The sequence below is a fragment of the Capricornis sumatraensis genome, chromosome 8 (genome assembly GCF_032405125.1).
Source record: "Capricornis sumatraensis isolate serow.1 chromosome 8, serow.2, whole genome shotgun sequence".
NCBI classification, from domain to species: Eukaryota; Metazoa; Chordata; class Mammalia; order Artiodactyla; family Bovidae; genus Capricornis; species Capricornis sumatraensis.
This window is the reverse complement of record NC_091076.1, coordinates 17,669,104-17,737,996: the sequence shown is the minus strand read 5'-3', so window position 1 is coordinate 17,737,996 and position 68,893 is coordinate 17,669,104. Positions and strand designations below refer to the sequence as shown.

The window sequence follows — 68,893 nt, the reverse complement described above, 5'->3', positions numbered from 1 at the left end:
CGATGTCCATTTTTGGTTTTCTAACTAGACATTCGTTACACTTCCCTCCCTGTGATGTGACCTCAGAACGAGTTTGAGCTCTGACACCCTCTAAATGACCAGGAAGGGGCTTGTGGGACCGTGCCCTCTGGGATGCTCCCTCTGCGGCCCAGTCGCCTCGAGTGTCACCGAGAGCAGGTGCAACTGTGCATTATCCCTAATGTAGCATCACCCAGAGGCTACAGGCACTCCTCCCTGTTTTTACACTTTCCCTCTGAGCAGCATCTCTTTCTGTCTGCAGAGTAGGGCAATTAAACTAGTAGACAGGAGTTTGCCCCAAATACCGAGCTGTTTTCTGGGCTTTGGCTTGACACTGGCTGTGAGAAGCTCCCTCCCAGGGGCAGGGAGGTGGCTGGGCCCAGTGTGACTCCACCCAAGGCCGTTTTGTATGACCATTGGCACCAGTCTTTATTGACTGCTGAGTGCAAACCGTTTCGCTGGGTCTGGACTCCTCCCGCCAACCTCTTCCTTCTGTGTATCTCCCTGTCTCCTACACCTCAGGACTCGGGGGTGGGGGAGGGGGAAGGACCAGCCTTCTCTCCAGCCATAAAGCCGGCCCCCTCTGCCTAGTCTGCTCGCAGCCGAGCTCTCTCCTGCACATTAACAGCCGGGGAGACAGGGAAGAAACTCTGGAAAGAACCCAAAGTGCCCATTAGATGATTGTTACAATGTCGGTGACTGTTCCAATGATATAAGTCTGAGGTCTTAATAAAATCCAGCAGTTTCCAATTAGCTGTTGCTTAATTAGTTCCATGAATATTCAGAGCCACACACCCTTCAGCCCCCCTCCCCAAGTCTCTCCAGGCCCAGCCTGCCTCTCCTACCACACTCCCCCCACCCCCCTTGCTGCCTTGTTTCAAGGGTGGGCATCCACAGGAAGTCTGAGGTCCTAGCTGTCACTTCCCCTTCCAGCCAGAAGGCTCTGGCCATCAGAGTTCCCCCTTGGGAAAATACAAAACACACAGATTCCCTTACTTGTCTTTAAGCTTGTAAGAATGGTTACTTCTGGAGAAGGCCATCCTGGACCGTTAAGCACAGGCTGTTGGAGCAATTAATAAATCTGGTTGCTCCTGGATGTTGGTGACTCCCACACGCCCACCCTCTCTCTCTTCCCTTCTTCCTTCCTTGCTTCTTTCTTTCCCTCCCTTATCTAGTGTGTTTCCTGGGCAGCTCACCTGGGAGACCAGACACATGTACAAGCCCAGAGGCCCCTGGTGAGACGGAAGGAAGACGGTCTCCCCTGCCAGAAACTGGACAACAGGCCTGGAGTGGAGTCTCCTGTGCTTACGCCCCATCACCAAACCAAGCCTTCATACCTCACTAAAAGTTTCAGCCTCTCTGGGAGTGGACTCTTGACCCAGTGCGTCTGGAGTGACCTGGTCAGCACTAGGGAGGTGGTCTGCTGGGTGGACCCTTGCGCCTCACCCCCAAAGGAGGGTGATCTTGCCCCAGCCAACATGCATCGTGGTGATTGTCTTCCCTGCCTCCTGCCTGCAGAAGTCCTTCATTTTGCTTCTCAGAACCCCTTTCTGTCTACTAGATGGATGCAGCTGATTCATGAATCTTCGAATCAAGCCAATAAGAGCTTCGACATTCCCTGAGTTGTATTTTGTGTTTTAAATGCCCCAAACTGCACTAAGGGCTTTTTTCCCATTTTTCTCCCCACCAGGCAGCATGGCTCCATCCACGCCCAGCCATGTAGGGGGACAGGAGAGGAGGACATCTGTCCTCTGCTGTCCCTGTCCTGGGCAGCCTCTTGCCCCTCGAAGGCTGAGCGTACTGCAGTGGCTATAATTTGGGCTGAGTTTGGAGGTAATTTCCCAGTGGCGCCTGCAGCTTCTTAATGCAGGCTGTCAAAATGATGTAAAATTGTGTTCTGCCAGCTGCCTGGCTGGCTTTATTCAGATACATCTAATGTGACAATTTTGTCACAGCTCGTTTTACAGAGCTGTTTTGACTGGGGGGTTGAAGCAGCCTTCCCCATCCGCTGGTGCCTTCACCAGGAGTAAGAGGTAATGATTTTCTCGTGGAGAAAAGTCTTGTCTTCCTTGGAGCCTGCCTGGCCTGTGGCTGAAGGCTGAGGGGCACAGGTGAGGAATAGGTGGAGTCTGTGCTAATAAACAAGTCGGTGGACTCAGAGAAGCTGGAGCCAAGAGCGTGGTCTCGAGGGGCCCAGCCAATGGGTGACTCAATGAGGCCTCTGGTCCAGCCTCTTTGTTGGACTGAGGTCTTCCCGCTGCATGTCTGGGCTGAGGAGCAGCCACCAGGGCCCTGGGCCAATAGCAATGGGCATGCTTAGAACCCTAGCCGGGTCCAGGCAGGGCCAAGACATCTGGCTCAACTGAGTTCCGGTTTCCTCATCCGCAAACCAGTGAGGACTGAATGTGGTGTCGTGGGCAGAAGACGCAGGATGGCAGACTTCATCCTCCCATCTGGCCTCTGCTCCTGGAAGGATTGAGTCTGGGCCATGCACGTGGATGAGAGTCCGTCTTCTGCTTCCTCAGTGTCTGTAACAGCCCTCCTTGGTTTTCAAGCTCTTTGTGGGTAAGAGTTGGGAATTTAATATATATTCCAAGAACCCCAAATATTTCTGCAGAATAAGGGCACCTGATTTAGATGAGATGGGGATTCCCTGGTGGCTCAGACAGTATAGAATCTACCTGTAATGCAGGACACCTGGGTTCGATCCCTGGGTCAGGAAGGTCCCCTAGAGAAGGAAATGGCAACCCACTCCAGTACTCTTGCCTGAAGAATCTCATGGACAGAGGAGCCTGGTAGGCTATATAGTTGATGGGGTCGCAAAGAGTCAGACACTTTTGAGCCACTAACATTTTAACACTTTAGACGAGATGTCCAATCAACAGTTTGAACTATCATAATTTAAACCAATTTCTCTACCCAGTGAATCTTATCTTCCGAGGGAAGCAGATGATGAGGGAAAGAAGGAAGAAGATGATGGTGGCTGAATTGCTGAGACCTAACCTGTGCAGGTCCTCACCTCCTACTGTACCTGAAAGTTGCTCAGTTGTGTCCAACTCTTTCGACCCCGTGGACTATACAGTCCATGGAATTCTCCAGGCCAGAATACTGGAGTGGGTAGCCTTTCCCTTCGCCAGGGGATCTTCCCAACCCAGGGATCGAACCCAGGTCTCCTGCCTTGCAGGTGGATTCGTTACCAGCTGAGCCACCAGGGAAGCCCACTGTACCCGTGACACACCTTAGCTGAGGCCCCATGGCCTGCAAAGCACCCAGCTCCTGCCACTGGGACATGCATGAGCTCTGGTTGGGGCCACATGGTCCAGCACCAGGCCTGTCCACTGTGTCATTGTTGACCGTGGGGCCCTGGGTGCTATGGCCACTGTGGCTCTGGCCTTGAGAACAGGCAGCTCCATCTGTGGCAGGTCCTGAGAGGTGAAGGGACGGGGCATACCCCTGCCCCCCAAGGTCTTGGGCCAGACTTGCTCCTGGGTTAGGAGCTGCACCTCCTGCCAGTCTTTGGTATGTCACCCTCCGTCTGCTTCTCAGAACGTCCCCTGCTCTCTGCAGGCTGTGGGCTACTGACATTTGTTTTTAACTTGCTTTCGATAAAGATGCAACAGAACTGCCCCACGAGCTCAGGAGGTCCTAACCGGGGCCTTAGGGGTTTAGGTCTCTAGGTACCCTCTGGGGCTTCCCTCTGTCTCAGTTGAATTGACTCTGGCCACTTTGATGTCCTGTCCTTCTCCCAGGACCCGCTAACTTGGCCACAGGAGTCTTTGGTGCCCTCTGAATGCCCGGGTTCCCTATCACCCCTTCCTTGGCCTTCCTGGGAAAATCTGTACTTTGCAAGACACTTAATTTGTCTTCATCAAATAAGAGTTAAAAATAAAAATCAATGAGTACCAGATTATCAAGGGAGGATTAATTCAACTTCTGTAAATGCTAATGAGATCTGGAACTCTGGCCAGCGGCACAGGCGAGGATTAACGCCCTTCTGCCAGCCCTCGGAGGGCTTAACAAGGCTCTCGCAGAGGCCCGTGGACTCTGGCCTCTGTGACCTCGGCCCAGTGAAGCCTGAGCCCCCAGGACTAGGGCCGCTTCTGGCCCCAGTGTCATCCTGCTTGTGCTCTGGCAGAGTGTGCCCAGAAGGCCACCTCCCTGGCAGCAGAATAGTCTTGGGTCAGGACTATTGGGGAGGTGGTGGTGTGCAGCTGTGGTGGGACTCGGGGAGACTGCTCCCCCCATGAGCACATGCTCGGTTGACTTTGGGTGCCCTTCCACGACTGGCCCTCCAGGATGTCTCGAGATATCATGGCCCCTGGTGGAGGCTGAACCCCAGCCTCTGAGGGCATGTCCCTCCCCCCAGCCATTCTGTATTGTGAGCACTGCTCCAGCAGGGATCCTCGTCTCCTTGCCAGGCTGCTCAGCCTTCAGGAATCACGAGACTCCTCTCCTTCCTGCAAGTCTTGGCCCATATGTCTCCTTCTCCATCTCTCAGCTCGACCCCTGCCCACACTGCTCACCACTCCTTTCCCTTTCTGTTCTGCCCCCACAGCACCCAGCCTCTCTAATGCCCCGCGTTGTCTGTTCATCAGGGTCACTATCCAGTTTGTGTGAGCCCCAAGTCACAGGGTGTGCTTACCCACAGGACCCCAGCCCTCACCCTCTCAGGGAGAGAGGTGGAAAGTCCAGGGGTCTTCCCTTCTTCCTCCACCCACCATGTGAGGATCGAATGAAGGATGAAGTGGACCCAGAGGTGAGGGGAGCAAGCCCTGGTCCATCCCCCGGGGCACTGCCAAGCAGACGGAGCAGGAGCTGCTGGGACAGGAATCTGGCGGGCTCCTCGCCCAAACACACCAAGTGAGAAAGCAGTGTCAGAGGCCACAGGGCACCTTTCCACTTGTCAGACACACGTGGTGCTGATGGCTGGGGCAGTGGGGTGGGTGAGGGCTCAAGTACAAAGAGGAGGCGGAGGGAGATTTTCGGGGGGAGGTGGTGATGGAGCTGTCACGTGACCTGATCCAGTGGTGGTTATGTGGACCTGTACGTGGGTAGAAATTCATGGAACTATTTACCAAAGGAATAATGAGCCATGTTCGGTGCTATATGATAATGATAAGATAAAAATGTCTTTAAAAGAAAAAGGGGTGGCATTTATCCCGAGTCACATGTCCTAGGATCACCCATCACTGGAGTGTGTGCCCTCAGATGGCTCAGGCCCTGTTTGTGAGTTGGGGGTGTGACCCCCACCTTCCGCTCACCGCCTATGTCCAATGGCAGACATGATGCAGGGTGTCTGTGTGTGCCTCTGAAAGGGCCGCGGGGTTTTATCACAGAGCAAGATGTCTTTGGCTGACTCTTTGCTGCGATCAGAAGGAAATACTCCATGAACAGAATTTTCTTTGCAAATCCCTTTCCCTGCCTCAGGCCCAGTTATGGATTTCCTGCTGCTGATAGACTCCCGCTCTTCCCTTGTCTCTTCTTGCCTGCACTGCTGAATCCTCGCTAGCTCTGTGTCCTGAGAGCTCTAAGTGTCCCAGTGTCACTGCCTCCATCACCAGCGGGCAAGTGGCAGATCCCACAATGACAAGTGTGGGATGGTCCCCTGAGGGGTGCTCTTCGGTGAAAGCCCGGCATCCCAGGAGAGCTGCGGGGCTGGTCCTACTAACGGTCTCTTGCCACACGGCTCACCCTGGTCCTCCTCCTCATGAGGTCATAGTGTATAGTGTTGTTAGTCACTGTCCTCATGAGTGGGTTAAGGACTGAGATCTCTCGTGCTGCGTCCCCATGACCTGGCGTGGTCCCTCTGTCAGAAATGAAGTTCCAGGGTAGAATCAGTGCCTGTCGAGTGGAAGCTTAACAGATCTTTGTTAAGGGAGCGAGTAAGTGCCTGACAAAGCACGGCCAAGTCAGCCTGGACGAGATGACTAGGCCCCGTAAGGATGGCTCCAGCCTCTCCCACCTTCTCCTGGATCCTAGCAGACCACCAGAACTTTCTTCCATCTCTTTGGGACCTTAATTTGCCTCCTAGACCTTTCTCCACCTGGTGGTGTGAAAGAGGCACCAGTGGGTGGCAAAGATTAAAGATCTGTGGGCTCCAAACTCTGGCTTTGGACACTGTTAGCCTGGAAGATGGACAGAAGAAAATGACCCCCTGACCTCACGTGCAGGAAGGGGTGCTGACCCCACAGCCAGCTCCCAGTGGGGGTGGGGTGTAGATACAGGGAGGGCAGGTGTGAAACTCAGGATGCTGGCATCTCGTCAGGGACTGAGATTATCATCATTATCCTATGATTAAAATATGATAATACAATAATCACCAGGCAGAGCTCTGTTAATACAACACTGGACTGGAAAAAATACCCACAGGAAACGGCATCTGAAGCCTCCCACGGCATCAGCAATTTGGCTTCTTACACTGTTCGCTCAGGTGAGGGTAAGAGGACCCAGAGGACAGGAGCTGCAGCTGGCTTCCTGAGGCTCTCCAGCTGTGGGACCTCAGACCTGCTCATTTCACCCACAAGCAGGAAGGGGTTGGGCTTCCGTGTGCCAAGGCAAAGAGGGTTTGGGTCCCAGGTGCCGCAGGTGTGGCCTCTCCCCTGGTCTCTAGGGCCTAGGACATTCTTTCTCTCCCACTGGTGACCTGTCCTTTCCTGGGGGCTCCTGGCAGGGGCCTTAGGGAAAAGTACTCTGACGTCTGGATCCCTGTCCTCGATGGTGAAGTGGATGTAGATGGAAAGAGAAGGACACCCTGCATCTCTGGGTGTCACCTCCTCCCCAGGGCACTGCGGCCAAGTCCTCAAGACCATGCCAGGCTGGCACTGTCTGCCCTGAAGGAGCACCAGGGGCTGGGATGGAGACAGGAGGGGCAGCATTTAGGCTTATGGGCTCCGCAACCTGACTGAGCGTTGTTTTTCTAAGTCAGGCTTGTGCAGGGTGACAGGAGGGTGCCTCAGGGTCTAGGAGGAAGGGGATGGGTGGCTTGACCTCTGACTGACCTCAGCATCCCCCCTGCCTCCCCACCCAAGCCAACCCCCGAGGCTTCCAAATTTCCAGCTCTGGCTGCTGCTGAAGGCAAGGGATCAGGTGAGAAGGGACACTTCCAGAGCAGAGCCAGAGTAGCGTTTCCCCCAGAAGCGACGTCCGAGGTTGAAGAGGTGAGTGGTGGGTGCTTGCCGAAGGGCACAGGGGGATGCAGAAGGAAGTGAGGGAAGAGTCGAGTCTGGAGACCGCCCAGGGCCATGCTGACCAGGCAGGCGTCCGATGGCCCTCCCCACCCACATTGCCTGCCTCCCCAAACACCCTGGAGCCTGAGTCCCATCTTCTTGGCCAAACCTGCTTTTCCAGCAGTTTCCTACCTCGTGATGGTGGTGGTAGTTTAGCCGCATCTGCCTCTTTGTGACCCCATGGACTGTAGCCCGCCAGGCTCCTCGGTCCTTGGGATTTCCCAGGCAAGAATACTTCAGTGTCTGGCATGCCATTTCCTTCTCCAGTGGGTGGTGAAGGATCCTAACTATTGTAAAATGCGACCCCATCTTCAGTGCTTGGCTCCACACCGCCATATAAGCCAGAGCCAACCTGGTTGTTGCCCGTGTCACGTGGCTCCACACCGCCATATAAGCCAGAGCCAACCTGGTTGTTGCCTGTGTCACGTGGCCCTGGGAGCAAGGAGCCACTGTGCGTCTCATCTCCTCGGGGACCATAGCAGGTGCCTGCTGGAGACCGGGGCTGGTCGGGCTCGTGTGGGCATCATTGCTTCAACATCTAGTCTCCAGACAGATTCTCTGGGACCAGCTGCCCTCACCTTCTCTTCTTGGCCAGAGAGACCATCCTTGGGGTCAGTTTCGCTTGGAGAGGAATCACCCACCTGCTTCTTTTGGGAAGAAAAGGGCTGAGGGAGGATGGAGAAGGGGAGGTGGTAGGGCTGAGGGCAGAGGAGGCAGAGGTCCCCAGGGCACGATCCTTCCTGGTCTGGTCACTCTGGTCCCACTGGAAGCTTGTTGGAGGGGGTGGAGGACTCACAATTCCTGGCTTAGAGATGAAAAATTAATCAGGCCAAGTTTACAGCTTCCTCAAGGCAAGCAGCACATGGCCCTGATGTCCGTCCTCTGGAGGGGAAGCCCAGACATCAGGTTGCTCTGGCCCTGTCCCTCCCAGCCTGAAGCCCAAGGGCCCAGGCTGCCCTGTGGGCTCCTGGGCTATAGCTGTATCTTCCCTCTGGGAAAGACCAGCTCTTCTCTTCCTCTTTGTGGGCTAAGGGGACACAAAGGACTGACTCAGGTCACATGGTCCCTGTTTGCTGTATCTTAACAGGGCGGTCAGTGCATCCCTGGCTTGTCCATCCCCGGCTTCTGGATGGAATAGACCTCCCTACAGGCTGGTCAGAAAGAGGGGGTACCTGATACCCTCTTGCCTCCTGGGAAGATTCTAAGACAGGTGGCCTTGGAAAGTGAGGCCTCTTCCACCTGCTGTTCCCTTTCGTGGCCACAGGTCACTGCGCTGTTCAGAGTTTGAAAAGTGAAAGTATTAGTCGCTCGTCGTGTCTGACTTTTTGCCACCCCACGGACTGTAGCCCGCCAGGCTCCTCTGTCCATGGGATTCTCCAGGCAAGAAAACTGGAGTGGGTTGCCATTTCCTTCCTCAGGGGATCTTCCCAACCCAGGGACTGAACCTGGGTCTCCTGCATGGCAGATAGATTCTTTACCGCCTGAGCCACCTGGGGAGTCATTTCATAGTTTTCATGGGGCTCCCCGGGTGGCTCAGGTGGTAAAGAATCTACCTGCCATGCAGGAGACCCAGGTTCAGTCCCTGGGTTGGGAAGATCCCCTGCAGAAGAAAGTGGCAACCCACTCCAGTATTCTTGCCTGGAGAATTCCATGGATGGAGAAAGGGCCTGGCGGGCTACAGTCCATGGGGTGTCAAAGAGTCAGACATGACTGAGCGACTTTCACAGTTTACTGCCACCCAAACAACTGATCTGCTTGTGGCTGGTAATAAAAGCCACAGCCTGCAGTTTTATGGGGCCTAATTAATCCCCAAACACCTGCAGGCACAACCAAGTCATTGCTGTGACCATCTTGGTGGGAATCTTCTCCACCTGCTATTCTCAGCTGACGGGGGAAGAAGGGGACTCTTGCAGGAGGGAGGTCGGAGCCAGCTGCACGTCCTTCGGAGGGGCAGACCGCCCTCCATTCCTGGCCGTCTGCCTCTGCACCAGTGGGAGCTGTGAGCAGAGATTCTGCGAGATGGTATCAGGGCTGGCCACTTGTGATTCAAATGGCTTTCCTTCTGTTTGACGCCAAGGGGTGGACACTATGGGCAGCAAGGTTTTGACTCTATTTGGAGGGAATGAGAGCCATTCATCCCAGGTCTCGATGAGGGTTCTGCATTCCCCAAGTGTTCAGTGCCTATCCTGGCAGGATGGAAGATCACTTGTCCAGAAAGTCCTCGAGGAAAGGTGGGTCTTCAGAGGATGGGATAGGGTCCCTGATAATACCTGTGCCGTTTCTACTACTGATATTCTGTGCTTCTGTGATTTGGCCCAGAGGGGGTCTGGTGTGAGGCTAGTGGCCTGAGTGTGTGTGTGTGTGAGGGTGAGTGGATGAACTTGACCTCAAGGGCAGCGGGCCGGCAATCTGAGGCCATATTGGGGCTTGACCTCGAAGGCAGGGAACTTCTGCATGGGCCATATTGAGTGGGGGTCCCATTTTGCCTTCTCTCTGCTCCACACCTAACCTCTCTTCGTCCCCATACCTGAGCTGGGCGGAAGTGGCCTGCTGGCTGTCACTGTGCTTTGGCTTCTGGATGGTTTGGCTCCCATTTCCTATCATTTGGGGTGCAGGAGCAGACACAGGCCATGTGACCCTGTAGATGGAGGTGTGGAGAGCACCTGGAGGGGCTGGAACTGGCTCTGCCAGGTGAAGAAGTTACGAAGGGCACGTCCCGGAGATGTGGGTACTGCATCCCACACGACAGCAAGGGTTTCTCCCTGGGGCATGTCAAAACACATGGGTCTCCCACACTGTGAGTGTGAGTCAGTCAGGCCCCGAGTTTGTAGCTCAGGGTGGGGGTGAGCAGGCCTGCAGAGGAACTGGAGGTCTGCTCTCCACTTGGCCAGAGTGTGCTTGTGGTGCTGAAGTGCCTCTTCTCCTAGCCAGCAGTGTGTGTGAGGCCTCACGTGTGTGTGTGTTTGTGGGGGTCAGACTATTTCTGTGTCTCCATGAGAAAACCTACTTGTGGCCAGTGTGCACATACTCATCCATGTGCCTTCCTGGGCACATGTGTGTGCAGGAGTGCACGTAAGTGTGTGTGTGTGTGTGCACGTGCAGGGTTTGGGTGGGCAGGCCTGTGCTGGGCTTTGCTGCAGTCCTCCATTTCCTGGAGGGGAGTTTGGGTTGGTCCCCCTGTTCCAAGTCGATGGCATTGATTCAGGAGGAGTGAAGGATCAATCGTAATTTGGTTGCAGGGCTGGCGCCAGAGTGAGTGTGGAGTAATTAGAGATGGGGAGCTGATGCAGAGGACTGGTCCCTGCCCTTGATGGGCAGGGCATCTGGGGGCAGCTGGGGGCGCCAGGGAAAGGCGAATCATTCATGGGGGTCCCAGTGGTTCTCCCTCAAGTTCTCATGTCCATGTGCTTTCCTTCCTTGCTAGGTTTGGGATGGGCTTGAGGTTAGGACCAGGGCTGCGCTTCCTGGCCTTGGCCTGGCTGCTGGTGGTACGAGAGCAGGGTCCCTTGACAGATGCTCTGTTGCCCCCTCCCATGCATCGCTTTCATAATAACAAAACACGTGTAATTAATCAAGGCTTCTGGCTTCTCAACAAGGTTTCACTTTTCTCGTCTGAACCTTAGAACATAGTTACGGGGTGAGAGAACAGTATCGCCCCCACCTTAAAGAGGAGGAGGCAGAGGGCATGTGCTCAGGGACAGTCGAGGTGGAGCTTGGTGGCACCCCAGCCTGGCACAGTGCTGCAGGGGCAATTCTCCAGTGGGGCACAGAGTGCACAGACTGTCTGGTGGGGAAGGCTTGTGAGTTAGAGTGGCTTTGGAGGCTGGCTCTTGTATGTTAGGGCAGCAGGTCCTCAGAATGTGGGCCGGAGCCACAGGGCACTCTGCAGGGTGAGTCCTCAGGCCCTTCCTGCATCTTGGAAGGGCTGGGCTCAGATCTGAGCTTTTCACGATGCTCCAGGTGATCCTAACTCATGTGGACTAGGAGTCCTATGTGTGGAAACTCAGGGTTAGGGGCTGAGAGGAGGAGAAGGAGGAGATCAGGAAAAGTGTGTTCCAGCTCAGGGTGAGGACAGCTGGCAGGAAGCATGAGTGGTGGGCACCCTGTGTGCCCATGGTAGGTGGAAAGAGAAGGGAAGGTGTTGGGGAGGGTCCCAGCCACAAAGAGGGGGTGGGATGACAGTCCTTTAGAGCCCAGGATATCTGGGGTTCGCTGCTAACCCTTCATGGTGTTTCCAGCCTCTCCAGTCTTTTGGGAACTCCTGAAGAACCTCGTTCTTCGGCATTTTGAGGAGAAGGTATTGTGTCTTTCTTATGTGGGAGTGGGATCCAGGTTGAGTTGAGGGGGACACAATAGGAGACAGGGGTGGGAAAACACAGTTATTTGGGAGGCTTGTGCACCTTCAAGGCTCTGCTGACGGCGTCAGGCTCACAGTTATTCCCAGAGAGCACCTGGGTTCATGCTGCCAGCTTGAGGGGCAGAAGGAAAGAACTCTGTCCTGATAGGTCATCAGCAGGAGATGAAGGTGGGAGGGGCCAGGCTGGGGAACATTCTGGAAAGGAGGGTTGGGAAAAGCAGGAGTCGGGGTGGTGTGAGGGGTTTGAGAGCCCCTCCAGCCCTGGCCAGTGACTAGTCTGTCTTGAGTGGAGCCAAGTGAGGAAAGGGAGCCGGGGCTTCTGTGGGCAATTCTTTTTGGAGAATCAGAGCATCTTCTCTAGCATGAGTCGGGCTGGGGATCCAGGAGTGTCCGTGTGCATGCTCAGTGGCTCAGTTGTGCCCAACTTTTTGTGACCCCATGGATTGTAGGCTCCTCTGTCTGTGGGATTTCCCAGGCAAGAACTTTGGAGTGGGCTGCCATTTCCTTCTCCTGGGGATCTTCCCGACCCAGGGATCGTAACCCTCATCCCCTGTGTCTCCTGCATGGGCAGGCAGACTCTTTACTACTGTGTCACCTGGGAAGCCCCCAAGGTGTGTCCAGGGGTCTCCTTTTCCCAAGGTGAATTGCACACAGAGTTCCTGCTCTCTGAGACAGCAGGGGTCTGCTCTAATCCACATTCGAGTTGGCTCTGCTCCGAGATCCTCCTGGGATGCTCTGACCTATGACAGTGGCTATCCCATCACAGCAATCCGCAAACATGTTACAGCAGGCGACACGGTCCACCCCGGGGGGCCTGAGTAGTTGAGGCTGCAGACAGGAAAGAAGCTGGTGTGGCTGTGGATAGAGCTGAGAGGTGCATTTCAGGGAGACTTGGAAATGATCTTAATGCTCCACAAAGTCGTTTGAGGCCAGGCCTGTAGTGACCTGAGAAGAGTGTAGCCCCACTGAAGGATGACCACGGCTGAGGGCCTCTCTCTGCTGGAGTGACGTGCCAGGCTCAGGGGGCGCTGTTGCCTGCCCCATTCAGGTTCCTCCTCTCGAGGGGTTACTCAGAAAGAGCCGGGCCGGGAGGTATGACAACCTCCCCATGGAAGCGCTGTCCACAGACTACTTTTACACCCGTGATGTTGCTGGTGCCCATGACCCTGTGAAGGCTGCAGCCCCAGGTCAGGCTCCAGGGGCAGTTGCCTGGGTTCTGACTGTGTCTTAGCTCCTCCTGCTGCTGGAGTCTTAGGAAGTGCTTTCCTTTCTTCTTCTATAAGAGCGGGGATGATAACAGATCGTTCACTTGCTATCAGGAGGATTCAGCGATATGCTCTTTGTAAAGTGCTGGGAACGGGGTCGGGTGAGTGGGAGGATCAGCTAGTGTGAGACTCTTCAGGTAATAAAAGGAGAACCCAAGACTCAGTGGGGTGAGTGAGCTGCCTGGTTTCAGACCAAAACTTTCACAAGGCTGGAGCTCAAACCCAGATCACCAGCTCGTAGCCCCTGGTGCTCAGTTGCTCAGTCATGTCCAACTCTTTGCGACCCCATGGACCGTAGCCTGCCAGGCTCCTCTGTCCATGGGATTCTCCAGATAAAAAATACTGCAGTGGGTTGCCATTCCCTTCTCTGTCATAGTCCCTATTACCAGTGAAAGCAATGTTCACTGCATGGACCAGTCAGCTCTGGGCTGGGGGTTCACGGGGCAGAACCTAGGGGCACTATCCTTTGGGCTGAGCCAGGCATGGTGCTAGGGGCCTGTGGTCCATTTATAAGATCCCAAAGTCCACAGATTGGAGCTTGAACATCTCTGACTCCAGCGCTGTCCTGGGTGCAGGTCAGGGGTCCCAAAGGTGGAGGCCTATCTGCAACAGTGTTGAATCTGCTCTCCCGGAGTTCTCAGACCAGGGCCTCCGGTGGCTCAGAAACTGGGAGGCAGTGGGGCTGGGAGAGCTACCTCTCCTGGGGGTGGGGGTCTGGAACGTGCAAGTGTGCACACATGTGACAGGGCGCCAGGCACCGGCGAGCGTCTTGGCATCTATATGTATCCCCCTGGCTCTGTGCGGGGCTGCAAAAACGTGTGAAAGCATGTGGGCGGGCAGGTCCGTACGTGGAGCCACAGCACCTGTCCATGTGGGCGGCGAGAGCGTGTGTCCCCAGAGTGTGTGGTGTGGAATGAACGAATGCGGTGCAGGGTGCGGTGTGGAGCCCTGCGAGCTGGGCTTCGTCTCTGCCACTCCCCGAGCTCACACACAGATGCACACACAGGCACCTGCATCCGAGTCCTGTCCACACCTGTGTCTTCCACATCCACGGACACTGATCGCACAGCAGCGGTGCAGGGCACATGCACACGCAGAGGTAAGCACACGCTGCTGCCCTGCGTCTCCCCATCCTGGCCTTCAGCTCCTCTTCTCAGGGCTCCTGCCCTTCTCCCCGCTCCTGCCCCTGGGCAGTGTGCTCCTTGGCCCGGTGCTCATGCCAGCTCTGCTCACCAGCTCAGCGACACCAAGAGGAGGGTTACGCACCTGCAACGTGGTTTTTCCTTCAAAGACTAGGACGTGTTCTCCTCAACACCAGCCGGGTTCCAGGAGGCTCCTGTTGGTGCCACCTGCTGGTGGCCACTACCCAGTGTCTGCACAGGTTAGGGTGCAGGGCTGGGCCCATCCCCGAGACTAGCATTGGGGTGAAGCCCAGGGCTGTGCAGAAAAGGTGTTTGGGGTGAGCCTGAGGAACGTGGATGTCTCTGGACAAGACTCCCTGGGGCCTGACTTGGGTAAGAAGACCGGATGCGGTGCTGGAGTCCCTGGCTGGGAAGGTCAGTGCACCTTGGACCCTTGGCGGGGCAAGAGGCTGTGGCACCACCTGCCGCATGGCAGCCCAGGAGGCTGTGGACACAGGTGAACACGATGTGTGTGTGGTTGTCGGAAGAGATCCTGCCTGTGGACGAGGGCACAGGTGTGTTCTGTATCATGTGTGTGACTTTCGTGTGTGAGTCCCTGGGAGGTATGTGCACTGTGTGTGTTTGAGGAGAGATGTGGCTCCAGTGACAGGAACATGCCACATGGTACAGCTGACAGCTTTGGTGTGCTCATGCCTTCCACCTCGCCAGGGCCCTGGGACACGCCCACATTCCTCCTGGGCGGTGAACCCTGTCCCTGCCCTCTGAAGGTGCTGGCTGAATTCCAGTTGCTTCCTTCCCCACCCAACCCCTCCATGCCCCACTGTAAATACCTGTCATCCACGGGGGACAGTCAGATGCTGGAATTCCACTGGAAGAAACCTCCTAGCCTAACATCTCAGGGGCCTGAAAGCAGTGGTACCAGCCACTGACCCCCTTCTCGTCCACCCAGGGCCAACCATTCGCTGCTGAGATGGCAGCCTGTGCACTCGGCCCCCGCCCTGTGCCTTTTGGCAGGGTTCATGCCTCAAAGAACCTCCACAAAGGACAGCAGCCCAGGGCACAGAAAGGCCCTTTCTCCCTGCAGCAAATGCTCTTTTCAGACCAGCCTCCCTCGTGCTGGAATGGAGCAGAGCCTTCTTGGTGCTCCTCAATTAACCTTGGGACGCTGCCAGGAGAGCAGCCGGCACGCAGCCTGCCCCTGTGCCCCCCTCTGCACATCCCTCCTTCTATGGGCTCATTGTCCTGGGGCCCCCAGGGCTCTTGCAGCGCCTCAATTGGTCTCCTCCCATAAGCCCTCCGGCCCTGGACATCCCTGGCAGCCTGTAACCCCCCACTACCACCACCGAGGCCATGGGGTCTTCCAAGTGGGTTTCCTAGAAAGGGAGTGGAGAGGGAGCTTAGCCTTTGAAGCCCCAGAAGTCGGGGCTCTGGATGAATTCTCCTCTTTTCCCCAACAGTGCCCATCACTGTCTATGTCTTTCTCCTTCCCCACCCCCAGGAACATACCCTTCTGAGCACAAACGCCAGAATCTCCCTAGAGCTGGGCCTTCCTGGGTGGGCAGTCCTATCACTGTGCAGATGAATCTCCAGTGTATCACATTGTATCCTCGCTTCTAACCACCTAGAAATAGACACTAGGCTGTAAGCGAGGTCACAGGTTCAGCTCCATCGTCTCATTTAAACTGGCACCAGGGCAAACTGCCTCCCACAGCGGCTTCCAGTACACCTGTGCACAGACAGGCCGCTGCATTGATCCCTTAGCTCTCCTGATGCTCTGAACAGTCCTACAGGCTGTTAGCTCTACTTTCTGTGACAGCAAGGATGTATCTGCCTTGCTCTTCCTGCACCACAATAGGTGCTCAGTACACATCTGTGAATGCCAGCTGCCAGTTACATGGTTGGACGTTCATGGAATCCCCAGTGAGGCTGAGGGAAGCCATACAACTTTCTTAAGGATGCCTGGTTGGTGAGACAAGCAGGGAGGGGACTCAGGTCTCCCGACTCTGAGTCCAGCAACTCTTTCTTTACACCGTATTTACCTTGTGTCCAAGCACCATGGCAACTTGTTGCTGTGGTACCCTCTGTCATGGATGCTTTTTCCAAGAATAAATCCGGGTCTGTCTCCAGGCTCCCCATACGACTCGGAAACCCAACCAGGGGAGGAACAGAGAGGGAGAGAAGGAGAGAAAGCTGGGAAGTGAGGGCTTGTGAATGGAGGAGGGTGCAGGGATAAAGGAGCAGGGGTGAGGCTGGGGGCCTGAGGGCAGACTCAGGGAGGAGGCACCGGGAGCAGGGGAGCCCCAGGATCAGGAGGCGGGGCTGCCGTTTGCACCCTGACCTCTGGTTCCATCTGGTCCGCAGCCCCTCTTCCTGCTTCCTGCACCTGCAGAGCCACACTCCTGCCAAGGCTCCGGGAAAGGGTGGGGGTGTGGAATGAAGATGCGCTGGGCAGCCCTCGCTCTCCCGCACAAGGCCCTTTTGTGTGGGGGCTGAGAACCCAGCATGGAGGGGCCTGAGAGAGAGGTCTGGGGGTCGAATGTGTGCCAGAAATAGACCCGCTGGAGCCTTCCAGCTGTGGCTGCTCACCCACCCCCGGCCATCCATCTGCGGGTCCAAAGCAGAAGCACATCCCCCTCCTCCATCTCCCAACGCCCATTTGCCCCTCGGAAACCTACTGAGATGCTTCTCTTCAGCCTGCTTCTCACCACTACCTTCCTCTCCTTTCTTCTAACTGCCTCCACCTTTTTACCTGTCCTGGCCTACTGGTCCCTCAGTTCCCCCATGGAGTCTCTGCTGCCCCTGCCTCCTCCCTTCCTTCATCCCTCCATACTCCATCCTCACGCGTGCCCACTGAACGCTGCTGCCTGGCAGGCACCATGGCACGCAGAGCAGGGAGCAAGGCAGACCTGCTCTGCCCTCGGGGCCCCTAGGCAGCAGCGCCCGTTCCCCATCCTGTCTCCTCAGTTCCTTCACTGAAGGTTAAACTCTTTCCTCGTGCCCTCTACTCAGCCCTCACAGTCTCCACCATCCCCACCTCCTGGAGGTTCAGGCCTGGGCCACAGCCTTTCCCCAGGCTACTGCTGACAGAGTATTCAGTGTTGCTCGAGTGCTCGACCTCATCCTTTCGACGATGCCACACTCCTGGGAGACAGGAATGGTGCTTGTGACTCCCTTGCCCTTCTCCTGGGTGCCTGGCACAGTGCTGACTATAAGCCAGCCGTGAAGCTGCCTGTCCATTGCAGCATTCCTTCTTCCGATGGTCTGGAGCCCAGCCCCCGGATCTGTCCATCTTCTGTGTGCTTTTGTGACTTGTTCTTTGCTGGATTCCCCATAAATTCCTGATCCTCTGCTGACATTAGCCTTTTGCCATTTCCAGCAATGCCTGGAGCTCCCCTCCATGACTGCACATGCCTCTACAGAAGCCCCCACACCACACTAGAAGCCCTGGTCGTCAACAGTCATGGGATGAGGCCATGTGCAGTCTCCCTCGGCCGTAAGGCAGCTAGGGCACAGAATCAGGGACAGAGAGATAGCACGTGCAGCTCTCAGATTCCTCTCCTGCAGACCCTCATCCCTTCTACTTAATACCTTCATTGGCCCCTCTATAGATGAAGAGATGATCACTCAGACCTCCAGCTTGCCTGGGCCAGAGCTGGATGGCTCCTTTAGATGCCTGGAAGCCAGAGCAGGAAGTGGGGACCACAGTTGTCCACCTTCAGCTCTGGGCAGGTGAGGGCAGACTCAGGTGGAGTTCGGTGAATCACATTTTCGGTGACTCAGCCCTTAGCAAGGTGAGGGGTTTCTGAAGAGTGACAGCCGCGTATTTCCGTGGACACGCCACAGGGTGGGCTGTCATTAGGGTTCCTGAGCTCTGTAAGACAGATCTGATGCAAAGAAGAGAGCCTCTCTTTGGCACTCTTAGATTAAGCCACAAGAACACGAAACATGTCTTCCTTGAGATTGTTCACAGAATTGGCCAGGAAACCATAAGGAAGTGGAGTGGGGTTGTTAAGGCTGAGAGGATCATCATCTAATTTTCAGATAAAATCATCCTAAATTATGGATCTGCTTTCTTCCGAAGGCAAGAACTTCATCGCTTTTCAGCCAGAGAAGAAAAAGATACGGTTTGGCTAAAATTCTAAGAACTGATTTATCATGTAATTTCTATGAAAGATGCTATAAACACATCTTTAAGGACTCGGACTTGAGGCTTAGCGTGTGAGAAGTCTGCTCTGCAGATACATGGCAGGTTGGGGAGGGGGGTGCTCCCCATCTCCTGGATCCCACCGTGAACACAGTGCAGCAGTGTCACACTCTGTAATGGGTGGGGTCCTGGTGGACCCTCTCCCATGCCTGGGGACCTATCTGGACGAGACATCATAACATGATCCCATGCGGCTGGAAGAGCTGTCTTAAGCCAGGAAGGACTGGATCTGACTCTGGCTAGTCAGCACCTGCATCTAACCAAGACATGGCCTTCAGGGAAATTGTAACTGAGTAGGGGAACACTGGCTATTCTGGGAAATTTGAATCACAATGAAGTTTGAGTTTTAATAAGGAAAGTCTCCAGGAATTTATTTTTGGAGAGGACAAAGTGGACTGCTAGAGTAGCTATTCAAGTCCAGAAAAACAATGTGCGGCCGGAGGCTGCAGGTGCCTACGAAGAACTGTGAGCGTTTTGAACAGAGATGGAAAATTCTTATGATGAGAACGTCTAGGATCCTGCAAAGCTTCCCCCACCCCCACTCCTCCTGCATCAGATCTTAAGATGAGATATTTATACTTCGGAAATCCAATTTCCTTTGTTTATTTTCTTCTCTCCTTCCAAGTTCTTTTAAACATGCTGACTGGTCTCTGGCATACTGAGAGAAAACAAGGTGAAAGAATTTGCTTCACAAACGGTCTAGGCTTCTGTCCCTCTGTGCCTGGAACTGGTGTGGCAGCTTGCATTCAAGTGAGAAAATTCTAAGATCTAGATGCTGTCTGTCTACAAACCCTTTCTTTCTGGGGATTCCCTCCAGAGTAATTTTTGGCTAGACTTTGGAGACTGTTTTCACAGCAAACTGTATCATCCCTCAGAGGATACAGCACGACCTCCCAGCCCAGAAGCCATGGACACCACTACTATTGAGAGAGAGATCTACATTCTCTGCCCTGGAATCAGAGCAAGGTTTGGACGCTAGTGGAAGAGATGCTATGCTTCTTCCAGGGCAAGGACATAAGGGAAGTACATCTTCTGCCTGGTTCTTCTGGAATGCCAGCTCTGGGAACCAAGCCACCATGCTGTGAGGAAGCCCAAGCACCCACGGGGAAGCTCACCTGGAGGGGAACTGCACTTCTTTGCCTGCAAGCCCTGGCTGCCAGCCAGCATCACTTGCTGATCATATGAGTAAGCATCTACAAAGCACAGTTTCCCTCACCTGGTTGGTCAGATGTCCCCACCATGCCCTGCCCAAACTGCAGGTGTGTGAGCAAATACATGACTCTTGTTTTGAGTGAGTGAGTGTAAGTTGCTCAGTCATGTCCAACTCTTTGTTACCCCATGGACTATACAGTCCATGGGATTCTCCAGGCGAGGATATTGCAGTGGCTAGCCTTTCCCTTCTCCAGGGGATCTTCCCAACCCACGTATCAAACCCAGGTCTCCCGTATTGTGGGTGGATTCTTTACCAGCTGAGACACAATGGAAGCCCAAGAATACTGGAGTGGGTAGCCTATCCCTTCTCCAGCGGATCTTCCTGAACCAGGAATTGAACCAGGGTTTCCTGAATTGCAGGCGGATTCTTTACCAACTGAGCTATCATAAGTCATTACATTCTGGAATTAAAAAAACAACAACAACCACTTATTTATTTATTTTTGGCTGTTTTGGGTCTTCATTGCTTTTGCAGACTTTCTCCAGTTGCAGTGAGTGGGGGCCACTCTCAAGTTGCGATGCATGGGCTTCTCATTGCAGTGGCTTCTCATGTTGCAGAGCATAGGCTCAGCAGTCGTGGGGCAGGGCTTAGTTGCCTGGTGGCATGTGAGATCTTCCCAGAGCAGGTATTGAACCTGTGTCTCTTGCATTGGCAGGTGAATTCTTAACTACTGGACCACCAGGGAAGCCCTGGGGTGGTTTTTGCATAGCAAGAAAATTGATATGGTTCCCTGACTATAGAGATATGAATACCCTTTCGGGTACTTAACTGTGTACCTGCTCTGATGAACATCCTCACTAGGATTCCACCAAGGGGTCTGGAACCACTGAGCAAGCAGGGTGAGTGAACTCCTGGTTTTGAGTCCTACAGCTCCACGGACGTGAAGAAGGAGTCCCTGCCTCCTCTTCTCCTAGACTTGAAGCTTTTGCAGACACTTATCCTCCAGGGGCCCAGGGGAAGGTGTGGATAGGTGGCTAGCTGGTTTTACATGGAGAAACCCATAAGACTAGCATACTGCATTTCCAAAATGTGGGAGAGATGACATCTATTCCCTTACTTGATGTAAGGTATTATCACACATCTGTATTATCAGAGATGCTGATAACTAACCAGGTACGCTGAGAGTGGTGTACATCCTGGGAGTGGCTCACACCCTCCCTCATGTCCCTCTTGGATGCTGGGGTCCACACTCGCCTTGAGACTATTACTGGATGTGTCCCATCCTTCCTGGGTCTGGAGATAAGCTGTGTGGCAAGAGGGAAAGACTTCTTTAGTCTCATTCCTCACTGTGATCCGATACTCTGTATCTCTTTTGAGCTGATCTGAAACCAAATCTGAGACACATCTGATGATGAAGCTAACTTTTTCCTTTTGAATCTCAGCTCTCCTCCCTTTCTTCTCTGCCCTCACCCCCTTCTTCCACTGCATTTCCAGTGGATTTATCCAGAAGAAAGTCTTCTTTTCAGATAGTTCTTTTGAACCCCTTCCCAACTCAACTCACGCTCTTAAGCTCTTTGTGTTACTTTTTCCTTTCAGTTTGACAATTTTAGTTTCCTAGTAGAAACTACCATGCTGCTGCTAAGTCACTTCGGTCGTGTCCGACTCTGTGTGACCCCATAGACGGCAGCCCGCCAGGCTCCCCTGTCCCTGGGATTCTCCAGGCAAGAGTACTGGAGTGGAGTGCCATCGCCTTCTCCGAGAAACTACCATGCAAAGTGGGAAAAAGCCAATGGCCAAGAAAAAACAATCAAGAAGATGGTGATAGTGGCTTTACCCCCTTCCCTACCTTTCAGGTCCCTAGAAGAACATTTCCCACTCGGCCATGTTAATACCTATAAAGGGCTAGGGACATGGGCAGCCCTGGGGGTCCAGCATTTCTCTTCAGGCCAGATAGATGCTTAGAGGTTCTGAAAAGAGAATCCTGTTATTGCCAGTTCTCCAAGTGGATCCTAGCGAGGCTCAAAGCCCTAGGACCGTGGGTTCATGAATACGTTGAGGGTGGAGCTCTAGTTCTTGGGCATGCTGGCTGGAAATTAGCTTCCAACTCACTTCACATCCCCAAGAAAGGCATCCTGGCAGAGAAAAAGACCCTTAAGTGAGGGCTCAGGGGGAGGCATCTCTGCACGAGCAGGTTACATCTCGTAACTAGAGTGGCTGGACAGGGCAGGGGGTCATTTAAGCGTTCTGGTTCTCCAGGTTACATCCAGGTGCTAGACTGCCCAGTGTATTTGCTGCTGTGCCAGGAAGGGGCCTTCCAGCTTTCCATGTCCTGGCTGGTGGTGAGCTAAGAGGCTCACCACCTTTCAGGGAAGGGTGTTCCTCCCATGTTCAGGCCACATTCCATGTGTGGAATGTGTGTGTGTATGTGTGTGTTTCTTGCAAGCAAGTTTCCCTCATTTTTTTCCCCTTTGGGCTTCATATGCTAGAGCCAGTGCTTTGTGGCTGACAAGTGCTTTGTGATGGCGACGAGGGTGACCTTCCTAAGCCCGCTTTGCTGCCCATCCTGGGGAACTGAGCCCCATCTCACCCCTGCTCTCACTCTGTGAAAGGTCATCTTCACTGCAGCCTCAGATCCCTGGTGTGAGGGGACTGTTTGTAGATGTTTCCATGACGCTGGTTTACTTCTTCTGCAAATACAACTATAATGGGGGGAGGGGGGAGGTTGAGAAATATGAACACCTTCTAGGTTCCTCCTTATCCTCTTCTATAAAGATAAGAAGACCACCTTCCCCTTCCCTGGGTCCCTTGTCCCAGATCCCTACGCTGCTCCCGAAATCCATCTTGGCTTCTTCCTGCTGAGATGGGGCCAGGCTCCCAGGCAGGTGGGGACGGGGGAGGAATCTTGTGCTTGAGGAGGCAGTCTTTTTAGAAGAAGAAGGAACACTTTCATTGCTCAAAGTGGAGACTTCCTGGCGATGAGCAACTATGACCCGCACTGGGGGTGGCAGTGTGCACACGTGTGTTCCTGAGGGGGGCCCGTGACACTCCTGCAGCTGAGCCAATGACTCACCCCAAATCTTAGCCACTTTTAGAGGTCATTTTAGTCATCCCCCTGCCTTCAGGCTGGATGGAACTTAACGTAATCTCAAGTTTGGGTGGCAAGGAGTGCGCTGGGGAGGAAAGAGTGGCCGAGTGTGGAAGGGAGGAGGGGAGGTGGCGGTAGCTCGTGACCCCTTTGAAAAGATCTCCAGTGAAGGACGTTCTCAGCTTCCCCAGGCTGCTGTTCCCGGGTTTCCCCATCACTGAATCAGCACCGTCCTCCCGGGACGCCTTTTTGCTGGATGGAAACCGGATGCTGGGTTCCCTGGATGGGCGGGGGCACCGACCCCTCAGACCTACAGTGTAGCAGAGACTCCAGGGTCCCGTTGGCCGGCCCGGCGGCCACATTCCTTCTCCCAGAAACTTGCCATGCAGTGGGAGCAGGGAGCAGAGCCGAGCGGAGACGCGGCAGCGCCTTCTCCCCAGCAATGCGCATGATTCTGCGGCTCTGGGCTTGCCACACGTCAACGCACCTTGAATGGGCTCGCCCCCCTCGACGCGACTGGCATGCATACTGGCCAATCGGACCCGGGGCTCTCTGGCCGCGCCCAATGGGAGGGCAGCGGGGGCGGGCCCGGGGCGGTGCGGCCGGGCTTCTCCGCGGCGCTGGCTGCGCTCCGCCCGGGCTCCAGTGCAGGTGCCGCTGCGCCGGGCGGGAGGCTTCGCGCCGAGCCGAGCGGATCCGCGGAGGGATGGGGAGCGGGCCGCCCGGGCTGCAGGAGCCGCAGGAGCCGCGAGAGCACCGGCGCGGGGCGTAGGCGGCGCGGGGCACTTTGCGATAGGATGAGGCTCCTGGCTGGCGCGCGGTAGTACTATGATTTGGTATGTGGCCACTTTGATAGCAAGTGTGATCAGCGCCCGAGGTCTTGCGGCTCAAGGTGAGTTGAAGTGCAGCGTCCCTCCCCTGCGCCTCTCGCGGATCTTGGCTCCGTCCTCCTGCTGAGCCCGCGCCCTCCCGGCGAGCGCGCTCCGGGCATCGCGGGGAACGGGGGGGCCGTATCCGCGGTAGGCGGGAAGGGCCTGAACCCGGGCTGCCGGCGCTCCGGAGAGAACGCCTCGGGCTAGGGTCCACGCCGCCACCCTTGGCACCAGGGCTTTGCCGCGAATGCCGCGCCCGGTGCCCTTCGCGGGCGCAGCCGCCGCCTCGAGCGCTGGGGAGGCGGCGGCTTTCTCAACTCTGCCGCCAGGGAGTTTTCGGGTCCTCGGTTGGCTGCGGCACGCTGGATTCCGCGCAGTGCCACCGGTCCGCAGGGGAGCCGGTGCGGGCTCGGCTTGGGCTCTAGTCCCTCCGGACCACACGTCGCGGCAGCCGGAGATCGGATCCCCTCGCAGGGCGGGGCGCACGGAGCGCCGCGAGAGAAGAGCTGGTTCCGCGCCGGGGTCTCTTGCTTGCTCTGAGGAGCAGCTGACTTCGGCTGGCTCTGCCCGCGTCCGGCTCTGCTGCACCTGAGCCCGGCCTGGGCCGGGCAAAAGTTCCCCGGGAGCGCGCCGCAGCCGGCTACAGCTGGCCACAGCTGCTGTGGGCGAGAGCAACGGGAGGGGGTCTCCACTGCCGCGTCTCGGGGCGGAGGGAGGTTTTCCTCTTTCTGTGTTTCCGGTCTGAGCTGGGAAGCGGGCAGAGGGAAGCCAGTGAGCTGGGTGATGCGCGCGTGAGCACGCGGGCTCTTGCTCTGGAGACCGCAGAGCGGCCCGCACGCCTCTGTGTGGCACCTCGGCTCTCCGCCCTGCTATGGAAGCTGGAGGTGCCCGGACTCTGAGCGCGCGACGTTCAGCGCGCAGACACGACCCAGCTGCGGGCAGGTCCCCAGGGCCGGCCAGGATGGCTTCCGGGGAGAACCGTCCGGTGGACAGCAAGCAGTAGGAGAACCCATAGCGGAAGAACCAGCGCCCGGCCGCGCTCGCGCAGGAGGACCCTTTGCTCACCTTGTCTGGGGCTTTGTAGGGGGAGGGGGAGTGATTTGGGAAAGTTTCTGGAATGGGATCGGTCTCGCTGGTGTTTGCGGGGGTGTGAAAACAGGCAGAGGAAGGCCAAGAGAAGAGTGATTTTATTATATGGTGTGTGACCCCGGGTGGTTTTAAAACTCAGGATTGTCAGGTGGGGAAACAGACCAGAAGCTCGTGGGGTGGGGTGGGGGGTGTGAGGTGAGCTGCGCTTGAGAACTTGTCTCGAGCCTCAGTGCTCGCCCCTTCTCTATTGCCTTGTACTCTTCTGATGCCAGCATCTCCTCTCCTTCAGTTTGTGGTATATTCCTGCTATGGGACTGTCTCACAAAAGGATGTATTGGGATGTTTGAATAAAAGAGAGACGTCGAAGGGAGGCTCTGAAATAGGATCCCAGCCTGAGAAGTCCAGGGAGGAGGATGGACTTTTTGCAAGTTTCAGCACAGAATCAAGGGAAATGTGTGCTTATATTACAGCAGCACACAGAAGGGCCAGACAGAAGGAAGGACTTCCCAGCATTGAAGGTTATTGGTTCTGGAGCTTCTGACTTCTTTCTGGGAATGGAGAGGTCCTTCTGCCGGGGGTGGCTGGACATGAACCCCTGCCTGCCATCCCTGTGGGTTTTGGGGAGGGGGGTGTCTTTTTAGCCTAGGGGCTCTTGTGTGTGGTGGTAAAGGGTCTGGACTCAAGTTCCAGCACTGCTACTTGCTGGCCTGTGACCTTGGAGACATTGCTTTGCTTCTCTGATTGTCACTTGCCTTATTGGGGGTCAACAGTATGAGCTTGTGGGGTATTTGTGAACATTAGTGCCATGAAGAAATGAGGGGCTGGCTGAGTGTTCTGTGGTAGTGGTGGTTTAGTTGCTAAGTCATGAGTAAGTAACTGATGATGATCTTGGTTCCATTTCTTTCCCCTGAATGGTTCAGGGCACTGGGAGCTGGGAATGTCCTCAGGGAGAGTTCAGACAGTTGCCTCTGTCCAGAACCAAGTTTGCCTTCCCCGCTGACCTTGCCCAGGGAGATGTGGAGGGCTGCTCAGAAATCCTTTGAAAGATCTGCAGAACTGGAGTTGTGTCAGTGGCTGGAACCTGGTGGAGAAGCTGCAGGATACCCAGGAGGCATCATCTCTACGGCCTCCAGGAATGGGAGATGGGCTGACGGGCTAGCATTTCAGATGCTGCTGTGAGAGCTCAGCTGTTCTCTAACTGGCAGAGGTGACTTCCAGGAGATTCTTGATGGGAGGGACTTTGAGATGCTGGTCTTAGGGTCTGGCTGAGCAGGGGTTGCTCCAGCAGAGGAGCGAAAGGCTTGGGACAGAGAGAGGGGTGGGCTTGAATCCTGTGTGTCTGGGGGCAGTGTGGAGGCTGGGGAGGGCGTGCAGAGAGCCTGGAAGGTGGTGAGTGGAGTCTGCGTCTGAGGCCTTCTCTGAGCAAACTGGTGCGGAGGGCCCCGGCCTCTATCGCCAAGGCTGCCTCTTCTTGTGGACCACAGATTCTGTGCCTGGCTTACTGCTGTCCCCAGATAAAGCGGGTTCTAACCCGGACAGTGCTGGTAGCTGGACTAATGCCCTCTGCTCTCAGCCTGGCCTTCCCTCCCTCCCTTTGGTGGTGAAGGCACGAGGGAGGGCATTTAGGTCTGGAATCTGCTAGAGATACCCCCACAGGCAGCCTCTCAGCTGAGCGGGACTTGGCTCAGGACGTGGCATGCGTGTTTGTGTCCCCAGCACCCGCGGCTGGAGGCAGGCAGGGGTGTGTCTGGCAGCATGCGTTTGGGAGAAGCTGAGGAGGGGATGTGTGGGAAGAGTCAGCTTTCAGCTGCTGGCCCCAAGCTCGTCTTGTGTGCTGACCTGGAGCTGCCAGTCCCAGGGCTGGTGGTGGTTTCAGGTTTGAGGTTCTGAGACAGAAAGCTAGGATCCAGTTACGCAAAGGAGCAGAGGCTGCCTGGCTGGGAGATGCTGAACTCCAGCCTCTCTCTGGCTGGCCTCTCCTGGCTCTGAGCCCTGTGCTCTCCATCCTCAGATCTCTCTGCCTCAGGCCTAGCTGTCAGGGCCTTGCTGCACTGAGGGGGTGGGAGTGGACCTGGCCCATAGGGAGAGCCGCACTCCCTCCCCCGCTCCCCAGCCCCCTCCAGTCCTGTGCCTCCTTGGGCTAGGCCAGGGTCCCAGGGCCGCTCTCTCCTGTCTGTGCCTGGTGATGGGTAAAGCAGTTTGTGTGAGAGAGTGAATGCGAACTGTGGAAAGAGCCATCATCGGTGGTAGCTGCTAGAAGTGCCTGCACACATCTGTGTGTGTGTGCCTGCCTGTGTGCGCAACTGTGTGTATGCGTATGCACATGAATGTAGCAGACAGGAGACCCAGAGTCTCCAGGCGCGAGGTGGGGCATCTTTCCTGTCTGATTGCTGATGGCCGTGGGTGGCAGTGAGGCTAGACTTGGAGCAGACGCCCGGCTTTTCCCACCCTCTGCTCCACACCTGAGTATGGACAGCCCAGAAGCTCCCAAAGTTGGAGGCTCGGCCCTGGGGCTGGGCTGAAGGGAGACTGAGCTCTGAGAGAAAGCCTCAGTGGGGGACACACAGGCAGAGCCAGGGGACGCAGAAGACGGGTCTGACTTGCTAAGAGGTGGCTCTGACCTTGGCTACCCAGTAGCCCAGACTCCCGAATGGAGAAGGGACTTGGTCCCTGGGGGGTGGGAGCTGGGTGCAGAGGCAGCTTGTAGCCTGGTCCTGCCGGGGCACTGCCCAAGGGAGCCAGCTCAGCCTGCCTGAGGCAGCTGACCTATTTTTCTTAGGAATCTTCCTGCTTTTCTGTTCTCTCTTGCGTGATTAAGCAGGAGACTGGTGAGCAGAGTCAGGGCCTCCAGAAGAGTTTTGGAGAACAGTTCCTTGTGGGCCAGGCTACAAGCAAGGTCCCAGCCAGCCTGCCTGTCCTTCTGAAAGGGCGATGACTGGGTGGTACCCTCTGCCCGCCCTCACCCCCGAACTCCCTCCTGGTCCAGGCCCCTGGCCAGCTGGGCCGTGGCAGGTAATACACTGTCCAGGTAACATGCAGGAGCTGCTGTCCTGGTTTTCCGGCTTCCGAGTAGGGAGTGCTGACGCTTCATTGTGAGTAGACTCGGGCTTCGATCCCCTTCTTACTTGCGTCCACCTGGCGCCTCACCCGAGGCCCTCCCTGGCTCAGCTTGGGGGCACTTGGACCAGGCCCGTGCCAGCGGTGGGCAGAGTGGGTGTGGCTGGGCCTCTTTGCGGAGGAGCTGCTGCAGGAGCAGAGCGGAGGTTGGATTACTGACTGCTTCCTGCCAGTGGCTCCTGGGGAACAGGCTCTTGGAAATACAATCTAGCCGAGAGCAAATTAAGGTGGCTAATAGCTGCTGCCTCCTGGGCTGCCTGGGCCAGAGAGTTAGGGAGGAGAGGCACCCACAGAGGAAGGGTGTCCTGTCCTTCTCCCAGTGCCTTGTTAGATGACGGGAGGGCCAGTTTGGGCTCACCTGATCTCCTATCCTCAGAGGTTGATGGGGAGTGGGGGCAGAAGAATAGCTACGGGGAGACCTTAAAAAGTGGGGACTTCTCCAAGGACCTCCTAGGTAGGGTGTGGGGGTCCTGGCTGGAGGCAGAATGTCCCAGTGACCTCTGGCCCACCCACCTTCTGCAAAGGACACCCAGGGTGCAGTCTTATGTGGGCATGGCTGTTTTTCCATCTCACACTTGGCTACATGTGTATGGAGTCTCTCCTCTGCTTTCCTCATGCAAGCCTCTGAGCCTGCATCTCCCGGGTAGGGGGAAAGGACGTCCCAGGGGAGCCCGATTCAAGCTTCCTGGGATCTCCTGGAACCCCCTGGCTTGTCACCGAGGAGCGACTGGGGGACTATTGGGGGCTGTGCCTGTTTTGGACTCAGCAGGGATTATTTTTAGGCTGGCAGATGGAGGTGGCGGTGGCTGTCGCTGGTATTATTAGACAACAGGCCTGTGGTTTGGGAGTCTGGTGCCCGAGGGGGCGGGGGAAGGGGGGAGCCTCCCTGGGGACGTGTACTCACTCCCCGAGGTGGGGAGGCCTCCCTGTGTCGCAGCTGGACGGGGCCGGAGCTCCTGGGTCCCTGGCAGAGTGGGCTCAGCCCTGCACCCACAGCTGCCGACTAACCCAGGTCTGCCCCTCTGGCCTTCTCGGGTTCAGGACTGCAGGGTCTGGCTGTGAGAACCCGTCCTGAGTGCGCTGTGGAGGGGCTGGCCTCCAACTCAGGGAACAGAGTGGAGGGGGCTGCTTCTTGGGTCAGTGTGGGAGGGGCCTTGTGTTTTGGTACCTCGCCCGTGGCGGGGAGCAAGTCGGGGCAAAGGGGAGACAGGACAGCTGGAACCTGCCCCTACCTAATTGCCCCCCGCCCCTGCCCCCCCATCCCCAGCCCCAGGCCACTGGCCCAGCCAGGGGACCCTCCAGTCTGCTCACCAGTGAGACCGAGATGGTGGTACATTTGTCAAATGGGTGTTGGGGTCCCACAAAGACCTGGTATGTAGTAGTGACCTAGAGGAGGCTGGTTTGCCTGGCAGCTGGCCCTCCCTGCCTGGTTCCCAGACCTTGGCTGCTGCCACCAGATTTTGCAGTCCTGCTGCCTCTCCTCTCGTAGCCCCGCCCCTGGAAGAGCTCCAGCTTGGGAGTGGGGGTGGGGGCTGTGCCAGGCTGTGGAGGGCTCGTGGTCCTGTGCTCACAGGGATCCAGGGGCAGCCCTGGACCCGGCGACTTGCTGGGCACCACCTGGCCCAGAGGGCAGGAGGTCTGCACCCTGTGGGCTTTCGGAAAGGTTAGCCAGACCGCGGGGCACCTCCTCCTCCTGTGTCTGCTCTCCCTACCGGGGAGCACTGGGCAAAACCCCAAAGTGCAGATTTGCTCTGCTCCTCCGGGTATAGCTGGGTCCTGCCATCTCTGAAAAGAGTGTGTGGAATCCAGGACACCTCCTGCTCCCTGCGGTGCTCACCCTGCGGGTGCCAGAGTCCCCTTGAGGCTGCTGCAGGCCTCTGTGGTGGGGAGGGGTCTGGGGCCTCCCCTCCTGCAGCCCTCCCACTTTGGGCACCATCCCTGCTTTCCCCTCCCCCCTCCTTCCTCCTCCCTGCTGCTCCTGGGGCCTGGCTCTGTCCCCTCCTGACTCTCCTGATTCTCCATCCTCTGAAGGCCTGTGTCTCTGTGTCCCTGGCAGAATCCTGGGTGCCCTTGACCTCTCTCTCTGTCTCTGCCTGTCTGTTCACACCCTGACCGTCTGTCTCCATTCTTGCCCCTGGAATCTCGTTTGCTCTTGACTTGGGCTGTGTCCTGGGTTTGAAGGCATTTCTCTCCTCCATCAAACCCCTCTTCCATCTCTGCTGCCAGCCTGTTTACTTTTTTCTTTTTTTTTGCAGCAAGCTTTTCTGGAGAAAGTGTTTTATTAGACATGCTTTGGCTCAGAAAGGCTCAGGCTGAGGGGGAAGTACTCGTGGGTGATGGAGTGAGAGCACACGCAGAGTGTGTGTGTGTGTGTGTGTGTGTGTGTGTGTGTGTGTGTGTTGAGATGAGGAAAGCTGATAAATATTTTAGGATTCTGAAAGCCAGGAAGACTGGCCTGAGTGCGGGGGCTGGGACAGGGCCTCCCACTCCGCTGCCTTCATCCTGGAAGCCCGTCTATTTTGGCTTTGCTCACTGTGTCTGTGCTGCTGGTCTCTCCGTGTCTTCCTCCAGCTGCTGTCTCTGGTGGAGGAATGTGGGAAGAGCTGTGGGGTGGGGCCCAGGTCTGGCTGGGTCTCAGGTGGGGTGCGCAGCCCTGAGCCTGGACAGGTGTGGAAGAGGCCGCCTCGTTGCCCAGTTGCTGTGCGGAGAACAAAGCAGTCAAGGTCTTGCCTCCCAGAGCCTCCAGAACCTTTTCTATGAGAGGAGGGCAAGCAACCCTGCCCCCTGTCCCAGGTGGCCGCCCCTGGGAGGCATGCCCTCCTCTTGCCCTGGCTCCTGTGTTTCCTCTTCTTTTCTCCAAAGTCTACACACTCACATGTACATGTACATGTGTACACATTGCACTCATGTGCACACGTCTGTTGTTTGCCCAGCCCTCCAGGGCCCAGGGTTAGCCTTTGTGCCAGGGTGCTGTGAGGCAGGCCCAGTCCCTGCCTGGTGCCCCCAGGGGGTGGGGTGGGGGCTGGGAGGAACCTGCTATACTTTCCCTGAGGGGCTGGAATTTAGCTTTTGCCTAAAGCAGGTCTGGGAGGGTTGGGAAACCTGCTGGGGCCTCAGGCAGGTGAGGGCAACACTGTGCTCTGCTCCAAAAATACTCTGTGATCTTAGCTCTTTCTCTAGAAAACAGTGATGTCACCAGTAGCCAATCAGCTTCCAGAAGGGTTGCCTCCTCCTTCTTCCGCAATTTGCGGGAGGAGGAGAGGGAGCTGGAGCGGGAGGGAGAGAAGGAGAGTCATGGACCTGGAGAGGCAGAGCACACAAGCACGCAGAGGCCAGGCAGCAGAAAAGCAAAACCCCTTCCCCAGCATAGGCGAATGGAACCCCACATGTACCCCCCCAACACACGCTGATAGAGTCACACAAAGGAGGGGAGCAGGTAGACAGCATCACCCATGTGGGTGGGAGCTAGAGAGACAGAGACACAGAGAGACAGACATGGAGGAGGAACCAGAGAGAGATGGATACAGGAGAGACACTGGAGAGAGAGAGACATAACCAAACAGAAAGATACATAGAAAGAGCCAGATACACCGAGACACAAAGGAGAGCCACACAGAGGCGCCTGGCAGGAGCCCACAGGGGTCAGATGTGTGCTCACAGTCAGGCCAGAGCCTCAGTGGAGCAGCCGCTGTCCGTGGTGCTGCCTGGAGGGGCCCAGCCAGCTCTGGAGGGGAGGGGCGGGGTCTGGTGGGTTGCGAGGGTGCTGGGCGGGAAGGCGGGGGGAGGGGCCTCCCAGCGGGCTCTTTCACTGGGAACAAAGGTGGACAAGGTGACTTTTGGTGTGGCAGCCCGAGTCAGGCTGGAGGTGGGGCCGCAGGCCTGGGGTGGAGACTGGGTTAACCTATTCTCGCTGGGGCTGGGGCTGGGGCTGGGGGATGTGGGCCTCTCCCTGTCTCACCTCCCATCCCTTCCAGTCCCTTTCTGGAGGATGTCAGTGCCTTATCCAGCCACATGCTTTGTCCTCTGCCAGGTAGGGGTGATCCCCTTAGCTGGCTGAGGTTAGTGGCCCCAGGGTCCCCCTCCTGTGTCCCCAGCATCTTGCGGTCCGAATGGTGGTGTCTGGGGCTTCTCCTGCTGATAGACTTGGGGCTTGTACACGGGAGGGATGGAGGCCCCTCCCACTCCCTCCTCTGCGGCAGGCCTGGCTGGCGGGCAGAGGGAGGAGGGGCAGAGAGGCCAGCTCAGGCCGGTGGGGTTTTCCCTCTGGCGATGCCAGGAGCAGCCTCTGCTCAGCTTGTTGGGGATTCCCCACTTCTGTGTGGAACGCTCTTGTTTGGTGCTGTGAACATCAGGCTGAGCTGGGGGTGGGGCGTGGGAGGATGCCGTCTCCGAGTCTTCCCGCTGTGCTCTAGCAGGAAGCATCCTGGTGCAAGAAGAGGTCCCCATTCACCCTTGGCTGCAGTGCCTGCCCGGACCTTGGTGTCCACAGAGGGGCCGAGGCCCTTTCACCTTCCCAATGGCCACCCTCCTCAGAGCTGGTAGGCGTGTCACTGGGAAAAGGCATGGTTGGGCTGCGCTCTTCAGGGTTGGGAGGGCAGAGGTGGTTTCTGGGACAGCCGGGCAGGCTCTCCTGGCCTCTCCTTTCCCGTGTCCCAACGTGGCTGTCCTGCTAGGTGCCCACGGCCTGCGAGAGGAGCCCGAGTTCGTGACCGCGAGGGCTGGCGAGAGCGTGGTCCTGCGATGCGACGTGGTCCACCCGGTAACGGGGCAGCCCCCGCCCTATGTCGTGGAGTGGTTCAAGTTTGGGGTGCCCATCCCCATCTTCATCAAGTTCGGCTACTACCCGCCTCATGTGGACCCTGAATATGCAGGTAAGGGCTGCCCCATTGCCCTAGCTTCCTGCCTGGCTCCGGGGGGGCCCCTGCCCTGTCCCTCCTGCGTGTGTCTTGTAACCTCTCGTCCTTTCCGATGGGCCTCTTATCTCTGTTTTCCAGTCGCTGCCTCTGTCCTCCCATCCTTTGCACTCTGGTAGGTTTTAATTAAGTGGCGAGAGGAGAGGGACAAGGAGGTGGGGCAGACACAGGGCTTCCTGAACAGCCTTACTGATCCGCAGGGGCCCCTGTGGATCTGGAGGCCAGAGGAGAAGGGATGCCCAGAGCCCGCCGCGTGGGAGAGGAGGCTGGCTGGAGGGCGGCTCAGCAGAAGCAGCTGAGTCAGAGCCTCGGCAGGCAGCCACGGGGTTTGCTCTGTCTGGCTTCGCCCACTCCCTCCCTCTGGCTCTGAAGCTGGGGCCTCTCGTCCCGGGTGGAGGGAGCGTCTGGGCACCCGCTCTGCCTCCTCCTGGCCCCGTGTCTTGTTCTGCAACGACTCCTGCCAGTTGGGCCTCACTGAGTCACTGCCAGGGCCTGCCCACCAGGGAGGAGGGCACGGGGCAGTGTGAGTGTGTGCTCGGGTGTGTGTGTGGGTGTATGTGCTCTGGGGTTTAAAGGAAGAGAGGAAGCTGGCAGGACATGGGTTTTATCTTTACCTCTGGGCTCTGAGGTCTGCCTTGCATTTTTGTCAGCTTCTATTTCTCTCTCTCTCTCTGCCCCTCTCTGTCTTCCTGTGTCTGTGTCTCTCCGGCCCTGGTTGGTTGGGACTGTCTGATTTGTAGGCAGATTGCCAGTGTCAAAAACACAAGGAGGAAAGCAGAGGAGGTCGTGACATTGGGACGAGGAGTAGGCCGGGCGGAGGGAGGACCCGGAGGGCACTCTGGGGAAGGGGTCTGAGTTAGGGAGGGTGGCTCAGAATGGATCAGTGCTCTATCTGCCAGCTGCTCTGCGTTCTCAGGCTACGCACAACCCCCCATGCCGACCCCCACTCTAGCCAAGCTCAGGGCTGGGTTCTGTCTGGACCAGTGCTCTCTGCTCTCTGGCCCCAGCGGCAGGACTGGGAGGGGATGTCAGCACCCTGTCCCTGGTGGCCTCTACCCTGGCCGCTGTAGGGAAGCCACACAGACAGGGTGCTGGACGTGGCAGCCACGGGGACCCCTGGGACAGGATGTTGCTCAGCCTGGCCGGAGGTCCCCAGGCCCTCTCATCCTCTCCTATCCCACCTCACCAGAGCTCCTTCCTCTCCTCCACCCCTAGAGAATGGGACGGTGCAGGGAACTGAAGCCTTCTTGGTGCAGCTGGTGGGCAGAGAGAGCAGGGCTTTTGGGTCTGCCCTGTGCTGGGCCTGCCTGCCCTGGGCTGGGGTCGAGGGAGGCTGTCCCTGTGGGGCTGGGGCTGCAGGGGGCAGCGCCCTGCCCTGACCCTCTTGTTCCCTCTCCACAGGCCGTGCGAGCCTCCATGACAAGGCATCCCTGCGGCTGGAGCAGGTGCGTGCCGAAGACCAGGGCTGGTACGAGTGCAAGGTGCTCCTGCTCGACCAGCAGTACGACACCTTCCACAACGGCAGCTGGGTGCATCTCACCATCCACGGTGAGCGCTGTGTGGGTTGTGTGCCTGCATGCGAGCGTGTTTGGTGTGTGTCCTGTGTGTGCTTGAGCCTTCTTCCCACACCCCTGGGACTTAGCCCCTGACTGTAGCCTGCCCTGGAGACCCTGGTGCAGCTGTGCGCCAAGTTCCTCAGCCTTCCTGGAGACCCTGGCCTGGTCCACTGGTCAGAAACCAGCTGCACCCTTGGCCCCTTGGTCGTCCTGGAGTCCCAGAGGCTGGGCAGCTCCTGGCAGACGGCGGTCACCATGGATGGGGTGGGAACTGGGTTCTGGAATCTGGGAGGGTTGAGCATCTGCAGGGTGGATTCTAGGGCAGCTGCAGGAAGACCCTCTTCAGGGATCCCCTGTTAGAGCCTTCCTTTAGTCCACTTGCCTGAGTAACCGTTGAGTGTCAGCCAGCCATTGAGCTGCAACTGATGGGCAGCAGCAGGACAAACCCAGGGCCGGGTGGCAATCCTGCTGGTCCCGGCCTGGAGGGTAACCCTTCCGATGCTAGTGGGTACTTACTTCCTAGGGTGAAGGGTGATGGTCTCTCACAGGGCCAGGGTCTTTCCTGGGACCGAGGGATCCCTGTGCCCCTGTGAGCCCTTCCTTGGGAGGGGAAATTCCCAAGGAGCTGGGGACACTGGAACCCAGAGAAAATGGAAGAGGAAGTGATCCCCATGGTGGAGGGGAGCAGGGTTTTTGCTTTGCTTTATTTTACTCTTGATTCAGTTTGTGACATAGTGTATTCAGCTGCCACGTGCCATGCGTACTAAGCTGGTTGTCGAGGCTTCAACGGCACGTGTGCTTTGGACGCCCAGGCACAGCTTAGGTCCTTGTGGGTGTGATGTCTGTGACCCTGAGTTCCACGCTCAGCAGAAGGGAACTGTCAGTGTCCTGGCTTGTGAGCTCCCAGTTTCCACTGGCCTTGTCTCATGAGGTTGGGTCAGGTTGTGCACCTTCTGCCCTGAAAACCCATCAAGGGCCCTGGGGAAATAGTGTTTTAGCCTGAGACTGGCCTCTGGGACCAAACAGACCTAGGAGTGGTGGCCTTGGGGCAGTGGTCCAGGCTACTGACTCACTGCACGCAACTGACTCCTGTCGGTCAGTCCCCAGAGACCAACGGTGGGTTTATTTTAAACCTTGAGTGGGGTGTCCCCACTATCGGTGAGCTTTTGAGTCAACTTCCTTTCAATGCCAGCTGTTGTCTGTGCCGGGAATGAAAACTCAGCTTAATATTAGTCCAAGCAAAGTGTAATTAGGAAGGTAAGCCTACCACTGATGGCACCACTGATGGAGCGCGGAGCCAAGAGCCCCCACGCTGCCTGCTTTCTCGTGCTGTCTTTCGAGGCGGGCTGATGCCGTCACAGCCCTGCCTGCCTCCTGTCGCCGCTGGGCCCTGTCCAGGGAGTGGAGGCGGGAGGACCAGCAGGAAACGCGGCCCGACGACACTCGGCTTGTGTTGTGAGGCCACCTCTTCCGCTGTCTGAGCCAGGACACCCACCTCCCCTCGGGGAGCTTCACTATTCTGTTTCCAAGAACCGTGCCTGTGTGCAGGGCTGTAGTGAAGATTAAAGGAAGGGCTGCGGATGAAGACGCCTGGTGCCGCGTTTGGAACGTCGGCTGTGCGGGGGTCATGCTGTGCAGGATACGGGTCACCCTCCCCCTCATGGGAGAGAAAGACCAAGTCGGGCAGCCCAGGAGGGGCCTCGGGCTGGCAGAGGTGGCCTGGGTGGTCGAAGAGCCCTTGGGAATTGACCCATGATCAACGTGTGTTCCTGAATGTCCACTCGGCAGGCTCTGGGGGTGTGCAGACCGAGCTCTGAAGGATCATCAGGGGACAGTCAGGTCCACAGGTGACTGCAGTACAGCTTTGGGAGCATGAGGGACAGGGACTTCTCTGAGGAAATGAGCCCTGGGCAGAGACCCTTTGGGGAAGCGGAGCTGACCAGGTGAGGGGGGTCGGGGGGTCAGGCTGGCAGGGTGTTTCAGGGCAGAGGGAACAGTGTGCCCGGAGGCCCAGAGGAAGCAGAGCTGCCACCTTCAGGAGCCGGGTTGGTTGTTGGAATGAAGGGCCAGGCTTTAGCACCGGAGCTCAGCTCCTCATGGAATGCTTTCCCTACCAGGGCCCTGCTCCCAAGGTGAGCGACCTCACCCTCTCTTCCTCCCTCCCTCCTCCTGCATTCTGAGGTTTCTTCTAGAGTAAACACTTCCCTTATTGAAGGAAAGAGTCTGGAGCACAAACATTGCATTTCTTCCAACCTAGAATGTTTCTTGTCAGGCATTTCTGACCGGGATCACCCTGGGAAAATGAAGAATTAGAATCACAAGTTGTCTCCTTCTCCTTCTGTGTTTTCTTCAAGGCCAGTTGGGAGGAAGCAAATCCAATTATTTCCTCATTGCATGTGAAATACTAGAAAAGGCCGAGTCAGGCCTTGCTTTCTGTCAGTGAACTGCTCGGAGGAGAGGCCAGCCTATTTCTAACCTGCATGATTAATTATAGGGCATGTGTGAAAAAAGAAGAATTAAGCTGGAAATGCAGCTGGCAGGCTCACACCTAATCCAGTAAATAGTCGGGAGTCAACCATTATTTTCCTGAAAACTTGAAATTGTTCAAAGTGCTTTCCTGATTAGCACCTAAATAATAAAGTAATTATCTAATTAGTAATTAATTTGTCACTTCAGGACATAATTTATTGTATTATCTTTTCCTTAAGCTTGACACAGAGGTAATAGAGGCCGAGGCTGTGTGAGCTGTAGTTCAAGAGCAGGCTTGGCAGCAGGACTCTGCTAGGATGGGCTCATGGGCCAGGGTAGGAGGCAGTATGGGGCTCAGAAGCCAGGTTCCCTTTGCAAGGGCTTAGAATGTGTTTTGGGGCTTCCCTGGTGGCTCAGATGCTAAAGAAGCTGCCTGCAGTGCAGGAGACCCAGGTTCGTTTCCTGGGTCGGGAAGATCCCCTGGAGATGGGAATGATTCCCCACTCCATCATTCTTGTGAAGAATTCCATGGACAGAGAAGCCTGGCAGGCTGTAGTCCATGGGGTCACAAAGAGTCGGACATGACTGTGCAACTAACACAGAATGTGTTTTACCATCACTTTTGGTGTGTTTAACGTTGGGTTAGGATTGGAGAAGGAAATGGCAACGCACTCCAGTGTTCTTGCCTGGAGAATCCCAGGGACAGGGGAGCCTGCTGGGCTGCCATCTATGGGGTCGCACAGAGTCAGACACGACTGAAGTGACTTAGCAGCAGCAGCAGCAGGATTGACTTTCTCAAAGATGTTTGTTGTGCATGATGAAGACCGCTTCCCCGGTCACCCGGCCTTCAGTCGTGGCCACCTTTGTGGCCACACCGAGTGAAGCACTGGGGAGATTGTTGAAGAAGGTCACCTCACCGTCGTCTTGTCTTCAGTTTTATGTTTGCATTTGTGTTGGTATGTGTGCACGTGCACTTGCAGGCATGCAGCTATTTCATGGCATTCATCCGTTCATTCAGCCATTTGTTGAGACTCTGTAACTTGCCACTTCAGTTCTGTTCAGTTGCTCAGTCATGTCTGATTCTTTGTGACCCCATGGACTGCAGCTTGCCAGACTTCCCTGTCCATCACTAGCTCCTGGAGCTTGCCCATGTCCATCAAGTCGGTGATGCCATCCAACCATCTTATCCTCTGTCGTCCTCTTCTGCCTTCAGTCTTTCCCAGCATCAGGGTCTTTTCCAATGAGTCAGCTCTTTGCATCAGGTGGCCAAAGTATTGGAGCTTCAGCTTCAGCATCAGTCCTTCCAATGAACATTCAGGACTGATTTCCTTTAGGATGCACTGGTTGGATCTTGCAGTCCAAGGGATTCTCAAGAGTCATTTCCAACACCAGAGTTCAAAAGCATCGATTCCTCGGCGCTCAGCTTTCTTTATGGCGCAACTCTCACTTCCATACCTGAGCTGTGCTAAAAGCTGAGCACATTACTGGGATTTACGGAGATCTCTGTTCTCTGGAGACTTGGTCGTAAGTGCTTTAAACTGTCTCAGGGGACAGGACTGCAGCAAGTGCCTTCCTCGACCGGCTGACCAGGTGAGGCAGAGGTGGCATTTTAGCAGAGATGTAGAAGCACCAGAAGGGTGAGATGTGAGTATGGCCCAGGAAGGGGGGATGGCAGGTGCAGCAGTCCCAGGGATGGAATTTCTTGGCACTTGTAGAAAGACAGGAAGGCTGGAGTGTTGGAGTCGATTTGAGGGATGTGTGGTGGCTGGTGGACAGCTATGTCCCCTAACATTGCTTGGGCCTGGGGCGAGGCTACCTCCTAGGAGACCCCTCTCACAGCTTCTCCTTGGGGCCTCAGAAGCTCTGGGCAGCTAACAGCGATGACAGTATGGCAAGATGACCACCATTCAGTAGCTTTACGTTTTACCAGATCCTCTCACAGACTCTACCTGGATCATTCCTCCCATCAGTGTGGAGGACAGAGTTTTAGGTAGAGCCCAGAATAGCTGAGCCCAGGGCTACAGGGTGAGTAGCTTTTGGACATGAGCTTGGAGCCTTGAGACAAGGTCAGAAGTCCCGGCCCAGCCTGGTGTTGTGGACCCTCAGGCTGGGCCAGAAGACCCCAGGTGATTGTCCAGAGGGTTGAGGATGATCAGGTGGCTTCTAAAAGCAGCTTCGACAGATGAGATGGGGTATGTTAAAAGCTGATTGTTTCAACAGGGTGGAATTTTAGTCAGGACTCCTAAGCGGGTGCTGGGGGAGCAATTTGGGAGGGAGTGGTCATGGCTGGGCTGGGAGAAGATGTAGGATTGTTTCTTCAGGGTCTAGGTGATCCCACGTCACCTGGTTTGTGATCCACTTTAGGCCTGATGGGGTTCAGATGGTATATGGCCTGCAACCGTGGGCCTGGCTAGGTTGGAGTTACAGAAAGACGGGTCTCTGGATGGTCAAGGTGTGAAGGGCTGCAGGTATATGGGTGCCTCATTTATCCCCTTGTCCCTGGCACCTCTGAGGCACCCTGTGGTGCTGGACAAACAGTCCTTTATTTGGAATTAGGCGGATACAACAGAGAAAGTTTGGAATTGGGATCCAGCCAGACTGTTGAGTTCCAGGTCTCCCTTCCAGAAGGCAGGTGGACAGAGCCTGTCTCCTGCTTACCCCCTTCCTCCAGGAGTGCCCTGGACTTGTGGGACGGGCCCCGCAGCAGGGTGCTGTGTGTGGGACAGCCAGCTAATCAGCCCCCTGTGCCTTGGGTCTCTTGCAGCTCCTCCTACCTTTACAGAAACACCCCCTCAGTACATTGAGGCCAAGGAGGGTGGTAGCGTCACCATGACCTGCACAGCTTTTGGGAATCCCAAGCCCATTGTCACTTGGCTGAAGGAGGGGACGCTCCTAGGTGCTAGCAACAAGTACCAGGTGAGTGTGGGTCTGTTGTGGGCCACTGCACCCCCTCCTGGCTGCCCCCTGCCTCCTGTCCTGCCACCAATTCACCATTGTGGAGGCGCAGGTGGGGCTGGAGGTGGCAGGGTGACTGGGCGGTACCTGTGACCTTGGAGGTTCCCCAGTGCACAGGCCCCGAGGCCCCCTCCACCTGAGAAGGCGTCAGTGGGGCCCAGGGTGGGAGCTGAGTCCATCTGCTTGGCTCCAGGTGAGTGAGGGCAGCCTGACGGTGACGTCGGTCAGTCGGGAGGACAGAGGCGCCTACACCTGCCGCGCATACAGCATCCAGGGGGAGGCGGTGCACACCACCCATCTGCTCGTCCAAGGTGAGGCCTCCTGAAGGGAGTCCTGGCCCCACTGAGCTGGGGGTCTTCCCAGGGTGTGGATGGCTTAGCTGGGGATAGCGGGGAACCGGGTGGGGTCTCATCCCCATATTGTGGCCTCCCTTGGTGGCCCTCAGTGGCCCTCCCATGGGGTGGCAGGAGGCGCCATGCCGACTGGGTTTCTGGTTTCTCTGAATGTCCAGGTGGTGTCCTGCGGTGTCTCCACCTTCCCCGGGGGAGGACTGCCCCCTCCCCCACCAGACTCCATCCTCTGGTGACTGCCTTAATAAGTAAAGGTTTGAATTGAGTCCAACCCCAGAGGCTTAAATAACCTGGAGGGCATTTGTCAGGGCTGGCATCTGTGGGGTCAGCACCTGCGATGCTCTGCCTGGGGCCCTGAGCCCCCCAGAAGGGGTGGCCTCTGTCCATCTGCTCCACTTCCCCCACCTCTTCTGGAGAGAGCCGGGGGGTGGCTGCACCCGGCCTCCTGACTTGGGCGAGAGCAGGTGACATCCACAGGGTGTCTGGAAAGTCAGCACCAGGGCTGCTGGAACTCCAGCCGTGTCCTCTGCTTCTCCTCCCTCCTCTCCTGACGCCCCTCCACCTGTGGTCAGCGTCTTACTTCTCTAGAGGCAGGCCGGTTCCTTCTGTGGGTCGAGAGAGTGGCCTTTCTCCTTGCCGTGTGTGTGTATCTATGGAGGGGTTAGTTGGCTATTCAGGGGGCCAGGTTGGCAGAGGGGCTGTGCATGGGTGGGTGTCTGCCACGGGCTGTGTGCGGCCACACCTCTGGGCCCCTTGCATCCTTGGGACCTGCAGGGTGAGTAAGAACCTGAGCATAGGCAGCAGCTGGATGCGTCTCCATGACAACTGCTCAGTTGTGCTGCTTGCTTCTGGACCACTGCCGGCCTGGTCCCTCCTGGGGCTAGTGGCGCCCCCTTCCGAGGGAGCAGAACCCCCTGGCAGCTGGTGCTGTGGTCCCTTCCCCCCAGGAGAGGTCACATTTGTCCCTGTCCCCCAGGGCCTCCCTTCATCGTCTCCCCTCCTGAGAACATCACTGTCAACATCTCCCAGGATGCACTGCTCACCTGCCGGGCGGAGGCCTACCCCGGCAACCTCACCTACACCTGGTACTGGCAGGATGAGAACGTCTACTTCCAGAAGTGAGTGCATGCTCTGCCCAGAGCCCTCCCGGGGGTGAGGCTTCCCAGCAGAGACTGCCTATGGGCTCAGGGAGCTGGTTGGGATGGGAGGGTGGGCTGGGGTCCCCTTCCTGTGCTCCGTGCGCTGAGACCAGTGTCAGTGTGGGGGGCGCCTATCCCACGCATCAGCCATGGGGAGGACTCATGGGCACACTGCCCTGGCATTGCATGGAAGACCCTCTCCTCCATGTGTCCTGTGTCCCTGCAGTGACCTGAAGCTGCGGGTGCGGATCCTCATCGATGGGACCCTGATCATCTTCCGGGTGAAGCCGGAGGACGCGGGGAAGTACACCTGCGTGCCCAGCAACAGCCTGGGGCGCTCGCCCTCGGCCTCGGCGTACCTCACTGTGCAGTGTGAGTGGGCGCACTGGCCATGCTGGGGACGGGAGGGCTGCCTCAGGGAAGGTGGGCAGAGGAGGGGCCGGGGCGAGGGAGGGGGTCAGCCCTGGAGGAGGCCCGACCGGGGCTGGTTAGTTAGTGCAGTTGAACGGAGCCCGCTCTGGGTCCTTCTTCTGGCCATGCGGTTGTCCCTGTCCACTGATCCATCCCGCCGGCCTCACCCTGGCTGGGCTCAGGGCCAGGCTGGCCTTCTGGACACTGTCCTCGTGCCGGTGCCAGCCAGCTCCTCTGTCTGCACCTGGAGTGAGGTGCTTTTTGTCACTATCTGAGGGTGTGTGGCTCACACCTGGTGGGGCGACTGTCCTGCCAGCTCTCTGCTCCCCCGCTGTGTCGGCGAGGGGCACAGGCCCTCTCCCAGTGGCTCATCCACTCCTGCCAGCACCAGGTCCCTCTGGGCCTTCCCTCTGCGGCTCTTGGGTCTGCCTGAGACCCAGAGCGGCCAAGGGCTTCTGTGCAGCATTGTTCAGCTTGCTGGTTGTGGTGGGGAGAGGATGTATGATGAGGGCTTGTTCCTCCCTCCTGATTGGTTGATGGTTCTGTCACTCAGGCAACACGGGCCCCTCTTGATGTGGTAGATGACAGGCACTCCATCACTTGACGGCTCGTGTGGGAGAACCAGGCTCCCCCACAGCATGGAGGGGCAGGCAGGCGAAAGTGTGACTGTCTGGAGAGGGCCTGGAGGCGGTGTCTGCGCTGAGGATGTGAGCAGAACAGCTGGTGACCCAGGAGGCTAGCAGAGCAGAGGCCTGGTGGGGGGCTGCCCGAGTGCTGGCCTCATGCTCTCGTGCAGTGTTGCTGCTGGTGGGGTCAGAGGTCTCCTCTCCAGTTTCCACAGCAGAGGATCACTCTCAGCTGCTGTCCTGTGAGTCCCAGGTTCTTGAGAGCTGTGAGGCCCCAGGACAGCTGTGTGACTGGGGCATCAGGTCTGTCCCACCCACACCTGCTGGAGGAAGAGGCTCCTTTGCAGACTCCTGGTGGGGCAGATCCCATCTGCTGTCATGGGGCACAGAGGGGCAGAGACAGAGTCACAGAGCTGGTAGGAGTGGTCCCAGAGGACCCTGACCTGCCTGGACGAGGACTCCTGTCCAGCTGCGGCCGTGCCTGCCAGGGAAGCGTGGTTTCCCATCTCCTTCCAGCGCGTCACCCACTCCCACTTGTCCTTTCTTACCTCCTTCCTGCCTTCAAAGAGAATCCGGGGCGGGGGGAAGGAATGAGATTTTCAGGTGGGTGAGACAAGGATCTTTATTTCTACTAAAAAGCAGTGTTCAGAGTATTTCCCATTCATAAACCCTTTGAAAACCTTGGAGGGGGGAAAAAAAAGACTCCACCATACAAAAGTAGGAAGCTATGTCTAAATATACACCTCGGCCTGGTATTTATGTAATGCTCTTCGGCGAAGGGCTGCAGATGCTGACAGAGCCGCCCATTCATCCCCACCGCCTCCTGGGGAGTTCTGGATCGTTCTCCTGCGTGGCCCCCGGGTGATGACTCACCCGCGTTGCGGGGCTGCTGCTCTTGTCGCCCGAGAACCTTCTAGAGGCTCCGTGGCCAACTCTGCACCCCAGCTACACACACGGGAGACCGAGGCGGGAGGGAGCGCACAGAAGCAGCCTTGTCCCGAGGGTGTGGGGAGCGGAAAGGCCTGGGGTCCTGCCTACTTGAGAGGGATGCTATCATCTTACCGGTCTTATGAGTGGCCAGACACTGGCTTTAAGGTTGGGGGTCTGGGGGCTGGGGTGCTGAGGGTCCCTGCTGGCCACCAAGTCTGCAGACAGAGGTGTTCGGGGGGAATTGCAGGTGGGCAGGAGCGGCAGTGCCTCGGTGCATTCAGAAGGGGGTTCTTAAGGATGCAGGACTGGACAAACAGGACGGCCGTGCTGGCCTCTGGGTGGTCAGCCCTGGGGGTGGGCCGTGTTGTATTGTGGCCCCACTGGGCTCACACCTGGTGCTGCACAGAGTGCTGGGCCCTGGGCTGTGGGGTGGCTCGGCCCCTGCTGTGCCTTCTCACCCCTGCTTGCCCCAACTCCCGCTCCTGCAGACCCAGCCCGAGTCCTCAACATGCCCCCTGTGATCTACGTGCCCGTGGGGATTCACGGCTACATCCGCTGCCCCGTGGATGCAGAGCCGCCGGCCACTGTGGTCAAGTGGAACAAGGACGGCCGCCCCCTGCAGGTTGAGAAGGTGCTGGAGGGCCGCATGTGGGTCTCGGGAGGCCCCTGGCTTTGAGATGCTGCCTCCAGGGATCTGGTTCCCGGCAGGATCCTTCCACTCCCCTTAGAGTTCTGGGAGAGCAAAGAGCTGCTTCCCACGGGGCCAAGTCCAGCAGGTCTGGCCATCCTCCCAGACCCGAGATGCCCCACCCCACATACCTGCCTACAGAGGGGCAGCTCGGGTCTGGCCAGTGGGGCTGGACTGGACGTCAGCACTGACCACAGCTCCGCTCCACTGTCTGTGCCCCGCAGAAGCTGGGCTGGACTCTGATGGAGGACGGCTCCATCCGGATTGAGGAGGCCACAGAGGAGGCTCTTGGCACTTACACCTGTGTGCCTTACAACACCCTGGGGACCATGGGCCAGTCTGCCCCCGCGAGGCTTGTCCTGAAGGTGAGACCAGGCTGCGGGTGCCTCCATGTGGGCAGGCGGGCTCCTGAAATGCCTGGTGTCACGGCCTGGCCTGCCCTCTTAGGACCCCCCGTACTTCACGGTGCTACCGGGCTGGGAGTACAGGCAGGAGGCTGGCCGGGAGCTGCTTATCCCCTGTGCCGCAGCTGGGGACCCCTTCCCCGTCATCACCTGGAGAAAGGTACTCCTGGGCTCCAGGGCTCGTGGGGAGTGTGGTGGGGGCCCTTTCCTCGTCATCACCTGGAGAAAGGTACCCTTGGGCTTCGGGGCTTGCAGGGGGTGCTTTGGGGGCCCTTTCCCCATCATCACCTGGAGAAAGGTACCCCTGGGCTCCAGGGCTCGCAGGGGGTACGGTGGGGGCCCTTTCCTCATCATCACCTGGAGAAAGGTACCCCTGGGCTCCAGGGCTCGTAGGGGGTACAGTGGGGACCCTTTCCTCATCATCACCTGGAGAAAGGTACCCTTTGGCTCCAGGGCTCATGGGGAGTGCGATGGGGGCCCTTTCCTCATCATCACCTGGAGAAAGGTACCCCTGGGCTCCGGGGCTCACAGGGGGTGCGGTGGGGGCCCTTTCCCCGTCATCACCTGGAGAAAGGTACCCCTGGGCTCCGGGGCTGCAGGAGCGCAGTGGGGGCACAGCCGGGACTGCTCTGTTCCCAAGGGGCAGAGGAGGGCTGTGGGCTGAAGCCCAGTGCTGACCCCCTTCTGGAGCCCTGAGTGTCGGTGGCTTCTCTTCTGTCCTGGCCGCCCGCTCCCGCCCCCGTGTTTGGCCAAGGTAGGGAAGCCCAGCAGAAGCAAGCACAACGTCCTGCCCAGCGGGAGCCTGCAGTTCCGCGCCCTGAGCAAGGAGGACCATGGGGAGTGGGAGTGCGTCGCTACCAACGTGGTCACCAGCATCACTGCCAGCACCCACCTGACCGTCATCGGTACGGGCTCGGGGTTGGGCGGGGCCTGGCACAGGTGTCCTGTTCCCTGGGGCTCTTCCACTGTTGGAGACATTGTCGCTAGGACCCCAGCCTGGACATTATGCCTGCCCCTCTGGGACAGACAGCCACTGTCCTAACAACAGCCATTGAACATTTACCACTGGCTTTAAGCTCAGTACCTAGTGGTGCAAAGTGGAAGCTGATATTCCTCCCAGGCTCACTCACAGAGACCAAGGCCAGCCTGGGTGGGACACCTTGCCTGGCATCACCACACTGAGTGGTGGGCCCTGGATTCAAACTCCTGCTGGAGGTGTTGAGGGCCTGCTGGACTGGGCTGCTCTCATGATGGTGTGTGGGTCGCCAGAGTCGTGTGGGACGGGCTTTTGGCTTTGCTGACCTCCATCAGGTGCACTTCTGGGTTCTTCAGACGAGCACAGTCCTGATGACCAGGGGCTGACTCCCCACCCCCAGCCCGTATCCCTGATGTTCAGGCCATCTCCTGCTGGAGGAACCAGCCACCCTGGCAGGACAGGTTTCCTCCTCCAGCCCCAGGGCCCTGGGCTGGACCCAGCTCCTCAGAGCTTTGTGGCCCCCACTGCTCCCCTGGGGCCACTGTGCTTGCGGGGCACCCGGGGTCACAGCCCTGGTCATGCGGGTTCACTTTCCCCGTGCCTGAGGTGTCTGCTTGGTCTCCAGGCACCAGCCCCCACGCCCCGGGCAGTGTCCGGGTCCAGGTCTCCATGACAACTGCCAATGTGTCCTGGGAGCCAGGCTACGATGGAGGATTTGAGCAGACATTCTCTGTTTGGTACGGACCTCTGTGAGTCACCCCTGCACGCCTCGCTCTCTGCTTATCCCTCCCCCATCAGTCCCCGGGGCTGGGGGGCAGGTTATGAGGAGGGTGTGGATCTCTGCCCGCTTGACCTTCCTCTGGATGGTGGGTGTGTGCTGCCTGGTGACGAGGCTTCTGTGGGCGGGGCTTCTGGGATGATGCTGGGGCCCGAATGGCCCACCATCCTGTGCTGAGTGTCCTTAGCTGATCTTGCGGCCCTTCCGTGTCCTTGGCTCGCTCCTCTAGGTTCCTCTGTCCTCTGGAGTCTGGAAGAGACTCCTGATCTTGGGCATCCTAAGACAGCCCAGCTGCAAGCCTAGGATTAGCTTTATCCTGACCCTTCCCCCATGGTTCCAGAAACCAGTGTGAAGTGGTGCTCACCGTCCTGCCCTCGTCTGCACACGTGCATTTTCTCTCTGGGACTGTGTGTCCATTGCCTTTGTACCTGGCTGTACATTCGTTTGGTGAGATGCAGTGATTGGAGATCTTTGCCGAAACCTTTGGGTTGACCAGCATCTCAGTGATGTGTGAGTCAGGCTGAGGACAGGAGGTGTGGAAAAACTGGGAGGAGAGCCCTCGGTTGAGGTCCACACTCACCTAGGGTTTTCCCAAGCCCAGAGCTGGCCACCTGCATCAGGGGCGACATTGTTGATCGGGGAGGGTGAGCCTCAGCTCCTCCTCTCCAGACCTGTCTTCTCAGGGTGTGTGTTGCCCCAGGCTCACCAGGCCTGGAGAGGAGGAGACATAGTCAGGGACTCTTAGAGACGCAGGCAGAGCCCTCCGTGGACTTGCAGCACAAGGGAGGTTGAGAGGGACCTGGCCTGTTTCCTAGACTCTGAGTACCTGGGCTTTCTGAGTTCTGGACACAAACCGGATCTAGGTGGTGAGCTTGGGGGGCCTCAGAGTTGAAGTGAACCCGGTCCCACCCCCATGGGGCAGGCTAGGTACTGCCAGGGGGCTGTGTGGCCAGGGCAGGGCATGTGGCCACCTTCGGGGAGGCCTGAGCAGAAGGTCTGGGCATGGGCTGGTCCCCTCGCTGCCTGTGGGTCTGCTTCGCTGTGTCACCCTGCTTGCCTGCTGGGGTGCCGGGTGGGAGGGGCAGTCTCGGGCTGGGGGGCTCCTTCCCCCCTTTTCTCTGCCTGCCTCCAGCTCTCCCATCCTGACCTTTGATGCTGGCTTCTCTTTGCCGTGCTTTCCGCTGCCCTGGCTCTGATTCCTGGGCAGAGGCAACTGTGAGCCGTCGATGTGTAGGGACCTGGCCTCCTCGGGGATCCTTGAGCTGCCCGGCCAGTCCAACGGGAAGCCATCCCCTCCCCGTGGTGGCACTGGACAGTGCGCCTGGACACTGGCTTCATGGCTGGTGGGGAGGGCAGCGGGCCGCAGAGCAGGGGTTGACCCTCTCACCGAATTCCAGCATTCTGCACCCACAGTGCAGCTGTCCTTGGTGACTTGTAACCAGGAAGGCATTAGAATCCTGTCCCCATTGTGGGAAAGCACTCTTTGTTTTTGTCCTGTGCTCAGCTCCTCCTCAGTGACACCAGCCTGCTTGAACAGAGCAAGCCCTCTGGGTCACACAGGCAGGCCTGCTTTGACCATCCCAGAGCAGCCAGGTAGCTGGGCACCTGGCCTCCCCTCAGGTCCCGCTGGTGCTCATAGCTACTCTCCCACGTTAGCACCTGCCTTGTTCCCAGTGTCCTCGCTCTCAGGGCAGGGCCACTCTTAAGACTCTGCCCAGGGTGAGGTTCTCTCAGAATGCAACTGATAATTTGACTAGTTTCTTGAGCGTCAACAATGCCAAGGGTCCCCTTTCACAGATGAGGCACCAGCAGTGGCTAGGGACCTGGCCTCATGGGAACAGGGCCAGCCATAGCTGAGGGGTCGCAGCCTGTTCCTGACCTCAAACCTGGGGAGGCCAGGGTGCCCCCCACCTCCAGCACTTGTGTGCCCCCTCCTGTCTCCAGTGTAACCCACCCCGTCTTCTTGTCCCCAATCCTCTCTCCCTTTTGGGCAGGATGAAGCGGGCACAGTTTGGGCCCCATGACTGGCTGTCCCTGCCCGTGCCTCCGGGACCCAGCTGGCTGCTGGTGGAAGCCCTGGAGCCCGAGACAGCGTACCAGTTCAGTGTCCTGGCCCAGAACAAACTGGGCACCAGCGCCTTCAGTGAGGTGGTCACTGTGAACACTTTAGGTGAGGCCGGGCCGGGGCGCTCCTGCAGGAGCTGGGATGGAGCAGACGTTTCTTGCCCGCTATATGCAGGCGCTTTGCTAAATGCCTTATATGACCATCACTGATGTAGCAGCAGGGGTCTGTCCCACCATCCCTCAGGGTTGGTCTGGACCACAGTGCCCTGGCTGAGCACTTTGGGCACTATGGGGCAGCCTCATGTGTCTTCATGTGGGTGGGAAAGCTTTGGTTTCATCCTTCATGGCTGACCACCTGTTTCCATTTTCCTGTGGCCTCATAGGGGGTTTGGGGGTCCTTTCTCCTCCTGTTCTCTGCTGGCTCCTTCGTTTGGCCCCCAGCCTCATTTGGTGGCAGGCGTGGACCTGTCTCCTCCTTCCTGACCCAGGGGCCTATGAGGGGCTGTGCCCTCCTGGTTGCCGTTGTGTTTGTCCCCTCTCTGCGGCCAACGAGGGCAGCTGTGACCGGGCAGCTCCACACCAGTGTTGCCCGGGGTCCTTTATTGCCACCAAGGGGGCAGCTGTGGAGGCGGGCTCATCCTGCCCCAGAGCGCCCCCCATGGGGGCCAGCTTTCCACCTGGGCCAGAGGGGACTGTATGGACAGGGCAGTGCTGAGGGAAGGTGTTCCTCCTCTTTCGGAAGGGAACAAAAGTATCTTTTTAAAGATACCACCTTACTTCCTGGTGGTTCCTGATGTTTTTCCTGTGAGGGACATGATGCTGTCCCTCGTCCCTCGGTATTGCTGGACGTGCTCTGGAGACAGAATCAGAAAGCTCAGGCCCGCTGCTAGGCCTCCTTCCTTTGGATCAGGAGGGCTCTTCGTGTGACTCTGGTCCTTAAATTGATGCCTGCTCCCAGGGGATGTGACCCTCACCACCTTGGGGTCCCTGTGCTGCAGGAACACGTGAGTCAAGGGGGTGCAGCAGCCTCAGCAACCCCCTCATCATCTTCCCCCCACCCTGCAGCATTCCCTGTCACAACTCCAGAACCCCTGGTGCTGGTTACCCCACCGAGGTGCCTCACAGCCAACCGGACCCAGCAGGGCGTGCTCCTGTCCTGGCTCCCACCTGCCAACCACAGCTTCCCCATCGATCGCTATGTCCTGGAGTTCCGCGTCGGAGAGCGCTGGGAGACGCTGGACGATGGCATTCCTGGCACCGAAGGGGAATTCTTTGCCAGGGACCTATCACAGGTGTGGAGCCTGGCATTTGCTGGAAGTGACCGAGAATTGCTTCTAGAATCACTGGGAGCTCAGGTGTCGGCGGGCTGGCTGCGTACTGCCACACTCGCACTCCTGCCTTCCCAGGGCTGCTGCCAGGGTTTGGGATTTTGGGGTTACGGCAGCCAAGGTCTGCAAGTTCAGCGCCAGCCCTGAGGGGTCTCCACATGCCGCCAAAAGCCAGGGAGCACGAGGCGGGCTGGAGTCTGACATGGGCAGCCCAGGGTGGGAGCCCTCCTTCAGCAATTCTGAGTCCCTGGAGAACACGGTATTTTTTTCCCAGCTGCCTCCCCTTATACCTTGGCGTCTCTAGCTGGAGAGAGGCAGCCGCTTATCGCACATGTGCCTGCTATCTATCCTGTCTTCCTTTCTCCCTTCCCTGGATGCTCTAGAGCTGGGATTGGTCCCAAGAGCCCACATTGCATCTCTTTCTAGCTCTGCTTTCAGTGACCTCACATGTATAGCTTGGAATCTATCACAGTCCGAGTATTTATCCCATGGAAGTTGGCAGATACCCCAAGTTCCAGAGTTGGTTGGGGGGGGTCAGCTGGGAGGGGTACTGGGGGCTGTCACAGGTTGCGCGGCTGATGGGGTGTCACCTCTGGGGCTGTAGGACACGTGGTACGAGTTCCGGGTCCTGGCCGTCATGCAGGATCTGATCAGCGAGCCCAGCAACATTGCCGGTGTCTCCAGCACAGGTACTTGGGGTCGGGGCGGCATCGGCGCACCAGCTTGTATGGGGAGAGGCTGAGCTGGAATAGAGGAGGGGGCGCCAGCTGACTCTTTGTTTCATGACCTTCAGGTGGGTAGGGTATCTCCACCTGAAGAGCCAAATTCATGACCATTTCTCTGCAGTAGCCACAGGAGGAAATCCAGCTAACCTTCTCGTTAGAATAGTCAAAAGGAACTTCAGTCCTTTTGCTGTCAAATTTCTGTTCCTCTGGTGTTATCCACTTGTGGGGTGACGTGGGGGCTGCAAATTGGAGCAAAGAGACAGAAACGGGTCAGCGGTGCTTACCGATGCCTCTCGGTAAGGCAGCTTCATAATTAGGGTGTTTCATTTGGAAAATTGCTATTTGGTGTTGTTTTCCTCCGCTCCTTCCTCTCCCTAGATTTTTTTCAGGCTAAATAAAGCCAACTCCCGAGCACTGTCTCCATTTATCTTCCTTTCTCTTGGCTCTGGGCCCAATTCTACGCGTGTTTCTCCAGTTACAGTCCTTGCCAAATAGCAGATCCCTCCCCCAGAAGTGGTTCCCTCGGTTTGGGAAGAGGCTTTTGCTTAGCGATCCAGTTAGGGCACAAGTCCTTGGGCAGTGCTCGCAGGGCCCCCTGGAGGCAGGGGGCCAGGAGGGGGCCCGACAAGCTCACGCTTGGGATTCCTGGAGATGCTGGTACGGTGGGGTGGGCAGGGAAGCGAGCCTTCCGGCGGGCCTAACACACTTCTGTCTTGTGTGTTGGGCACTGTGGGGCTGGTTTCTTTTTTTTTAGTTTATTTATTTTTGTTTTCTGCTGTGCTGGGTCTGTATTGCTGCATGGACTTTTTCTGCTTGTGGCAAGCCAGGGCTACTCTCTGTTTGTGGGGTGCGGGCTTCTCACTGCTGTAACTTCTCCTGTTGTGGAGCATGGGCTCTAGGGCATGCGGACTTCAGCAGTTGCAGCTCCTGGGCTCAGTAGTTGTGGCTCCTGGGCCCTAGAGCTCAGGCTCAGTAGTTGTGGTGCACGGGTTCAGTTGCTCCGCAGCATGTGGAATCTTCCCTGACCAGGCATTGAAATCCTGTGCCCTGCACTGGCAGGTGGCTTCTTAACCACTGATCCCCTAGGAAACCTGGTCTTGTTTTTTTCTCCTCGGAGGTGCCTGCTGTAGCCCAGCACACTTCTGTCTTGGCATCCATCTAGGGGAGAGAGCTGCAGCCCAGGCCGGGGTAGAGGATTTGAGGGTTTGGGGGCACCTCTTGTGAACTGTTCTGCTCAGTGGCTTTATGTCTGGTTCCCAGTAGTTGCGAGAGTCCCTGGTGAACGTCCTCTAACTGCCTCAGCATTCCCTGTCTTTCAGCCTCCTGGTTGCAAAGGCTGAGCCTTCATTTTCTACTCACTCAGCATGATCTGGGTTGTTTTCATCCATGTCCTCATCGACATGGGAGTGGGTTCTGGCCAAATGTATCAAAGATATGTGGGTTTCCCTTTGATGAGCCTGTGGGGTGGCACTTCCTAACAAGCTGTTGGGTGATGTGTGGTCCTGGGGACCCATCCAATCCCGCTGTCTCTCACAAGCTCTGTGAATCTGAGCCCTTCTGCCAATAGGACAGGATGTGGTCTGATGGCCCTGTCCACGCTAGCATGTGCCTGTGATGGCCAGGGTGAGCTGACCCCCTGCAGGGGTTGCCCGCCTGCACCGTCATGGTAGAACGGGAGCCTGCATTCTCGAGTGACAGCCCCACAGTGCTGCAGTCACCCTCTTGGGCCCTGGTCCTGTAGAGAGGCTGGTGGGAGTCCCTGTGGCCATGTGATACTTAGGCTCCCACAGCGTCCAGTCAACCGGGCATGGCTTCCGGGTGGAGCATGCTGCTTGGTGAGGGCACCTGGGGAGGTCATCAGGTGAGTGATGGCCTGGTCATCACCTGGAGAGGCTGCCCCATGGGGAGGAGATGTAGGTGGCGACTCCTCAGCTCCCCGATGCCGTTCCGCCTCTTCCCACCAGGCCGCCTCTTCAGTGTTAGGGCAGAGCCTTGGACATGTGGATCCTATGCGGGCGGAGAGGCACCTGGGGCCCTGGGGGAGGGAAGAGTCTCACCTGTGCTCCACCCCCCACCCCCACCCCCCAGACATCTTCCCGCAGCCGGACCTGACCGACGAGGGGCTGGCCCGACCGGTACTGGCTGGCATTGTGGCCACCATCTGCTTCCTGGCCGCAGCCATCCTGTTTAGCACCCTGGCCGCCTGCTTCGTCAACAAGCAGCGCAAGCGGAAGCTCAAGCGCAAGAAAGGTGGGTGTCGGCTTGAAAACAGAAACTGGACCTTGTGGGCAGAGCTACCAGCGGGACTTGCCTTGATGGTGGGAGACGTGGCTGGGACCAGAATGAGGGTGGAGGTGGGCCTGGTGGGGGTGCAGGATCCTGGATGGAGCAGTCTCTGATGCCTGGGGGCCGCTTCCCTGCAGGGCTTTGCCCTGGGCCCTGCTGACAGCTGGGGTGGGCTTTGTGGCATCAGCCTCAGCCAGCTCCATCCTTTCTCCCTCCAGACCCTCCACTCTCCATCACACACTGCAGGAAGAGCCTGGAGTCTCCGTAAGTGGCCTCCCCAGGAGGAGAGGGCATAGCTGTCCGGGGTGGAGGGTGGAGGGCTCGCTCAGCTGTGTCACCTTAATTGATCTGCATGGTAGTTTCAAGTTGTCCACACTGACAGAGGAAGCTGTAGCGCAGACAATTCAAGAGAGCAGATAAACTGTTTCTCTTTGGCTTTAGAATGTATTTCTTTGATTTTTTTCCCCCATCCTAACAGATGTATCTTCTTAATATGTTTTGGTTAAGTTAATAGTAAAAGGAGCTTGCATTTCTTGAGCAATCTAGGAGTCAAGTTGCAGGTGTAACTAGAGAGAGGTGGCAAACAGTAGGAGCAGACGGAACAAGCGTAGGAACAGGGTGTCCGTTTGGAAAATGGACAGCGCCCACCTAGGCAGTTGAGAGCCAGGCAGAGTATCTCATGCCAGAACACATAGCCCCGCTGCCGTTCCTCCTCACTGTCACCTTCCCAGGTGATTCAGGTACTTGGCGGGAAGAACAGAAAGAAGTCATGTCCTCTGAGCCCCCCTCATGCCGCCTGCTCTCTCCCTGTCCCCAGCTTGTCCTCTGGCAAGGTCAGCCCTGAGAGTATCCGCACGCTCCGTGCCCCGTCCGAATCCTCCGATGACCAGGGCCAGCCGGCAGCCAAGAGGATGCTGAGCCCCTCGCGCGAGAAGGAGCTGTCCTTGTACAAGAAGACCAAGAGGGCCATCAGCAGCAAGAAGTACAGTGTGGCCAAGGCGGAGGCCGAGGCAGAGGCCACCACGCCCATCGAGCTCATCAGCAGGGGCCCTGATGGCCGCTTCGTGATGGACCCCTCTGAGGTGGAGCCCTCCGCCAAGGCCCGGCGCATCGAGGGCTTCCCCTTTGCCGAGGAGACCGACATGTACCCCGAGTTCCGCCAGTCGGACGAGGAGAATGAGGACCCGCTGGTGCCCACGTCTGTGGCTGCCCTCAAGTCCCAGCTGACCCCTCTGTCGTCCAGCCAGGAGTCCTACCTGCCACCACCAGCATACAGCCCTCGGTTCCAGCCCCGTGGCCTGGAGGGCCCCGGCGGCCTGGAGAGCCGGCTGCAGGCCACCGGTCAAGCCCGACCACCCGCCCCCCGGCCCTTCCAGCACGGCCAGTATTACGGGTACCTCAGCAGCAGCAGCCCGGGGGAGGTGGAGCCGCCTCCCTTCTACATGCCGGAGGTGGGCAGCCCCCTGAGCTCCGTCATGTCCTCGCCGCCCCTGCACGCCGAGGGGCCTTTCGGCCACCCCACCATCCCCGAGGAGAATGGAGAGAACGCTTCCAACAGCACACTGCCCTTGACTCAGACGCCCACCGGTGGGCGCTCCCCGGAGCCCTGGGGCCGGCCGGAGTTCCCCTTCGGGGGTCTGGAGACCCCGGCCATGATGTTCCCCCACCAGCTGCACCCTTGTGAAGTGGCTGAGAGCCTGCAGCCCGCAGCCGGCCTCCCCCGAGGACTGCCACCCGCCTCCCTGCAGGTGCCCGCAGCCTACCCAGGCATCCTGTCTTTGGAGGCGCCCAAGGGCTGGGCCGGCAAATCGCCAGGCAGAGGCCCCGCCCCAGTGCCCCCCACTGCCAAGTGGCAGGACAGGCCTGTGCAGCCTCTCATGAGCCAAGGGCAGCTGAGACACACCAGCCAAGGCATGGGCATACCCGTGCTGCCTTACCCCGAGCCGGCTGAGCCGGGGGCGCACGGCGGCCCCAGCACGCTGGGCCTGGACACCCGGTGGTACGAGCCCCAGCCCCGGCCCCGGCCCAGCCCCCGGCAGGCCAGGCGCACTGAGCCCAGTTTACATCAAGTGGTGCTACAGCCCTCCCGGCTCTCGCCTCTGACCCAAAGCCCCATCGGTTCCCGCACCGGCTCCCCTGAGCTGGCCGCGCGGGCCCGGCCCCGCCCCGGCCTCCTGCAGCAGGCTGAGATGTCAGAGATCACGCTGCAGCCGCCAGCCGCCGTCAGCTTCTCGCGGAAGTCCACGCCTTCCACAGGCTCCCCGTCCCAGAGCAGCCGCAGCGGCAGCCCCAGCTTCCGGCCCACCGTGGGCTTCACCACTCTGGCCACAGCCTACCCCTCCCCTCCGCCGGGCCCCACGGGGCCGGCGGACAGCTTGGATGTGTTTGGACAGACGCCTTCCCCTGGAAGGTTGGGGGAGGAGCTGCTCAGGCCGGAGCCCCCCGCTCCGCCCTTACCGAGTTCAGGGTGAGTGTGAGCTGGTCTCTCGTGCCCACTGCACCCGATCATCTTCCGCCCCTCCCCCCCCAACCCCCTGCCCCTGCCCCTCCATCCACCGAATGACAGGGCTTGTCTGGACATGCTGCAGATCCTTCAGGAGAGGAGTGCTGGTCTTGGCATCGCCAGGGTGTGGTCACTGGGGTGGGGGTGCGGCTTACCTGCCCAGGTACCTGGCCAGGAGCATGAAGGATCTTCTCCACCCTGCCCAGAGCTCTCAGGAGACCCCTGCCCGGGGCGGCGGCCAGGGGAGAGGACATGGATGGGGGAGGGTATGTGCGTCCCTTGAGTGGTCACCCGTGCTTCCCGGGGAGCCTGATTTTGGGTGGTTCCAGGGTTTGCCCGGACACCTCATGTCCAGCCTCCTTTTCTTCCTTGACCCCTCCTCCTTGAAAGCAGGACCCTGGGGCCTGGCTTCCCTGGGCCCCCAGGCTCTTGTCCCCAAGTTCCTGCCCTCTGCTGCCTAGTGAGCGCCGCACCACTGTCCCCCCCTCCCCCCAACCCCCCACCACCCACCCCAGCATCTCTAGAGGCTGTGTCCTCCTGGAGGCTGAAAGCAACATCTCAGGCCTGTGAACCCTGAGCCCAAGCCACACACCCCACCCCAACCTGTGTGCCTCGCAGGAAACTGCAGACATACAGACAGACAGACAAGCCCCTGCGATCAGCCGGCCTGGGGGAGCCCACTGTAAACGGTAGCAGCTGGTGTGCCAGGTACCACTGAGCCTGGATGCCTGCCCATGCTCTTTCTCTCGGGTCCTTCTCCCTCCCTACCCCTTCCTCCTCTCTGAGTCCGTCCTTCTCTGTCTGTCTCTCTTCCTCCATCTTCTTGGGGTTGGCCCGACTTGCTGAGAAGAGCCTGCACCGTCTGTAGACCCCATATCTCCTGCCCCCGCCCCCTCTGGTTCCGTCCTTTGGTCTTCTTCTTTGGTGTGGCCGCCTGTGCAGGGGAAGAGTCCAGAGCAGAGGCTGGCCTGATGGTAGGCAGACGGGAGGTGGTCGAGAGGAGGAAGCCCGGCGCCCCGCCCCCTTCACTCCCGACTCTGGTACCTGGAAGCACAAGCCTCACCACCCACCCCTCGGCTCAGGTGGGGGAGGAGGCTTGGGAGGTGGAGGAGAGCCGTGTGCTGTCTGCAGGAGATGCTGGGGGCCGTGCCCTGTCGTCTGTGCTTTGTGCAGCCCTCATCTGCTTCGTCCCATCGTGCCGTCTGGGTCTCTGTCTCTCTCCTTCCTGCCCCTCACCCCATTCTCTGGCCTCCTCGCTTGTCGGTTCTCTGATCCCCGTGCTCCTCCCCTCCCCTCTGGGTGTGCGTGGGTGGTCCCGGCGCCCGTGTTGATAACCGCTTTGTTTCTGATTGATCTCAGCTATCTGGGCAGTGTTGTCGAGACAAGCCTCTCTTCAGCTCAATAGGTAAGGGAGCTCCGGCTGGGCGGGCGGTGGGGGGCGGACCGGCGGACGGGCTTCGGCAGGGCCATCGCTTCCTTTACGGGGGAATCCAAACCATAGCCCCCTGGTCCTCTGTGAGGCGGCAGCCTCCGCTCCGATTCCCTGCGGCTTCCTGGGCTCCCCACATCATGCTGTTGCCACAGCCCGCCGGGCCACCGCCTAGCTGCAGCTTCCGAGCCCCGCCCAGAGCCCCCCCTGGTTTCTGCATCCAGACACCCGCATTCTGCTGTCCAGAGCTTCCCACAGAAGCCCTGGCGCCTGCATGCACCTGAGGGCCTAGAATGCCTAGAGCGCTTTGCATCTCTGCACTTGGGAAACCTGTCTGGGCCCCGGGGTATCTGTGAGCACCTTGCTCTCTTCTGCCCGGTTTTCCCAGCAGCCTCCAGCACAGAGGCCCCCTCCCTCCCTGGCCCCTTGACCTGCCCTGTTCCCTCCCTGTCCTCTGGGGATCCTCCTGATAGCCAGTCCTCCCTGTAGCTTGGGGCTGGGCTGTGGCCTGCTCCTTTCCTCACCAGCTGGGTCTTTCTCTGGTCCAGGCCCCGTGTCGTCCTGTGAGGGCCCTGGGCAGCGAAGGTCACCACTCCTGAGCCCTCACGGCAGCCTGTTCTTGGCCGTCGCAGGACTAAGGCGCAGACCTCGCCCGGAGGCTCGCTGCTCTCAAGGCCCCTGCAGCAGCCACTCCTGCCCTCTCTGGGCCATAGCTCTGGGGGCTTCTGGGAGGAAACCCCTAGAGGAGAGAACCGGACCCGGGCAGGGGATTGGCAAGAGGCTGACCAAACACCACTTTCCTCCCTCTGCTCCCCTGTGGGTGCCTCCTCTTCCAGATGGGGATCTCAGCAACTTGACAGCAGAAGGGTACCGAGCCTCTTAAAGAGGCTTCTGTGGTCAGCTTAACCCCATCACACTCATGGTGGCTAAGAAGATGCTGCTTTTTGCCATGGATGCTTCTGGGGACTAGCCAGTGAGGGCACCAGGCACTTGGACAGCAGGGGAGCCTCCCCGGGTACTTCTGGCTTCCAGGAGGAAGCCTCGTCTCCTCCCCACCTGGAGATAGCAGGGGGCAAGGGGAGGGGGGCTGCCTGTCTCCTCGAGTCATGAGAGTGGCCTCCCATAAACCAGAGCCTGTTTGCCAGCTCCTCATGATCTGCAGCTGGGAAGGTGTCCGCAGCCAGAGGTCCGGGTCCTGTGAAGCTGGCTGATGCCACGCTCTGGGAGCCCAGGGACAGCAGTTGCAAGCGGCCAGCTGAGTGACAGTGACAGGCTGGCCCTCCACCTTCCCTCTCTCCTCCCTGACCCCAGTTTGACCCCCCTCAAGGAGTTGATGACTCCGGGTCCAGCCCTCCCCCTTCATTCTTGAAAAGTGCCTGGGCCCTGTTCTCCCCTGTGACCCCTCCCTGGTGTCCTAGACCTGCAGGCTGAGTGTCCCCTCACTGTTGTGACAAACCCAGAATCCAGGGGCGTGACGCGGGAGCTGAGTTTCTGCCTGGCCCGGCCAGCTCCTCGGCCTCAAGAGTCAGGCCCTCGCTGCGCTGCCTGTCAGGAGCTTGGGCAGAGGCCGGGGGGCCCCCGCAGGCGCCGGGCTCCCCCATGGACGCTGCCGTCTTGCCCCCTTTGCTTGTGTCCCCCTGGGTCTGTTGGAGAAGGTGTGACTCGTCTCGTCTACGTGCGTTCTCGCTCTGTCCCCCCTCCCTGCTCCCAGCCCACAGCCGTCCTGGGCCGCTCCTCCTCTCCTTTTCCTCCTCCTCCAGCTCCCTTCTCAGGGCGGGCAGTGGCAAGTGGTTTCTGGGAGGACTCGGCCTGTTAGTGGCCGGGGCTCTCAGCTCCCTGTCTGAACACCAGCAGCCGCCTGGGCCTCCCATTCTCTCAGGTTCCCTTTCCTGTTCATGCTGACCGTGGCCTCCATGAGGCAGGCGTGTCGGAGTGTGTTGGGGACCCTCGTACTGGGTGAACCCGGGGAAGGCGGCCCCGTTGGTAAAAGCCTGTCCTGAGTTGGGAGGCCACACACTTGGCCCGCTGGAGGGGCCGTCGGTGGGCGTAGCAGGAGGGCGCCCCTCCGCAGAGTCCTGGTGGCTGTGCTACAATGGAAGGCGGGTTCACCCACGTCCTGGCCACCCCGTGGATGGGAGTGGGTTTGCTTGGTCTCCTCCCCAGTCCCATAGACAGACAGGCAGAGTGTGCACTCAGGAGAGGAAGGCCACACTCTTTTCCTTCTGCTTTGCCGTTGCCAGGAGGGTTTTGGCCATCCTGCGCTGCGGCTTGCCTTTCTGAGCTGGGCTGTGTCTTCCCTCCACTGCTCCAGGTGGGCACAGCGAAAGCAGCTGAGAGGTCTCTGGGACTGTGACTAATTTGGGTTTTGCATGAATTTTATAATGAGTAAGAGGCAAAGAGTGTTAAGGTATATTTCAGGCCATCTTTGGTAGGTCTGAACCATAGAGAAATACTGTGGGACATAGACTTGGAGTTCACTGGGGATGCCAGGCTTTGAGGCCTCACCTTCCAGTAATGCTCGTACTTTCTGAGAGAGGGGTCCAAGTTTGATGACTTTGTGTGTTCTGGAAGGACTGGGGCTGAATGGAAAGAGAGTTCTGGCTTCACCTCCCTGTCTGAGCTCCTTGGCATCAAAGTGCATTGCCCAGAAGTCCCCCAGGGGCTTAGCCTGGACAGGGGACAGGGTCCCCCTTTCCAGAGAAGCGGGCAGTTGGCTTCTAGCCTGCTGGGATGCTTCGTGTAACTTTTCTGCCTAATTAACTGAATATGAAGGCCCACTGTGTCCCCCTCCCCACACCCCCGTCCTTCCAGACCCTGCCTTTTTATCTCTGCCCCCTGTACTGGCAAGCAGCCCAGTGCCTCGGGGCTTCTCCTGTGTGCATCAGAGTCTGAACACCGAGCCAAATGCAGGAACAGGTGGACAGCAGGTGTCCTGGAAGGGCTGGAGCTTGGTTGCTTCACAAGAAAAATTGGCTCCCCCTGCGTCCACCTCCCAGTGGCTTATTTCTTCCTTTTGGGAATCCTTGCTGAGTGCACACCTGAGCCAGCTTCCCTCCCCAGGCTGTCTTCTCTGGCTCTGCCACCGACGGGGTGAATGTCCAAGACGGTGGCAGCGTGGGCGTCCAGGGCAGGCTGACTGCTTGGGGCATGGGGGCGCTGCGGGGTGAGAGCAGTGTCCTCCTCCCGTGGGGCTTGTGCTTGTTTCCATCAGGAAGAAGCTGCGCACACAGCTTACGGCACGTTGAGAGTCTTGGCTGTGTCGCGTTGACAACTGGATTATGAGACAAATGGCATAAGCGCTTTAATTTCAGTTTCTCCATCTGAAAAATGGGGTCCGTCTCATGTTTGCCCGTTAGGGATGGTGTCAGGGTTCAGGGGAGTTACTGCAGAGGACATAGATCAGTGCCTGGCATGGTGAGTGGTGAACCAGTTCTGTATGATGAGAGCAATAATGATACTGACCCTGGAAGCCTTAGCTGCCTGGGAGAATCCCTTGCAGTTTTTGGGGGCAGCCTGTACCTGTTTCTCTCATGCCCAGTGGGTCACCCTGCACTGTGCTGTTTGCACACTGGCCCCTGGCCTGCTGGCTTGTCATATGCCTCCTCGGATGGTGTGCCGTTCACTTGTCTGCCCCTGGAAAAGGCCGGCCAGCACCAGCAAGCGGATGACCCGAGCCATGCACTCATGTCTCTTTCCTTCCAGGCAGCAGCAGGAAGCCTTAGTCCAGGTTGAGCGGGGTGAAGCTGCCGCATTGGCTCTGGGGAGTCACGCTCCCTCGTGGCCTGGCCGTCTCCATTCTTGGTCTGCTTCCAGAATTCCTTCCAGCTGCTGCCATATAGGGCCTCCGGGGGTAGACAGCGGTGTCTGTGAAAGAGGAAGGAAGGGGGAGCTGGCAGCTGGGTCTCGGGGTGAAGACCAGACCTCTGATGGTGAGCTGGCCTACTTCTCTCTGAGGCCGTGTGTGCATGTAGGGGGGCTCTTACCTCTGTGTTTCGAGGGGGCTGATGAAAACTGAGATGCTGTCTCTGGCCTGGACTTGGGAGGAGCTCCCCCCCCCCCCCCCCGCACTGTAAATGTGGACAGGCTGTGGAAGGATGGCATCCATCAGAGAAGATGCAGGTTGCTTTACTGTCAGCTGGATCAAGAAGCCCCAGGAGCCAGAGGCTTGTCTACAGTTAGCCTCTGTGTTTTCTTCCTTGTCCCTACAAAGATCCCCGAGGTTGGGGAGATGTGGCTGTGGTCTTCCTGCCCCTCTTTTTTTTTTTTTTAACCTTAGATTGCTTGCTCACTCCTGGGGACTTCTTTTCCCCTCACAGGTTTGGCTATCCTTCTTCCTTCAATCAGGATTTACCAAGCACTGATTGGAATGGAGATGGAAGAGTGAGGTGTGGGGAGGGAGATGGGAAGAGTGACTCCCCGCCAGCCCGCAGGGTTTTGGGGTGGCCCTGATTCCCTGATGGCATGCTGAGAGCATCACAGGCCGGAAAGAAAGAGCGACCCATGTCTCTCTTTCCCCCTTTACTCCTCACGCTCCAAGTTTGGCTTCCTCTGAGAAGAAATGGCGACGGTCTTCTAGATTTTCTTCTGACTCTTGAACTCTTCTCTCCAGTGCGTGCAGATCGTCGCAGCCCATCCTCTCGGCTCTCTTTGAGTTCTCTGTCCTCTTGGCGGCACGGGCTCTGGGTGTTGCCTTTGGCCTAATTGCACAGGCACTCTGTTAAGTGAGCTGCTACCTCCACTCAGCTGGGGCAGGAGGAGACTCCGACACAGGTCTCCTCTCCCAACAACCTTGGTTTCTCTGTATCTTAAACTGTGGAGACACTCACTGCAGGTGTCCCGGGCTTCACCAGACTGCCCGATTGGGCACTGACTGTCGTAATCCACTTCTGCGCTCCTCTGTTCTCTCACGTGACCGTGAAGTCTGAGCCCTGTCTGCTGCCGAAATGTGGGTGGATGACAGCCATTTGCTGCTGCTGGCTGCAGGGTTCTGCCTGACTCTTGGCAAAGGAGCGGCTGATCTCACGGGACACTAGGGCCCTGTCTGGCCGGGCCTATCTTTCCTGGGGGGCGGGGGGAACAGTCAGGGGTGGGGTTGCTCTCCCCCCAACCCCTTTAATCTGCCCCTGTACTTTTCACTTAAAGGTCTTGACTGTGATGGTCCAAGAACTTAAGACACGGAAGCTGCTTTCTTCTCCACGCTGCCTTCCCCAGCTTAGGGCCGCATGACGGGTTCATCATTAAAGCCTGTCTCTCTCCCTCTCCCAGGTCTCTGGTGGCCCGGCAGATGGGCCTCCCGCTGCAGGAGCTCTCCACTGGGACTCTTTCTTCCAGGAGCAGCACGGAGGCAGGTGTCTTCTCCGGGACAGCTGCTTGGCTTTCTCGAGCTCCTCCTCCAAAGCTCCCTCGTCTGCGAGCTTACCTGTGCCTCTCCAATTGTCCCTTCCAGGACACATCCGCCTGCACCCGGGAATGCTGCTGCACCTGAGAGGCTGGAGGCTCTGAAGTACCAACGGATAAAGAAGCCCAAAAAGTCATCCAAGGGCTCCTCGAAGTCAAAGAAACGATCCGGTAAATGCGGAGCGGCGTGCCATCCCTCGCTCTCCACCCCGACCTGCCTTTACAGATCCCGGCTCTGGGTTCTCTGCAGAGTCAGCTCCTCTAGTGTGTCTTCTTCTTTGCTTCTCTCTAGTGCTAATTGCCAAGTGATGTACAAATAGAGTTTTCATGTCAAAAAAGGAGAAAAATAAGGTTAAAATCTGATTGTCCTCCCAATCTTGTTTCATCCAACCTAGGGACCATCCTTCCTGGGGGCATGTGTGTTCAGAACCCTTTTGTGTGTACACCTTTAGAAAATACACAGCATTGTTTTAGTGTATTTTAAAAAATGTTTATTTTTGGCTGCCCTGGGGCTTTGTTGCTTTGCGTGGGCTCTCTAGCTGTGGTGAGCAGGGGCTGCTCTTTGTTGTGGTGTGCGGGCTTCTTGCTGTGGTGGCTTCTCTTGTTGTGGAGCACCTGCCCTGGGCTCACCGGCTTTAGTGGTTGAAGCATGCGGGCTCAGTAGTTGTGGCACGTGGGCTCAGTTGCCCCAGGACATGTGGGATCTTCCTGGGCCAGAGATCCAGCCTGTGTTCCTTGCACTGGCAAGTGGATTCCTATCCACTGTACCCCCAGGGAAGTCCTAGTGTATTTTTTAAAACAATATAAATAGTACTTTTCCCCTCAGTCTGCCATATGCCTTGGACATATCCCTGTTTCCTTATGTGTTTCCTCCTTATCAGGCCTCTGGATGGACATGGGAAATCTGGGGTCCTACTCAGTGTTAATCTTAAAGGAAGTCAGTCCTGAATATTCATTGGAAGGACTGATGCTGAAGCTTAAACTCCAATACTTTGGCCACCTGATGCGAAGAACTGCCTCATTTGAAAAGACCCTGATGCTGGGAAAGATTGAAGGCAGGAGAAGGGGACAACAGAGGATGAGATGGTTAGATAGCATCTGCTACTCAATGAACATAAGTTTGAGTAAACTCCGGGAGTTGGTGATGGACAGGGAGGCCTGGCGTGTTACAGTCCATGGGGTCACAAAGAGTCAGACACGACTGAGCAACTGAACTGAACTCGGTGTTAAGGGGTCCCTGTGGCATGGACTCAGTGTCTGAGGGCAGGGCAGACTTCTATCCATGAGTTAGAGTGAAACTGCCTTATTTCATAGAAAGGACATCTCTGCTGAAATGGATGCTGTTTACCCAGCAGTTGTACATAGCTTCTAAGATACTGCAAAAATAGTTCAGCCTTATTTCAGACTTAGAAAACTCCTTACTATTTATCACATGCTCTCATTCTACCAGTGGTTTTTGGAGTGCTGTGACAGGCTGTCTGAGAAGACCACTGCGCGGCTTCTTTGCTGGTCTTTCTTATCTACCACAGAGAGCCTTCCATGTGGGAGAATGAGACACTGAGGCCCTTGCCCTTGGGATGCAGCAAGCTCTCAGTTCTCACTCGGCCTTTGGGTGGTACTATTATCCTATTAGTTTATAGCTGAGGATACTGAAGTTTAGAGAAAGAAGACAAATTTTTTTAGGTTTTGGGAGAGAAGAGTCCAAAGCTGAATTTTCAACCCATTTAAGCCCATTCTATCTACCTATCTATCTATATATAATATATATCTATCATCTGTTTTTTGTTTTTTGGCAAAAAAAAAAAAAAAGTCCCATGAGCTGCCTATGTTCTCTTTTTTTGTGTAAGTGGTCCTGTCCGCTGTCACGTGTTCACAACTCCACAAAGCTCTGTCTTTAGCCCAGCCCTTGTCTGTGAGCTGGTCTCATATTTCTGGGTGCCTGCTGCCCATGCCTCTGGGTGTTCTGTCTCAAATAGTTATGGATAATCTTCCATGTCTGCATCTTGCCCAGTCTCATAAAAGGCTCTCCTCCTTGCCTGGTCGCTCAGGCTCCTTGATTCCCCTCCTCTTCTCACATCTGGTCCATCTGGTGAGCTCTGTTGACTCCACTTTGTTTTTTAAAGATTTTTTTTTTTGGATATGGATCATTTTTCGAGTCTTTATGGAATTTGTGGCATTGTTTTTGGGTTTTTTTTTGCCCACAAGCCATGTCGGATCTTAGCTCCCCGGCCAGGGATTGAACCTGCACCCCCCTGCACTGGACGACAAAGTGTTAACAACAGGGAAGTCCCCTGTTGACACAACTTTTAAAACACACACTATATCTGGCCACTTTTCTCTGTCTCAGATGCTAAAGTTAACTTCTGAGTCATTCCCGTCTCTCCCCTGGACCAGAACAGCAGCCTCCTATCTGGTCCTCCAGCCTCCGTCCCGGCTCCTGCAGTGTATGCAACACACAGCGGCCAGAGTGGTTTTAGAGAGTCCTGTGAGTGTGTGCACACACATGTGCAGCACACGTACACACACTTACTTCTGGCTAAAGCTTCTGGAACCAGAAAACCCCTGCAACCAGAACAGGCTTCTGCCTGCCCTCCTGCCTCACCGCCTCCGCTCCCTCTGCATTAGTGTGGCGGCCCTCCTTTGGGCTCCAGTTCGTGTCGCGTTCGCCCCTCGCCTGGGGCCGTCACACTGTGGGAACACTTCTCCCCTAGGCCTGTGGAAGGTTCATAATGCGAGACTCGCCTCGGTGTTGCTCCTTCAGGGCAGAAGCAGCACCCCGGATTTTCTGTCTCAGGGTTCTGGGCTACCTTTCTTGGTAGTACTTGCAGCATCTGAAAGGTTTACGGTTGTAGTTTTTAAATCTCTATTATCTCTTCCTCCCCATCCCCACGTTGAAGTATAATCTTCTAGAACGAGAGGGCTTCACCTCTGTGTCCCCAGAAGCACCATGCAGCAGAGGGATGGCCCGGCAGTCCAGGGTGGGCCAGACCTGGCTGTGATGTGGACAAGTAAAATCTTTTGAGACATCCATCCCTGCTTGTGGCACTGGGTGGGGGGAAAGTGTGCTGAGTCCCAGCCCCATGCCTAGAATGCTGGCCTGGTACCCAGGAGGCACTGAGAAAGATGGGTAAATATTTCTTTAAAAAAATAGAAGAAAAAAATTAAATAAAAGGTACTGAATATATTCAACATTAAATATAAGATGAGAGATGTTGCTTGACTAGATCTGGGTCTGCAGGAGGTGCAGCCATGCCCACCCTGCTTTCCGGCTCTCACTAGAGCAGCACTTGGGGTGGCCGGGGCGCTGACTTCTCTGTTGCACTTTCTGCTCTGGTCTCTGGGCAGGAGGGTGGCTCCAGCATGTGGCCCTGGGGGCCAGGCAGCATGCCCTGCAGGGGGCAGCGGGGGTGCACCACTGGCTTCTCATTCTTACCATACTTCCTTCCTTTCCTGTCCTGTGTACACCTGCTCCCCTTTCTAGATGGTTCTGCCTCCCAGGCTCAGCACCTTCAAAACTCTCAGGTCCTGTGGCCCGACGAAGCTGTCTGCCTCCGGAGGAAGAAGAGACATTCCCGGCCCGACCCCTTCGCCCGTCTGTCGGACTTGTGCCACCGCCAGCTCCCGGAAGACCAGAAGGCAATACTCAGTAGCGTGGAGCACGACGACCCTGGCCACGCCACTCTGCTGTGATGCTGCCACTTAAGTGTCCCCTGAGCGGGGCTGCTGGCTGAGGGGCAAGGGCTGGCATGGGGCGATGGGTGTGCGGGGCTTCGTCCTCCCCTGCCAGTGGGGAGCGGTGGCCCGGCTGTTGGCTTCCAGGGCTGTTCAGACCCTGGCTGCACTTGTTCTCCCTCTGGCCTGAGTGGGCCTCTCCTTCGCCTCCCGACCTGCTGGCCTCGTGTCCGGGAGAGAGGAGAGAGGGCTCGCTGGCCAGCGTGGCTGTGGGTGGAGTTTGGGCAGTGAGCTGGGGACAGGGGGAGACCTGCCTCCTCCCCCCCTTTCCCCGCTTCACTAGGTGGATTTCTCCAGCTCCTCAGATATCAGTGGAGTGAGAGAGGAGGCAGTGGCTCGTGCTGTGCCCTGCTTCTGTTGTTTCTCGAGTCCTGAAAGAGGGCTGGACTCCGCCGTCTTCCAGACTCCACATATATATAGCTATAGATGCAGATGTGTATGTGTGTAGTTTGTGGGTTTCTCTATGTATATATATGTATGTGGGAGCAAATGCTCACTTCTGTGGTCAGTAGAAGGAGGGAGAGGGCAGCTGGCGTGTGGGCTGGGCAAGGAGGACCAGCGGGAGCTGGCGGGGGCCCTGGTCTCTGTCTTGGGAATGAGTCCCCCTGAAATGGGATTCACGCCTTCTCAGCTGGGTCCCCTGTTTGTCTTGACCTCATCGCCTCCCGGGCAGAGTGAGGGCTTGCCATGCTGCCCGTTGCCCGCTCCGGGGGCTCAGCAGTCCGTTACCATGGAACTAAACACCGCCTCCATTTCTTGGTCCCGGGCGGAGAAGGGTGGCTGGTGGACGGCCAGGCGGGCATCTCTCTTGCTTTCATGGTCTGGCTCGGAAGTGAAGCTGCTTAGCAGCGGGGCTGGAGGTGGCCCTGTGCCCAGACTGGAGTTCCTCATTAGCCCCCTTGGGTCCAGCCGGGCCCGGAGCCCTGTGGCCGAGGGCCTCCCGCTCCAGAGCCATCTGTGCCGAGCACCCAGCGCTGCGGCTCTATTTATATCCCATGCCCTCCAGAGCGCTGTTCCAAAGCTCTGATTGGATTCCTCCTCTCCTTTTGTGGGAGCTAATTTCCCAGATTGATTAATTGCCACGTGTGGGGAGCCTGCCCACACTCCTCTCCATGCTCCCCATGTGCCCCCCCCGCAGACCTGAACTCCCACAGGATGGGATCAGATAAAGCTGGGGGCCTGGATACTGGGTTCTGGGGGTGCTCTGGGCCCCCCCTTCCCCCAGGGCTGTATGTATAGAACTGTCTGAGCCCTGGGGTTGAAGGTGGAAAGAGTGGGAGGTGGGAGCCGGGCTTCATCCTTTCTTGGTTGAGTTCTCTTCCTAACTCAGACTCTTAGCACCCAGAAGCCTCTGCGAGGTGGTCTGACGGTGACAGGAGAGGTCTCTCTCTCGCGCGTGTGCAGTGTGGTACTGCCCTCGGCGGGCAGAAGGCCTGTGTGTGGCTAGGGTGCATCTGGCCTCTTTCTCCTCCTCTTGTGCCAGAGTTTGCCCTTCTGGCCACCCGAGAATCACGGTGGCAGTCAGGTTCCTGCAAGTACCTCCTTCATGGTGCTGCTGTCTTGGTGGGTTTGGGGACAGCCCCTGTCCCCAGTTACCTGCCTGGATATTGGCCCGTCACAGCACTGGACACTTCTCTGGCTCTCATTCTGGGGACCTTGGCAGGCTAACCTGAGTGTGGGAGCGTCCATCCTAGGGGTGAATCCTCAGCCCAGTGCTTCCTTCTCATGCCTGGTGAGTGGGGACCCGGTCTACCCCTGGGGCTCTGCCTCACACGTCACACAACTACTCTCTCCAAACGTGACCATCATGGAGAAGGAAGTGTCAGGAGCAGTGTTCGTGGCTGTGCCTAGTCTCCTGCCCACCACTGACCCCGTGGAACCTGCCCTTTCTGGCCAGTGTACTTCGCTAGGCACCGTGTCCAAGCCCCACCCAGGTGGCGGCTCCAGCGAAGCAGCGACTCTGCTTCCTCCCCGAGGCAGCACTACCTCTGCCGCTGTGCCCGACGGGGGGCTCGCAGGCACCTCTACCGGGCCCAGGGGTCGGTTGTGGCCTTTGTCTGTACTCTCATGGTGGCTGTTTCTTGAGTGGAGCAGGTCCTGGTGGACCATGCATGCAATGTCAGGGCTGTGTATCTTCAGGGTGAGCTAGGCCGCCATATCTGAGCCCTGGGCTGGGACTGTAGGCCCTGAGATTACAACAGGAGAGGAGACAGAAGGGATGGTGTTCAGGGCTCTGCCGTGTACCGTCGCCAGCGGTAACAACGGTGCTGACTCCTGCCTGCCTGCCTTCCCCTGGCCAGGCCTGGTACCTCAGCACAAAAGAGCAAGTGGTTGGAGATGTGCTTTTTTGCCGGCTGCTGGGTGTCAGCTGTTCTGGGCATCCCTAGCACTGGGGAAGGGCACCAGGCCGACCTATCTCTCAATAGCTTTGGGCTCATTACTCCTCCCAAGAGGGCTTCCTTCTTGTGACAGTGTATGTGGACACGGGCCTTCCTGCACCCCGGGGAGCTGGTTCAGCACTTACTGTAAGGACTGTGATGGAAATCAGCAGAATACAGCCCACTCTGTCTATGAGGTGGAGACAGGGCTGTTACAGGCACACGCTCCAGTGCTGGGCGTGTGCAGGTGTGAATTTACGTGCATGGGGGTGCAGCCATGTCTAAGGACCAGATGCCCTTTGCACTCTGCCCGTCACCAAGTGCAGGGACGACTCTGAAGCTTCCTCCGACTTTCAGGTCCTAGTCTGTGGGAGATCAGGTGTCCTCCAGACTGACCCTCGGCCCATCTGGTAACCTTGCCTAGAAGTAGCCTACCCTTCCTCCTGCATCGTGCCTGGAGGCTGCACTATTTCAGGTTAGGTGACTTGGAGACCAGGGAAAGGCTGAAGTGCTGCCAGAGGGAGCTTGAGGCTGTTTGGGGGAAAGCAAGCAATAAGGAGAAGGTGGGGCCTTTTCTTGATTTGCTGGTGGTGTCAGTGGGGTTGAGTATGGATGCAGCCCAGCACTTGGTGATCTCTGTCTACAAGCCCTCAGCCTGTCTCTCTCAACTTTCCCCAGAGATATGGGTCTGAAAGGGGGATGGTGGGTGGGCAGGGTCTGCCCCCTCTTTGAGGAGGCCCATGACCTGTGATCCTGTGCATGGGGGCGTCTCAAGTGCAAGGGTGGACTGGAGTCACCATTACTATTTTACAATGCTATCTCTTTTTGATTTGGTATCTAAAATATTTGGGGTTAAACTGATTTCAGCTGTTTCTTTGTGCCCTTTTCATGCAGAGGAAACCTGGTAGGACCAGATGTGAAATTTCCTAGGCTTTTTTTTTTAAGTTTGACAAAATAGCTTCAGGGAGGAGGCAGACTTCAGAGAGCAACAGGCGACCTTGTTACTCTCCAGGATTAGAATTCAGGGCCCAAGTGTGCACAGCTAGAGCTGTTACTTCCAGTTTTGTTAGAAAAAGCCTTTTAGGGGATTGGGGGTGGGCTGGGGAGGAATTGTACATAAAGTACATTTTATTACCATATAGAGAAACATAGGGAAAGAAAACCTAGCGGCTAATCTGGGGCTTGCTTTGCTTGCATGTGATGGAGCTTTGGGGGGCAGGGATTGTTGGGGAGCAGCAGGGAGGCAGAGATAGGTAGGCACCTGGGGGCTCCCTCAAGGAAGTGGGCATCCTTGATCAGCTCTTTCTTCTCCAAATAAAGGGAGGCTG

At 57.5% G+C, this 68,893-nt stretch overlaps 1 protein-coding gene across 1 annotated transcript; it reads left to right on the top strand.

The window, feature by feature from the left end:
- The first annotated feature begins 23,278 nt into the window (after window positions 1–23,278).
- IGSF9B (immunoglobulin superfamily member 9B) lies at window positions 23,279–65,145 on the top strand. The gene is made up of 20 exons (XM_068978856.1): window positions 23,279–23,342; window positions 32,202–32,399; window positions 33,843–33,989; window positions 39,231–39,382; window positions 39,615–39,732; window positions 40,748–40,889; window positions 41,137–41,282; window positions 43,366–43,508; window positions 43,790–43,930; window positions 44,013–44,129; window positions 44,724–44,874; window positions 45,571–45,682; window positions 47,718–47,893; window positions 48,853–49,079; window positions 49,720–49,804; window positions 51,929–52,090; window positions 52,345–52,390; window positions 52,944–54,593; window positions 61,505–61,626; window positions 64,937–65,145. Exons 1-20 carry the CDS (start codon window positions 23,279–23,281, stop codon window positions 65,143–65,145), a joined length of 4,308 nt encoding a protein of 1,435 aa, XP_068834957.1.
- Window positions 65,146–68,893: the final 3,748 nt, after the last annotated feature.

Bases quoted from the DNA above. Each gene is read 5' to 3' on its own strand.
- IGSF9B (XM_068978856.1), top strand. From the start codon at position 23,279: ATGATTTGGTATGTGGCCACTTTGATAGCAAGTGTGATCAGCGCCCGA. The intron at 39,383-39,614 runs GTGAGTGTGGGT...GCTTGGCTCCAG, and splicing joins GTGCTAGCAACAAGTACCAG to GTGAGTGAGGGCAGCCTGAC. The intron at 45,683-47,717 runs GTACGGACCTCT...CCTTTTGGGCAG, and splicing joins GAGCAGACATTCTCTGTTTG to GATGAAGCGGGCACAGTTTG.